General features: G+C 37.5%; 7 protein-coding genes, 1 long non-coding RNA gene and 1 other non-coding gene across 12 annotated transcripts in view; 6 read left to right on the forward strand and 3 right to left on the reverse strand.

Moving 5' to 3' along the window:
• Positions 1 to 1,137: 1,137 nt before the first annotated feature.
• On the forward strand, positions 1,138 to 1,761 carry LOC121253334. Its single transcript, XM_041153365.1, has one exon. The coding sequence runs from the start codon at positions 1,138 to 1,140 to the stop codon at positions 1,759 to 1,761; it is 624 nt and encodes a 207-aa protein (XP_041009299.1).
• An 8,493-nt stretch (positions 1,762 to 10,254) lies between these two features.
• On the forward strand, positions 10,255 to 10,878 carry LOC121253335. The gene has a single exon (XM_041153366.1). The coding sequence runs from the start codon at positions 10,255 to 10,257 to the stop codon at positions 10,876 to 10,878; it is 624 nt and encodes a 207-aa protein (XP_041009300.1).
• An 8,497-nt stretch (positions 10,879 to 19,375) lies between these two features.
• LOC121252940 lies at positions 19,376 to 23,096 on the forward strand. Its single transcript, XM_041152796.1, has 5 exons — positions 19,376 to 19,598; positions 19,714 to 19,788; positions 20,833 to 20,958; positions 21,057 to 21,371; positions 22,664 to 23,096. The coding sequence occupies exons 1-5, from the start codon at positions 19,482 to 19,484 to the stop codon at positions 22,934 to 22,936; spliced, it is 906 nt and encodes a 301-aa protein (XP_041008730.1). The 5' UTR covers positions 19,376 to 19,481; the 3' UTR covers positions 22,937 to 23,096.
• Positions 23,097 to 24,213: 1,117 nt separating this feature from the next.
• LOC121252941 (annexin D2-like) lies at positions 24,214 to 27,444 on the reverse strand. The gene is made up of 5 exons (XM_041152797.1): positions 27,272 to 27,444; positions 26,500 to 26,645; positions 26,086 to 26,304; positions 25,398 to 25,610; positions 24,214 to 24,700 (listed from the first exon to the last, which is right to left on the reverse strand). Exons 1-5 carry the CDS (start codon positions 27,345 to 27,347, stop codon positions 24,404 to 24,406), a joined length of 951 nt encoding a protein of 316 aa, XP_041008731.1. The 5' UTR covers positions 27,348 to 27,444; the 3' UTR covers positions 24,214 to 24,403.
• Positions 27,445 to 28,828: 1,384 nt separating this feature from the next.
• Positions 28,829 to 28,901, reverse strand: TRNAR-ACG. Its single transcript has one exon. It is a non-coding gene; the product is annotated as a tRNA-Arg (tRNA).
• Positions 28,902 to 28,944: 43 nt separating this feature from the next.
• LOC121252939 lies at positions 28,945 to 34,325 on the forward strand. The gene is made up of 9 exons (XM_041152795.1): positions 28,945 to 29,293; positions 29,367 to 29,495; positions 30,293 to 30,816; positions 30,924 to 30,996; positions 31,632 to 31,712; positions 31,795 to 31,858; positions 33,619 to 33,706; positions 33,795 to 33,879; positions 34,025 to 34,325. Exons 1-9 carry the CDS (start codon positions 29,174 to 29,176, stop codon positions 34,106 to 34,108), a joined length of 1,248 nt encoding a protein of 415 aa, XP_041008729.1. The 5' UTR covers positions 28,945 to 29,173; the 3' UTR covers positions 34,109 to 34,325.
• A 1,267-nt stretch (positions 34,326 to 35,592) lies between these two features.
• LOC121252938 (asparagine synthetase [glutamine-hydrolyzing] 3) lies at positions 35,593 to 43,800 on the reverse strand. Of its 2 annotated transcripts, XR_005938308.1 has the most exons (15): positions 43,636 to 43,800; positions 42,856 to 42,994; positions 42,511 to 42,606; positions 42,279 to 42,420; positions 41,473 to 41,568; positions 40,728 to 40,822; positions 39,827 to 39,988; positions 38,621 to 38,701; positions 38,305 to 38,526; positions 38,040 to 38,174; positions 37,153 to 37,233; positions 36,863 to 36,949; positions 36,571 to 36,678; positions 35,973 to 36,271; positions 35,593 to 35,831 (listed from the first exon to the last, which is right to left on the reverse strand). XR_005938308.1 is itself a non-coding variant. In XM_041152794.1 (14 exons), the coding sequence occupies exons 1-14, from the start codon at positions 43,713 to 43,715 to the stop codon at positions 36,041 to 36,043; spliced, it is 1,755 nt and encodes a 584-aa protein (XP_041008728.1). In that variant the 5' UTR covers positions 43,716 to 43,800; the 3' UTR covers positions 35,593 to 36,040. The 2 variants fall into 2 exon arrangements, 1 of the variants encoding a protein (XP_041008728.1); XM_041152794.1 differs by having other exon boundaries at positions 35,593 to 36,271.
• Positions 43,801 to 51,952: 8,152 nt separating this feature from the next.
• LOC121252942 (UDP-N-acetylglucosamine transporter ROCK1) lies at positions 51,953 to 59,191 on the forward strand. 3 transcript variants are annotated; one of them, XM_041152799.1, is made up of 7 exons: positions 51,953 to 52,181; positions 55,544 to 55,592; positions 55,696 to 55,922; positions 56,729 to 56,927; positions 57,016 to 57,159; positions 58,022 to 58,156; positions 58,701 to 58,853. In XM_041152799.1, exons 1-6 carry the CDS (start codon positions 52,054 to 52,056, stop codon positions 58,112 to 58,114), a joined length of 840 nt encoding a protein of 279 aa, XP_041008733.1. In that variant the 5' UTR covers positions 51,953 to 52,053; the 3' UTR covers positions 58,115 to 58,156; positions 58,701 to 58,853. The 3 variants fall into 3 exon arrangements, with proteins under 3 accessions (XP_041008733.1, XP_041008732.1, XP_041008734.1); XM_041152798.1 differs by having other exon boundaries at positions 51,956 to 52,181; positions 58,022 to 58,096; positions 58,701 to 59,191; XM_041152800.1 differs by lacking the exon at positions 51,953 to 52,181 and adding an exon at positions 53,415 to 53,628 and having other exon boundaries at positions 55,482 to 55,592; positions 58,022 to 58,096; positions 58,701 to 59,191.
• Positions 59,192 to 68,543: 9,352 nt separating this feature from the next.
• The window catches only part of LOC121252944, a 2,538-nt gene continuing 1,163 nt past the window's right edge, over positions 68,544 to 69,918 (forward strand). The window contains exons 1-2 of the long non-coding RNA XR_005938309.1: positions 68,544 to 69,446; positions 69,800 to 69,918. The exon at positions 69,800 to 69,918 is cut by the window's right edge and continues 1,163 nt beyond it. This is a non-coding gene — a long non-coding RNA (uncharacterized LOC121252944). The remainder of the gene's footprint in view (positions 69,447 to 69,799) is intronic.

Raw genomic sequence — 69,918 nt, forward strand, 5'->3', positions numbered from 1 at the left:
TGCACTCATTCCATGGAAAGTCGACAAGCGCCCCACCATGAAGTTCCCTTGCCGCCGATCTGCTGAGACAACATGGAAACGGGCCCAAAATGTCAGCACGTGGCCCTCACACGCCGCTTGTTTCCACACGTGGTCTTCACGTGCCGCTGCCCTCCGACTACTTCGTCAGCTACATGTGCAGCACCAGCATATTCCCCACCTTCTGATCCTTTAGATCGATCCGACCCCACCTCCATACCACCGGCGCATGGCCTTCACACGCCACTCCAGATGCGCGAGTTGACTGTCCCTCCGTAGATTTTCTATTTCGATGCCGATCTATCCAGATTACCGCTTTCAAAGAATCTCTCCAAAACATATCTTAAGACAACGGACTACAGTGCACTCGCTTACACCGTTTTCAGCGTTGGCTTATCTTTTGAACGTTATTTAAGACGGTACCCTCTTTGTAAAGCTTGAGTAGTGACTAAGAAATTGGTCTCAAAACCTGTTTTCTTTTCCTTTTTATCACCATTTTCGCACTGTAGTTGTTATATTGGATTATTTGTTGGGAAACCCTATCCCCCTAAAATGAATCATCTTTTATTTTAATGAAGTTTGATTGTTAAAAAAAAAAATGTAGAGAAACAATATCAAGTTTACACGTGTCTTTTAGCTTAGGTGGCATACTTGTACTACTTTTCAGTTCCACAAGGGTCAAAGATGTAATCATCCATGACTGGAAATAACTCCTCTCTGTTAATTTATTTTTTATTCTGATCTCCTTCTTAGTGGGGGGATGCAGGATCCAGGCAATATATGCGGCTCTGAGAGTGTAGCCGAACACTCTCCCAACTCGCAAGGGTCACTTTTGCAAAATCTTATCCCTTCAAGATTTTATAACCCTATTTTAATTTGGCATAATCTTCAAGTCAATCCAGCCGGATCCATGTCCATCTTATTATAAAGCATAAAAATCAAACTCTGTACGAAAACAATCTAACTAGCCAGCTGGGTGGGGTGTTTATACAACAGCGGCCTCAGAAAAAGTAATACCAGCGCAGCTTCCTTCCAATATGCAAACACTACATATATTCCCCCACCAACAGTCAAAACCTTCACCAGCAATCAAAGCCTTCATCTCTCTCTCTCTCTCAAATGGCTACTTCTCAGCAGTTTTCCTCTCTTAGCTGTAAACTAACCATCAAACAAGCAAAACAAGTGGAATTTAAGTCCACGGGTTCTCTCTTTGTTAGATACTATCTTTCTGCAGGAAACAACAAAAGAATTCGGCTTAACAGTCGAGAAATCTCCTCCAGGTCCGATCTCTATTGGAACGAGTCCTTCTCATTGGATTGCTTTGGTACTCACGACACCATGGACAACCTAAAGGAAGAAAACGTGGTTTTCGAGCTCCGGTGGAGAAACAAAGTGCCTGTTCTTGGGAGGAATATTATTGGGGGCTCAAAACTCTTGGGTAGGGCAGAGATTCCATGGAAAGAAGTCTATGAGTCACCAAACATGGAGATGGAGAAGTGGGTCACGATGATTCCCACGAGTGGATCACGTGTGCTTGTTGAAGGTGTCAAACCACCTAAGCTGCAAGTGGGAATGAAAGTTCAAGTTCCTGCAATGGTGGAAAAGGAGAGGAGGAGATCAAATTATGGGAAGGGAAAGAAGTCATGGGATGAGTCATGTGGATGCAAAGATGGTCATGGGCATGGCTGCAGTTGTGAAGATTATAATATTTTTGCACTAGCGGCTGCTTTGGAGGCATTTTAATTAGGCGCAATGACATATAACATGTAATATTGGTTGGTGTCGACACTAGTTTGGCCTTATTATTGTTTTATTAATTGTATTCGGCGGGACGTTGAGTTCTGTACTTAAGAGACGAATGTATATTTGATGAGATGGGACTACAATTCTTGAAGAGAAATGAAATGGAGTCCAGCTTTTTTGCCTACAAACAAACGTCCAAGGGACAACAGTCTTTGCCTAAATAGGGATTCAGTATCACGCTTCATAGAATGAGAGAACTCAACCTTTAGAGACAAACGTCTGAGAGTCGTACTCTTTTTCTATTTTTAATTAACAATGGGGAAACAAAAAAGGAAAACAATAAAATAGATGTGAAAAAGAACGGATAACAATTTGGACCAACTTTAGTAGATTTCGAAATTTGTGACGACCTGTAAAAGCAACACACTTGTCTTTTTTAAGCCACAAAAGTCATATATAAAGGATTTTGTATGTGGTGGCGAGTTCGATGATCTAGTAAATGTGTCGAGAAAAGCTGCTGGAAGGAGTGGCACGTGAGGACCACACGCAGTATTTTTGCATTACGATCACTTTCCTCTAAATGATTTTCGACTTGTGAATATTCTTGTGTCGCGGGGTGTTTCGAGAGTTGTCGAAAAATTGTTAATTTATCTTTTTCAACCTTGAAGAAAGCAAGATAAAACTAAGCAAAAGAAATCTTAATAGACAATGTGGGTGAATAGAGGAAGGAGGGAAGGAGAGGGAGGAGGAAGCCTTGGCCTCCTCCCCTCTCCGGTGAAAATCAGATTTGGAGCTCCTGATTTTTTACCGTAGAACTCATTTCTGAAGCAAGTGTGTGAAGATATGACATATATTACTCATAGCTACGTATAAAGAAAAAACATCTTCTGCTAGATCTCATTCTCTTAAAACTACCCAAAACAATATTGCCTTCATCATCCCCTACAATAGATTTTATTCTCTTTAGTTTGACCAAGGATATTACAACAGTTGTGAATAATATCCTATTAAATTACTAAACCCAAAAACAAAACATTAATTTTTTGGATAAGTCAGTTATGTTTTCATTGTAAGTTGGCAAATTATATCTACAATATCCAATTTCTCAATAGATATTTGTAATATTCTTGAGCAATTTTTTTTTTTTTTAAATACAGGAATTAATGTAGAGTGAATAGAGGTCCAGCTATCAGTACCACTCATTCACATCCCCAACAAAGGTCTGGTTAGTCATTAGTCTCTACCACAATCCTAATGTTTTGGTTAGTCGAATTCAATGGGTTTTGACAGAAGCTTTGTGGTTGAGAGTAGAGGACTTAGTGGGAGGCTTGCCTTTTTGTGGAATAGCACAGATGACATTACCTTGGAATTATTTTCTCATAATCTTTTTGTCTATGAGGAGGAAAGAAGACAATGTGGGACTATTGCTGACTAGTTTTTATGGACACCTTTCCACTTCTCAGGGGGAGGGTAGCTGGCAGTTTTTGAGAATGCCTAAGCCTAGCAAAGATAGAGCCTGGATTTGTTTTGGAGACTTCAATGAAGTACTGCATCAACATGAAAAGAAGGTGCAGCTCAAAGGCCTTATCACCAAATGGAAACTTTTAGGGAGGCAGTGGAGTTTTGTGGTTTGAGTGATCTTGGTTTTGAAGGAACAAAGTTTACTTGGAAAAATGGAAGAGATGGCTCTCAATTTACCAAGGAAAGTTTGGATCGACCTTTTGGAAACTTGTCTTGGACTAAACTGTTTACAGAATGTAGTGTCAATGTTCTAGCAGCATAAACTTTTGACCACTGTCCTCTTTTCTTTTGCTTAAAATGAGGAATGTGAGGAAGAGGAGATGGAGTGAAGAAGGGGGTAGAACAAAGGTGTTCATATATGAGGCAAGATGGGATCAGAGGGTGGAATGCAGTGGAATTGTTCATAATAGTTAGTCTCATAAACAAACTTGGCAAGGGTCTCATTTATGAGGTGTGCATAACAGAGTATTGAGGTGCATGGACTCTTTGATTAAGTGGAGCAAAAATTCCCTTAGCAAGCACAGGGAAAAGGTTCAGGAGAAACTCAAAAAGCTTTTAAGTTGCAGGATTCTAACTCTGGTGATCACTCAGTGGCTATGAAACAGATGCATAAGGAAGTTGATGTACTCATGGAAGAAGATAATGTGAGACGGAAGTAGAGGGCCAAATTGATATGGCTCAAAGATGGAGATAGAAACACCAAGTTCTTTCATAGAAGTGCTAAACAGAGAAGAAAAGTTAATGGGATCAATAGAGTGGTGAGGGGAGATGGAAGGGTGGCCAACTGCTTGGATGATATTTCAGAAACTTTTTGTTTACATTTCGAGGACCTTTTTTCCTCTTTTAATCCTGATAAAATAATTGATTGTTTGACTCATGTGGGAAGAAGGGTGGATGAGCACTTGAACAGAATGCTGTCAAGGGAGTTCACTACAGATGAGGTAAAAACGGCTTTGTTTAAGATGAATCCATTGGGGTCTCCTGGCCTTGACAAATTCTCAGCTGTGTTTTATCAAACTCATTAGGACATTAGGGGAGGGGATGTGACTCGAGCTATGCTTGAAGTTCTTAATTCAGCAGGTGACATTTCCACTATTAATGAAACTTACATTGTGCTGATTCCTAAAGTCAAAAATCCTCAAACAGTTTTTGAGTTTATACCTATCTCTTTATGTAATTTTAAAAGTCCTAGCAAATAGGCGCAAGCTCATCTTGCCTCAACTCATTTCTCCTACACAAAGTGCCTTTGTGCCTAGGAAACTAATCCTTGATAATGTGATTGTGGCATTCAAGGCTATGCAGTCAATGAGTTCCAAGGTGAAAGGGCAGCAAGCATATATGTCTTTGAAGCTGAACATGAGCAAGGCCTATGATAGGATGAAATGGAGTTTTTTTAGAGTGGCAATGAAGAAGATGGGTTTCAATTCTAAATGGATTTCTTTGGTGATGGGGTGTATTTCAATTGTTTCATATTCCATTCTTATTAATGGTTCCCCTTAAGCTTGGTTCCAACCCATAAGGGGATTAAGACATTGGGATCCCTTATTCCCCTTTCTTTTTATCCTTGTCTCTGAAGTATTGAGCTCCATTTTGAATCATGCTGAAGCTTTTAAGCAGATTCATGGTGTCCAATTTGGTAGAAGCAAGTTAAGTACTAACCATTTATTTTCTTGCAGATGATAGCTTGCTATTTTGTTGAGGAAAAGCAATGGAATATTCTAAGATACTTGACTTGCTTGATCTCTATGAAAGGGTCTCAAGACAAAAACTCAACAAGGACAAAACATCCATAATTTTTTGTTCAAATACAAAAAAGTTGACAAGAGATCCTGCTCTTATTGGTAGGTCAAGGTATCAGGCTTTTAAAGGGATCCTGGATCGAGTTAGAAGTAGAGTGAGCCATTAGAATGATGTTATTCAAACTCTCCCCACCAACTGTATAGGGTTTTTAAATTGCCTCAAGCACTTCTAAGGGAGCTCAATAGAGTTATGCATCAGTTTTGGTGGGGTCAACAACAAAATGAGCATGGAGTCCATTGGCTTTATTGGAAGCAAATGGGGAAGGCCAAAACTGCAGAAGGGCTGAGATTTAGAGACTTAGAGAGTTTTAACCTTGCTTTATTGGCTAAACATGGTTGGAAGATACTGCAGTAGCCAAATTCTTTGGCTTCACAGGTTCTTAAAGTGAAGTACTTCCCTTGTACAGATTTTCTTAAGGCTAAGGTGGGTGCAAGACCCTCCTTTATCTGGAGGAGTATTTGTTCTGCTAGAAATTTGGTTAAAAAGAGTTCTTTTTGGAGGATTGTCGATGGTCATGATACTCTTATTTGGAAGGATAGGTGGTTGCCCACTCCTTCTGGCTATAAGGTCCAGTCTCCCACTAAGATTCTGCCTATGGATGCAAAGGTTGTAGCTCTTATAAACCATACAGAGACACAATGGAATAAGGTGTTGGTGAGAGATGTGTTTGGGAAGGAGGAAGCTGCTACTATCCTGAAGCTCCCAATTAGTGCCACTAGTGCTAGGGACAGATTGATATGGTTAGGCACTAAGGATGATGTTTTTACAGTTAAGAGTGCTTACCACCTTCAAAGGGAGCTGAATGCATTGGCTAGTGGTCTGTCATCTCCTGTTGCTTATAAAGAGAAGGATTGGACTATCATGTTGAGGTATAAAATCCCAAATGCAGTAAAAAGTTTTGTGAGGAGAGACTGCCTCGAGTCATTGCCTACAAGGTTAAACCAGTTCAAGAAGAAAATTTGTGACTCACCTATATGTCCTATCTGTTTGAGTGAAGAAGAGACCGTGGTCCATATTTTGTGGAACTGTAAATCTGCTATGGATGTTTGGAGTCAAGGCCCTTCTATGTTTCATAAAATTTCCCTCAAAATTGAAAGATTTATTGAGCTTGTTGAGGAACTGAGCCTATCTTGTGATCAGGAGACTATGGAACTCTTTGCAGTAACAGCTAGGAGCATTTGGTATAGGAGGAATCAATTTATCTTTGAGGACTCATTTGCACATCCAACAACTTTAGCTAAGCAAGCTGAGAAGTTCCTTGATGAGTTCAGAGCTACTCAACAAACTCTTAAGGCTTCCACTCGTGTGATATCAGATGAAAGAGTTAACTGGATCCCTCCTCCACTAGGCACTATAAAGATTAATTGGGTTGCAGCCTTGAGTGAGGTCAAAGGCAGCGCAAGTTTTGGTCTAGTAGCCCGTGATCATGAGGGTAGGGTGATTACCACTAAAAGGATTTCAAAAGCAAGCTGAATTGATCCTTTATTAGCTGAAACTCAAGGAGCCTTTGATGCTGCAGAGTTGGCTGCTGATATGGGACTTAGATAAGTACTCTTGGAGGGTGATTCAAGCCAAGTTGTCAAAGGCTTGGAGCAGCAACTGGACAAATGGGATTGGGTCGACATCATCCTTTGTGACACAAAACTGAGACCATCATCTTTGTCTAGTTGGAGTGTTCTGTTTGTTAAAAGAGATGGTAATGTGTTTGCTTGTAATCTTGCAAAAGCATCTCTAGAGTTAGAAGAGGATTCTTCTGAACTGGTTTTTAGTCCAACTTGTATGCAATTTGCTACTCTTTCTTGAGTTTTAATATAGAGTATTATTCCTTTAAAAAAATTAGCTAAGTAATGTTAAGTATAAGTTTCAAATAGATAAGTTTTGGTACAAATCTTTTATAAAAAAGTAGGTTTCTCTAATAAAAAATAGTTTTTTAAAGTAAAGTCTACTTTTTTAAAGACATATGTGAAACTTGTCCATTTAAAACTTGTACAAATTATTTTTATATATACATATGCACAAGTGTCTAAGGTTGAGTTTGGGTATAAGTGAGATATTTTCAGGTATTATGTGAATAGTAATGAAAAAGTAATAAAAAAATAATGATAAAATATTGAATAATAGTGAATAGTAGTAAAAAGTAGGTAAAAACTAATAATAAAATAATGAATAGTAGTGAGATAATATGAAAAGAGAGACCCTCCAGGCCGGTTGGATGTTTTTCTTCACTTTACACCCATAAATTACAAGCTGCCACGTAGGTGTTGCAATAAAATACATTTTACACTCGCGTATAAATGAATTTTTTTTTACAACTCTTTCCCCATCACTCTTATTCTCTCTCTCTAGAATCTGTGTAGAGGGATTTGTGGCCATCGACGCGAGATAGGTGAGGGCACTAGCTCACAAATTTTTAGTCTGATATCGTAGTCTTTGATCTGTTGATATGGCAAACACCAGGGGAAGTAATTTTCTTCTTTTCTTTTATATATTCGATGGATTCTTCTAGGTTACTAATGGAATCAAATCATTTCATAATCATATTTGATTCCATTATATTTTTTTCTTTTTTAAATTTTGAAAAGAGGAAATTTTCAAAAAGTATTGATTGCGTGCGTATCACAGAATTGAGACATGAAGGAGATAAGTATCATTGTTGTGGAATGACATGACAACATAGTCAACGATAACAATGAGAACTCCATCTCAATTTTTCTTCAAGCAAATAGATACAAGACAAGGTTTCCATTATTACCAGATTTGATTGTATTAGTTGTAGAAGAATTTTCCTTTTTAATTATTACTTGGAGAATGGGAGTGTTGAGGCAAAGTCTTTCTGTAATAGTGACAGCGAATGCACTTTGCCCGATCTCACTCACCTTGCCGAGAAGAGATAATTCTCTAAATAAAATCTGAAGACGAAGATGGCCTTTATTGAAGGAGATGAAATCAATGCAAAGAATTTGTTGAAGGAGATGAAATCTGATGACGAAAATGGTGGCATCTGTTGAAGGAGATGAAATCAATGCAAAGAATATGTTGAAAGAGATGAAATCTGAGGATGAAAATGGCCTCTATTGAAGGAGACAAAGATGGGTTCGAGGTAGTCCTTCGGGGAGAAGAGGGAAGAGAGACGAGAGAAGAGAAAAAGCTGAAGAGAGAGTGTAGAATGGATTTGATTGTACCGTAACTTTAATAAGTCTACTACATATCATAACTTTACTGGTAGGTGTAAAAGTGAAATCGACACTTGATCGGTTTGAAGTTTTTTCCTTCTGAGAATACTTGTCAGTACCCAAATCAGGCCTAAAACTCTCCAAATAAAGTGGGAAAGCCCTAGTGCTAAAGTTGTTCGCCCTAGCGCTAAAGCTGCTCACCCTAACAAGGAATATTCATCCAAAATGTATATATAGTTACATTTGTCAAAGAAAATTCTACTCATCATCATTTTCTTATCATCCTCTCATTATCTCATTATGTGGTATTAAATAATAGGTTTATATCATAGGATGATGAGAAAAATGATGATGAGCAGCATTATTTGTAAGAAACCAAATATAAGAAACCAATTGTCTGGCATGTTTTATTTATATACCTAATTCTTAGCAAAACATGAAAAATTGTACTCATTTTGAAAAGTATAGATACGTTAGACATGTGTCCCATGTATAAAGATGCACAAGAGACACTTTGTATCAAGTCTAGAGAATTACTTGTAAAGTAGAGATCGATATGTTTCTCATCCATTCAAAAGTGGACACGATCTTTACAAGAGACACTCTCTATCAAGTGAAGAGAAACACTAAATCCCAAACAAACTCCATTGTTGCTCCACGTTTCTTCGACTGTCTTCTCCCAAGAAAAAAAAAAAACCCATCTTTCCGTTGAGGTTTGTCAAAGAGGCAGGTGTGAGTCTCGGCTCCACCTTCCTCTCAATCTCCTTTTACTTTTCCTTTTCCTTTCCACTACCTATATGTGAATATGCTTATAACGTAGTTTTTCTCGCCCGATTCTAATTTTCTCAGATCTTCTGCACTCATTCCATGGAAAGTCGACAAGCGTCCCACCATGAAGTTCCCCTGCCGCCGATCTGCTGAGACTACACGGAATCGTGCCCAAAATGTCAGCGCGTGGCCCTCACACATGGCTTGTTTCCGCACGTGGTCTTCACGTGCCGCCGCCCTCCGACTACTCCGTCAGCTACATGCGCCGCACCAGCATATTCCCCACCTTCTGATCCTTCAGATCGATCCGACCCCACCTCTATACCACCGGGGCATGGCCTTCACACGCCACTCCAGATGCGCGGGTTGACTGTCCCTTCGTAGATTTTCTATTTCGATGCCGATCTATCCAGGTTACCGCTTTCTAAGAATCTCTCCAAAACATATTTCAAGACAACGGACTACAGTGTACTCGCTTACACCATTATCAGCGGTGGCTTATCTTCTGAACGTCTTTTAAGACTGTACCCTCTTTGTAAGGCTTGGGTAGTGATTAAGAAATTGGTCTCAAAACCTATTTTCTTTTCCTTTTTATCCCCACTTTCGCACTGTAATTGTTATATTGGATTATTTGTTGGAAACTCTATCCCCTAAAATGAATCATCTTTTATTTTAATGAAGTTTGATTGTTAAAAAAAAAATGTAGAGAAACAATATCAAGTTTACACGTGGCATTTAGCTTAGGTGGCATGCTTGTACTACTTTTCAGTTCCACAAGGGTCAAAGATGTAATCATCCAGTGACTGGAAATAACTCCTCTCTGTTAATTTATTTTTTATTCTGATCTCCTTCTTAGTGGGGGGGATGCAGGATCCAGGCAATATATGCGGCTCTGAGAGTGTAGCCGAACACTCTCCCAACTTGCAAGGGTCACTTGTGCAAAATCTTATCCCTTCAAGATTTTATAACCCTATTTTAATTTGGCATAATCTTCAAGTCAATCCAGCAGGATCCATGTCCATCTTATTATAAAGCATAAAAATCAAACTCTGTACGAAAACAATCTAACTAGCCAGCTGGGTGGGGTGTTTATACAACAGCGGCCTCAGAAAAAGTAATACCAGCGCAGCTTCCTTCCAATATGCAAACACTACATATATTCCCCCACCAACAATCAAAACCTTCACCAGTAATCAAAGCCTTCATCTCTCTCTCTCTCTCTCTCTCTCAAATGGCTACTTCTCAGCAGTTTTCCTCTCTTAGCTGTAAACTAACCATCAAACAAGCAAAACAAGTGGAATTTAAGTCCACGGGTTCTCTCTTTGTTAGATACTATCTTTCTGCAGGAAACAACAAAAGAATTCGGCTTAACAGTCGAGAAATCTCCTCCAGGTCCGATCTCTATTGGAACGAGTCCTTCTCATTGGATTGCTTTGGTACCCACGACACCATGGACAACCTAAAGCAAGAAAACGTGGTTTTGGAGCTCCGGTGGAGAAACAAAGTGCCTGTTCTTGGGAGGAATATTATTGGGGGCTCAAAACTCTTGGGTAGGGCAGAGATTCCATGGAAAGAAGTCTATGAGTCACCAAACATGGAGATGGAGAAGTGGGTCACGATGATTCCCACGAGTGGATCACGTGTGCTTGTTGAAGGTGTCAAACCACCTAAGCTGCAAGTGGGAATGAAAGTTCAAGTTCCTGCAATGGTGGAAAAGGAGAGGAGGAGATCAAATTATGGGAAGGGAAAGAAGTCATGGGATGAGTCATGTGGATGCAAAGATGGTCATGGGCATGGCTGCAGTTGTGAAGATTATAATATTTTTGCACTAGCGGCTGCTTTGGAGGCATTTTAAATTTTTAATTAGGCGCAATGACATATAACATGTAATATTGGTTGGTGTCGACACTAGTTTGGCCTTATTATTGTTTTATTAATTGTATTCGGCGGGACGTTGAGTTTTGTACTTAAGAGATGAATGTAAATTTGTTGCGATGGGACTACAACTCTTGAAGAGAAATGAAATGGAGTCCAGCTTTCTTGTCTTTCTTTTCTTTCATTTTCTGTTTTTTTTATCAAAATTGCTAGAGTAACTGAATATTGGGTTCGGATTGGTTGACAATTTTGTTCTTCTTTTACTTAATAGTTAATGAAGTGTTTTTTTACTTATATTATGAATTTGAAAAAGATATTTAAGAATATAAAAATATGAAGGAAAAAAATTTATAAAAATAAAAAAAATATTTTTGTGACTGGTCTCGAGCTTTGCTTTTTTTTTTTTTTTTTTACATCTTCTGCTAGATCTCATTCTCTAAAAAAGAAAAAAATACATAAATTAATGTATGGTGAATAAAGGTCTAGCTACCAGTACCACTCATTCACATCCCCAACAAAGGTCTGGTTACTCTGCCACATGAATCCTAATGTTGTTTGTGGTTAGTCGATTTCTGTCAATTCTATATAGGCACAATAACAAACCAACAACATTTGGGCTTGATGGGCTCAGTTATGTGGGCATGTTGGATGGAGTCCATTTAATTTACTCACAAGTTAGTGTTGATGTGGGCCATGGTCCATTTATAGTGTTAGAATTATATGAACGGTTTGGTTAAGGTTGCCTCGGGCCCATGAGTTTGTAGGATATGGTTAGTATTTGTAATAGTGTGGACTCATTTGAAAATTCAATCAGAAAGTTAATGCAAATGTTACTTCTTCTTCTCTTATTATCTTTTTCTTTTTTTAATGGAGGTGCTCCCCTCGAAGTGAGGAATTTTCTTGTATATTTTCTAATCATCCAAACACCTACTATCAGATGTGTTACAATTGGTATCCAGAGTCAATCTTTCTTTGGATCGGCTTCATTAATCCATGGAAATAGAAAAAATTATTTCATCCTTGCTCAACATCAGAGAGCAAGTTGAACAATCGCAACAACGTTTGGATGTTATTTTGCAGACATTCAAAGATGTCAAGAACAACCTTGAAGATTTTCAGAACAACTTCAACGTAGAGTTCTCAAATCTGGAAAACCAACTCTATGCACTACAAGAAGAGGAAAAATAGGCAACAGCGGGGGAAGAAAAAGAGGCAGTCAATCTCGCTCATATTCCTCTCTCATATTCCCAGAAATCATGTTAGTCATCAGAAATCGATTTCTTCATTCTCAGAACTCTCTCTCCGATTATTATTTTCTCCCTTTCTTCTAAAAATATATTTTCTCTTTCCCTCATATTTGTCGATTGTCTCTAGCAACAAACACTCACTAATCGTAAGAAGAGAAGACCTAGCCATTATATGGAAATTTGATCCTAGTGGTGTCAAGTTTCAGTTTCTCGGCTCCTCACCTTTACCACAAAATACAACCGACAGATCTCCCTCATTTATGTAAAAAAAGCGATGGCTCTGACCATAGATTGAGCTATGTTCTTCACTCCACAACATCACCACACTGCTATTTCTAAGCGCCTCATTCCATCATTGTTGTTTCCACACCGTCACTTGCTTGCATCGTCCAGTGCGCTGCTGCGACGCAGCTTGATTTTTGCGACGGCGAGAGGATGACCTCGCTCTCATTTCAATTCCATCCTGAGTGCATAGTGACACACCAAATCTATTCTACCACTCAACCCATTGTCATGCTCCGGGACTTTACAATTCTTCAATACGGGATTTCCGTTGGATTTACAAGTGCATTACAAGTGACATCGGATATGGTGTTGGATAATGTTCTCTCTAAAGAATCAGAAGATCCCGAACCCTTAACACGACAAGTTGTTGATGGCGCCGAGAACCTGAATGACCCACGGCTGGGCTCGGAGCACCACTTCGAACTCTTCAAGCGGAGGTTTTGTAAATCATACAAGTCGAGGGAGGAGCATGACCATAGGTTCAACGTGTTCAAGGCTAACCTGCTCCGAGCTCATCGCCACTAGAGTTTGGACCCGTCGACCACTCACAGCATTACTCAGCTCTCAGATTTGACCCCGTACGAGTTTCGAAGGGATTTCTCGGGTCTCAAGAGTTGCCTCAGGCTACCCTCCGATGCCAACAAGGCCCCGATTTTGCCGACCAATGAGCATCCCACCGATTTTGACTGGAGCGATCATGGAGTTGTTACCACCATAAAAAATCAGCATTCATTCTCCACAATGTGGGAGGCGGAGTACAAGTTGAGCGGCCAAGAGATGGTGTTGAAGCAGGTCTATCCTTCCAAGCTGAACCACCAACTCAGGAGCTACTTCGACTGTGAGCTTAACTTCTTGCCCTCTGTTAACTTCAGCAATTTTCTGGCTTCATATCTTCGACACCGTGGGAGAGTTCAAAAACATACAGTGAGAGGATTTATGTTGCAACTTGGAGTTGCTATGGAAATTCTGAACTCACACCACATCATTCACAATGATTTGAAATCGAAGAATATTCTTCTCTCTATTCCAGAGGATGATGCTATCCTAAAGATATCTGATTTTGAACTTTCTAGATATGTACGTCCAAGTGATTATGCTGGGATAGTTTGTGGAACTGGATTGTGGAGTCTTGGATTTACAGGTGCACCCACTTTCATACTTATTGTTCTATGGTTTAATCCGCCGACTTGTGTCATGTGGTTTGGGTATGGGACAAAATTTTGGTGTTGGGATGAGCTTCCATTGCTCTATTTTACTGGCCGAAATGTTGCAGTTGCGTTTGTTGCCTACCATCCTGGCACAACATGGAAGATGAATAAATCATTGGTAGTGGAAGTTGACAAGAAACTGAGAGAGGCACTTAGATCTAGAGATGACCTTGACCCTAACGTGTTTGATGAAATGCAAGAGAAGGATGTGTTGGGAAAGAATGAAGGATGTGCAGTGGAGTTGTGGAAATTGTCCAGTAATTTCTTTTTTACAGAACTGAATGATAGGAACCCAAGGAAGATTAGAAATGTAAGGGCTTATTCATTCACTCTTGAGGATGATATTACAAATTATGAAACCTATGAAATAGGTGCTATTGTCACATAGGAGAAGTTGTCCAAGGTGTTGAACTTTAAGATGTTGAGAGAAGCACTAACCAAACTTGTGGTAGGAAGCCAAGCCCACATCACTAGACTGGTGGCCTACAACTTAGTCATTATTTTAGTCTTTTCGATTGTTGTTGAGTGGCTTATTGCTTGGAAAAATCTGCATATAACTAGGTATATGTTGAAGAAGGGCACAAAGGGTGAGATTTTTATAAAGCACTTGGACAAGGAACCAGAGGCAAATCAGAGCAATGTTCGAGATCATGTTAACTCGACTGAATGGCATAACAGCACCTTGTGGGCAAGGTGCTTTGAAGGGGAAGGGTTTGTTACAGTTCTATACAGGCACAGTAACAAACCAACGACATTTGGGCTTGATGGGCTTAATTATGTGGGCGTGTTGGATGGAGTCCATTTAGTTTACTCACAAGTTAGTGTTGATGTGGGCCATGGCCCATTTATAGTGTTAGAATTATATGAACTGTTTTACTATTTGGTTAAGTTGGCCTTGGGCCCATTAGTTTGTATGATCAGGTTAGTATTTGTAGTAGTGTGGACTCATTTGAAAATTCAATAAGAAAGTTAAAAATAGTGCTATATACAACCAGGTCGTAACCCCGCTGTGGCCTCGCGGCTGACGTGGCAATTTATATTAAAAAAAAATGAAAAAAACAAAAAGAACCCAGAAAAATAACGCGGGAGGGAGGGAGAAATTGACATTTCAAAGAAACTGAGCCCCAAACCAGAGCATCTTCTCTTGCAGTCTTCCAAGCCCTGCTCTTCTCTTGCGGTCTTCCGAGCCCCATACCAGAGCATCTTCTCTTGCTGTTTTCGATCCATTGTGCATCTTCTATTGCGGTCTTCGATCCATTGTGCATTTTCTCATCTGGGTTTTTAGTGTAGTCTTTCATCTGCATTTCTGGGTAAGAGAACGGCTTGTTTTTGGCTTTTTGGGTTTTTCTTTCATCGAAAATTTAGCTAGGTTATTGCTCTGGGTTGCTCTTTTCTTTTTTGTTTGTATGTGAAAAATGGCTTGTTTATTAGCTTTATACAGAGACCATTTACAAGGAAATTTGATATCTTTGCTTGGAGTGTTTTTTTTAAGCTTGATTTTAGTTGTAAACGTTGCACGTCCATCAGTGGATGAAAAATAAAAAGAAAAGGAAAGTGGATCCGATCTGTTTGTTCATTTACTGCTATAAATTTGGTATCCAAGCAATTTGCTTGGGGTTTGTTTTTTAAGCTTGATTTTAGTTTATATTTTTGCTTGATTTTAATCTATTCTATTCTCTTCTGGGTTTTAATACAGGTGGAAACAACTTGCGTTTACATCAGGATAAATTGCCATTGCTGGTTTCATTAAATCTGAATTTTGTTGACATTATAGTGTGAAAGGTTCAACCATGACACTTTTTCAACTGTCTTGAATATCCACCACCAATCTTCTTTGTTGTTATTTGTTTGGTGCCTCATGTCGTTTGATAAATGAGAAATGCTTTAATAAAAAAGATAACTTATTACCAAGAGTTAGAGAGATAAAATAAATGATTATATGCATGATTCCTATCAATTAAAATGTGATTTGGCAATGTGAATAGCGCATCTAAGTTCCACTTGATGGAACTATGGAATTCCCTGATTAATATGGAATATTTCTTTCTATTTAGCAATTTCTTTCTAAAAATTGTCAATAAAGCCTCCAAATAATTAAGAAAAATGTAGCAATTAGGTCCAGTCCATCCAATTGAATTCGAAAGCGATATTGGCTGGCATGGTGTTATCCAAATGGCGTGAATGAGTTTTTGTAACATTGTTTGTTGTTTTTTACTAAATCATAAAAAAGAATGTCTCTCTTCCTCTATCTTCTTCCCCACTGCATCCATCCCTCACCCCAATCCACCCCTCCATGGCCATTTATTAAAATTAAACCAGGGCCATATCTGCACATAAAATGTCTTCTTAGCACATTTATTATAGACCCAATAACTGGGAAGGAGGCAGAACTTTGTCTTGACCAAAGTTGCATCGATGTTGACAAGTTGCTGCTAAAAGCTATATGCTGTAACAGATATCTTTTAGTGATCAATTTTCAATCATCTTCTTACATGTTTAATACTCCTACAAAGTATGGATTATGAGCATTTGGGTTTTTTTGTTCATCACTGATAGTGATGGAAGTGCTGAGACAATTGTTGCTGAGACAATTGGTTCATACAAGTTGCGGTGTACAATTATAAAACAAATGTATAAGTCCAATACCTAAACATAGAACTACTAACAACAATCCCAAGTTACTTATATAACACTAGGTAAAATACATGTACAAATGCAAAACAGTAATAAATCCGAAGTAGCGTGCCTAAACGCCTTATTTTAGCTTCTTGTGCATTAAGCACCAACTCCTTTTGCATAACCTTGTCGCTTTTTTTGGATAGTACCATATGCACCCTCTCGAGGTGATCCACTATCTTACGCAGCTCAATCTCCCTCTTTTCAAGAAGCTCGAGTATCTTCTCGACCTCTTTCTTTCTTTAACAGTTCATGTATTCTTTCTTGAACTTATAGCTCAGTCACTTCATTACTATCCATCCACTTGAAAAACTTATAGTATGGTAAGCCTTGCTCATTTCATGCATATATTAGAAATGTATGAACTGTACATCATATTAAATGATTATATATAAAAAAATATTGTAGGCAACAAATAATGTACTTACCTAGGTATTGTACTTTTAACACCCTAAGAAGGGTCGTCTAGGATTTTTTGCAGTAGTTGACCATTTCAATATGGTTTCGAGCTCGCAGAAGGACAATGATTTTCCCAAACGTACGTTTGGGAAAAGATGAAGAAGATATTGATGAAGATGATGATGACATTCTAAGATGAACCCCCAAAAAACCGAATCAAATCCAACCAAAATCTCCAAATTAAGTAATCAACACTTAAAATCACAAGCACAAATTTAACTGATGAGAGCAAAACTAGAAGCAAAAATCCAAACAAAACCTGATAAATAAACCGAATCAAATCCAATCAAAATCTCCAAATCAAGTAATCAACACTTAAAATTACAAGCACAAATTTAACTGAGGAGAGCAAAACTAAAAGTAACAATCCCAACAAAACCTGGGGAATAAACCGAATCAAATCCAACCAAAATCTCCAAATCAAGTAATAAACACTTAAAATCACAAGTACAAATTTAACTGATGAGAGCAAAACTAGAAGCAAAAATCCAAACAAAACCTGATAAATAAACCGAATCAAATCAAACCAAAATCTTCAAATCAAGTAATTAATAGTTAAAATCACAAGCACAAATTTAACTGATGAGAGCAAAACTAAAAGCAACAATCCCAACAAAACATGATAAATAAACCAAAACAAATCCAACCAAAATCTCCAAATCAAGTAATCAACACTTAAAATTACAAGCACAAATTTAACTAATGAGAGCAAAACTAGAAGCAAAAATCCAAACAAAACCTGATAAATAAACCGAATCAAATCAAACCAAAATCTCCAAATCAAGTAATCAACACTTAAAATCACAAACACAAATTTAACTGATGAGAGCAAAACTAAAAGCAATAATCCAAACAAAACTTGGGGGGTTATCAAGCATAGAGAAGTGACCATCGGGTTCGTGGGTTCGTGTCCAGCCGCAGCCTCAGGGTTGAAGATGAAGGGGATGGAGGTTCGGGGAGAAGGAGGACGACGGGGATGGAGCTTTGCGGGGTCGTGGAGAAGAGAGAATGGTTCGCGGGTTCGTCGATCCAAAGAATCCGGGGTCATGGAGAATCTACATGGTTCGAGGGTTCGTCGATCCAAAGAACAGAGTTCGTGGCCTCAAGGGTGAAGACGACAGGTAAATTAGGGTTAGGGTTCGTGTGGGTTAGATGTGGGCTAGAGTTAGGGATGAGAGAAGACAGAGATCGTGAGAGAGAAGACGAGTAGTTAGGGATGAGAGAAAACAGATGGGTAGATTAGGGTTAGGGTTCGTGTGGGTTAGAGTTAGGGATGAGAGAAGACAAAGATCGTGAGAGAGAAGACGGGTAGATTAGGGTTAGGGTTAGGGATCGTGCGTGGGATGAGAGAAAACAGAGATGAAACTGAGAAAACAAGAACTGATGCGGGGGAATTTGGCCAAATAAATTGAAATTATTAAATGGTGTCGTTTAGCACTTATGCCACGTAGGCACCAAGGCCGCAACGGGGATACACGGGTGGTTGCGTTTAGAATTTTTTGAAAATTAATGCAAATATTATTTCTCCTTCTCTTATTATATTCTTCTTTTCTTTAACGGAAGTGCTCCCCTCGAATTGAGTAATTTTTTTGTATATTTTCTAATCATCCAAACATCTACTATCAGGTGTGTTACAATTTTAATGTCTTGATCTGGATGGGTTTTCCAGACCTACATGAATATGGTGGGTCTTCACCATAATAGGATCCCAACGAATCTAGTCGATCAAATATCTACTCCTTGGGCCTCCCTTAGGGATGGCGAGTCCTCAACCCAAAAGGGTGGTAGGCCATTTCAAGGGAAAATTGTTTTCTCATTATTTTTTTTATTTTTAATATGATATGGTATCCGGCACATGTCATTCTTTACAGAGAAGGAAATACGAGAAATGCTAGGGAATGAAAGGTTTGACTTAAAAATTTACTAAATATATCTTATTGAGAAGTGAATGATCAAAATTGAAAGATCGATGAAAAAGTTGACTTATTTTTTTAGTTAAATCAATCTTTTATCTATTCAATTTTCAAACAAGATGTATCCAGTAAATTTTTAACAGGATGTAAAACAAACCCGCAAATGACAGATGGTGTGATGCTAGCCTTAGCATAGAAGATCATCAATTAACATGCAAAGAGAAAATAAAAAGAAGTAAAAGACACTTTTTTTTTTATTTTTTTTTATTTTATTTTATTTTTTTTATGGGAAATCAAGGAACAGCGAGTTACAGTTTCTCAAAAATAAATATACACCAATTAATATAAAGTTATTAAAAAAATGATAAGAATCTTCTTTATTTTACTATAAAAGACTTATTTTAATGGATGAAATCCATTTCAATAATATGAAATATTAGATTGTTGTATTTTTTTTTTAAAAAAATATTATATATTAAAGAAATCAAATAACAAAATATATAAATAAGACGAAGAGGATCTGTTTGAGGTCTTTATCCGTACGAAATTTTTAAGTCCACAAAATTAAATTATTTGGTCTCATTTTATTTTTATAATTTTTTTAAATTTTTATATAAAATATAATAAATAATTTAATTTTTTAAAAATATAAAATAAAAATTATATTATAATAATATTTTATCCGACTTAAAAAAATTCATCGCATTTAATATCTAACTGCCTAACGAAACGAGGCTCGGAATCTTTTTAAAATATCTCAAACTCAAGAGCGGTGACCACGCAGAGAGACACAGAATGGAGAGAAGCACACCGGTGAGGAAGCCTCACACGTCCACTGCCGATCTGCTCACCTGGTCCGAGGTCCCTCCTTCCCATTCTCCGGCCACCGTCTCCGGCGCTCGCTCTCACCAGGTAAGTTGCCTCTTAAATTTCTCCGGTGACGAATATAATGCTCCTTTCTTCTCACTTCTGCAGCATTTCGTGCTAATCGAGACATCTGGTTTGCGTGTTCATTTTCAAATTTCAGCCGTCCGATCGAATCAGCAAAGTCCTCCACGGATGTCAGCTGACAGACGAAGAAGCTCAGAGCCTCATGAAAAAGTAAGATCCCTTTCTATTTTTGGCTTAAAGCTTCTCTCGTTGACGTTCACTTGTTTTTCTTTTTCACTCTAAAAGTGGCTTACAATGCAATTATATGCTCTGAGATTTCGTTGCGTGCGTTATCTTTTTTGTGATTCTCGATTCTTTTCCATTCGAAATATGATTCTTATGTAATTTTCACTTTGATGGAATTTTCAGATCTAACTGATACTTTCTTGGCTTTGATCTGATTTCTGGTCCGTGGAAAATATTAGCTATGCGACTGGTAGAATCTTAGTCTTATTTTGATGTTCCTGGTCGGTCTTAGAAACTATACTGAGGCTTCTTTTCTGATTAATCTCTAAGAGAAAAAAAGAAAATTGAAATGTAAACGTGATTAAAGCCCGCAATCCCATACAAACACTTTCCAAGCGTGAAGAAACTGCATCTTAGAAGAATATGAGAATCAATGATCTTTTAAGACTTCCTCTAGTCTGACTTGTAGTTTCTCGCTGAAAATGCTCTTAAGCTATTGAATCCGATGATGGGGGTAAAACGTCCGCTTATCAAAATCACTGGCAAAGCAAGATTGATATGAAGAATAGCTTGTTTGTAGTAGGGTGGCAAACTTAAATTTCATTTGATTGTTGATGTAGAGGCTAAAAGCCCAAAGAAGGTGCTTTAGAGTCTATTTTGGTAGTTCAGCACTATCACTCATGTATACTTCAAACGCAACTCCTTTATGGACCAAAGCTAAGAAATCAAGTTCCATTGCATAGAGGAATTGGTTTACAATTTATGTGGGGCAGGATTAGGGACATTTTTATTTTTGATAAGTAAAGAAAGTGTTGATGAGATCGGGACAAAATAAGAAATACAAAAAAATAAGTAAAAAAATAAAAGCAAAAATAAAAAATAAGAAACGTATTATTAGTTTTTGTTGCTATAATCAATCTTATGGCTACATCATTTAGGGTTCTCATTGCATGGTCTGTTGTAAGCATGATTTCATGTAGTGGCTGTCTTTTATCTAAGGCTAGTTGGAACTATTTCATGTGCTACATTCAGGCCATGTTCCGGGTATAAATTGAAAGAAATCACTGGTAGTGGTATATTTGCTGGAAAAAATGAAGATGGTGCATCTGAATATGATGCCGCTAATCATAACAAAACAGGGCTACGTACTTACCAGGTATTTAGTTTATCTCTTTGCATTCACTGTAAAATACGAGCACAGAAATCCATCATGTTGGCTATTCTTCTTCTTACTTATAATGGTTGGAGTTTCAGCAAGCAATGAATGGAATTAGTCAAATCTCATTCAGTGCTGACGGGAGTGTTTCTCCCAAGAAGCCTACTTCTCTCCCTGAGGTAGCAAAGCAGCGTGAATTAAGTGGAACATTGCAAAGTGAGTCGGACAAAATGTGTAAGAAGCAGACATCAAATGCCAAGTCCAAGGAGCTTAGTGGACACGACATCTTTGGCCCCCCTCCTGAAATTGTGCCTCGGTCAGTAGCTGCTGCACGCACATTGGAATCGAAAGAAACCAGAAACGTGGTGGAACCTGCACCTCGAAATGTCCGAACGTCTGTCAAAGTTTCCAATGTGAGTACTCTTTTTGGCACGCAAGAGAATATTTTATTGTCTTTATAGTTCATAATTTGGTGGAAAAGCTTACAGTTGTCGTTGTGCTATCTCCTTTTCTAATACACCATGTGGGATAACTTTATGGGATGGGTCTAATATTTAGTTATGAAGTGTCCAATTTTATGCATTCCTAAATTGCAAATGTTTTGAATTCAAATTAAGCTGAATTCCAAGCATATGAAATGTCAGAATGGGATCCTTTGATTGTAATTTCAATTGCAATCATATGATAACCACCATGAATCCTTTCGAGTTATGCATTATTTCAAGGGATGTAAGACATGTATTAAAGTAGTTCACAGTTATACTTGAACACCTTTTCTTTATCATAATCGCTTGATTTCCTAACTTGCATTTCTTTCTTCCCTTGAAGGTTCATTTTTTGTCATCCTATCCAAATTATTGCCAAATTGCATCATTTCCATAGTTTCTTTCTAGCACTACTTTTAATAGATGCAAGGCTACATCAAGTGTTCTGTCTAATATTTGTTGTTTTCTTCTGGCTTTTATGATGATGTTTATCAATAACATATTCAAGCACAAAGAATGAAGGGATGTACCCTTCTAGTTGTGCAGTTCCGCTAAACATTTATCCTTTTCTGTAGGCTGATGGTTTGAACTTGGAAGTTTTTTTTTATAGGTGTTTGAACCAAAGATTTAAATTTCGTACCGTACCGGCCGGTACGGCCGAAATTTTTCGTTTCGGCCGTCCGGCCGGTACAGGTACTATACCTGTTCCGTACCGGCCAAAATACCGGCCGTACCGGCCGGTACCGGTCATACCGGCCTCAATTTCGGCCTGTACCGGCCTATATTTCGGCCGGTACCGGCCGATATTTCGGCCTGTGTTTTTTTTTTTTTTTTTTTTCGTTTTTTCAAACTACAAACTTATTTTTTAACCCTCAATTCAGATTAGACTATTTATAATTTATATATATATGTATTTGTATATAATTTATTTATATATAGACTATTATTTTAGAATATAATTTTTATATATATAATTTATTTATAGATCGACTATCCCGAAACGTTATCCCGAAACGCTATCCCAAAACGGTACCGGTACCGAAATATTTCGTTCCAGTGCCTTGACCGGTACGCTGTCCGGTACGGTATTCAAAACATTGGTTTGAACTTGAAAATTTTTCTCAAATTGATGTGCTTTTTTTTTTTTTTTTCCCTAATTTTCTCATCTTTGGCTCACAGCTATATAAATTAATTCTTGTCTTTGTTTATCAATTTTATAGCCTGCTGGTGGTCAGAGTAATATCATGTTTAGTGAAGAACCAGATATCAAGACAGCAAAAAAATTACATAACCAGAAGTTTGCAGAGCTGACTGGCAATGATATTTTTAAGGGAGATGTTCCTCCAGGATCCACTGAAAAGCCACTGAGCACGGCTAAGCTGAGAGAAATGAGTGGAAATGACATCTTTGCTGATGGCAAGGCAAAGTCAAGAGACTATCTTGGTGGTGTCCGCCAGCCCCCTGGTGGTGAGAGCAGCATTGCCTTGGTTTAAATAATATCAGTGCATAATGCTTTCTTCATATCCCTTAATGAACTTTTGTGTCAAGATGAGGACTGTAAGATTGAAGGTTTTGGAGTGAATGAGTACTGTTATTCCAATACATTGTTAGGGTTTAACATTCAGTTATGTCGACTATCCATTCAGTTATTTCTATCTGCTTGACTGTCAATATCAAAACATTATTGGTTCAGGTTTTATAAAGAACGGGAAAGGAGATGACAAATAAGCCCAATGAACACTTCCCTCACCCCTTTCTACTTCACCCCCTATTTACTGTTCAGCACTTCAACCACTTAGATCCTCTGATTCGTCTATTATCCATCAGCAGCCCCCTTTTCTTCACCCCCCATGAGCCTTTCAATATCCGTCCTTCCCTGGCAACTCCGACCAATTTGATCCTCTGATTCCTCTCCTATCCCATCAGCAGCCCCTTTCTTCACTCCTCATGAGATTTTCAATATCCATCCTTCTCGGCAACTCCAAGCTCAGTTATTCCAATCGGCACACATCCATTCCCTCTTATCAGACGATCTTGTGTGTCTGTTGTTGCTGCTAATTTATTTCTCTCTTCAATGTGATTTCTTTTGCAGAATTCAGTAACATTTGTTTAGTAGCCTAATTGTATGCACAAATGTTGGTTTAACTTTTGTTCGGCGTGGCTATATAATGTATCCGCATTCTGGTTGGCTCGATCTATCTATGGCCAACCTTGATGATCCAACTCTCTCAAAATGATCCCATCTGGACAATCAAATTCTTCCGATCAAAGTTGCATCCAAACTGAATACTAGGTGAGTTTGGGGGGCTAGTGGTTTGGTGAAAGTGTCCAGGATACATACCCTTCTTAAACATGACAAGGAGGCATCCAGGATACATACCCTTTTTAAACATGCCCGGCGCATTTGACAAATTAGGGGAGATGATAAAGTGCGTTTGAACGTAGTGGCGTAAAAGCTGTATGCGTAGTTACCAAGAGCATTATACCTATGTCAGATGCAGGAGCTGGGGCCATGTGATGTAAGGGCTTGGGTGAGCCATTTGGAGTTAAAAAAAAGGAAATGCGGATGTCATTTTGTGCCCTGTTCACGTGCACTGCAAAACTTGTTGCTAGGGCATTAATACATCTTTTCTCGACAAAGATTTAGATCCAAAGATAAGATAATTAAACCAACAATAGTGGATAAGCCTTCTGATGGCCAGCGGGTTCAGCACATGCGTCAGCGGCATGCATATGATATCATCAAAATATGAAGGATAAGCAGAGAACAAGAGCAAAACCCTCCTCGTTCAATTTGGAACTCAAAAAGAGTCGTATGAGAACAATGCTCACTTGAAACCATAACAAGACGCATCCAAATTAAAGACAACTTATTGCACGCAACTCAAACTACATTCATTCATTCATATGCAAGTTAACAAGACACAGCAAAAGCAATGACACTTGGCCAGCAGCATTCCTCATGCATCCCCATGTCCTATCAATGTCACAAGCATTTTCTCATAGTCTCCAGAAGTTTCTTTGGTAATTGCACGATCCAGAGGAATACTGTTCCTCCGATAGTATTCTTCTTTGATCCGTTCCATGTCAACCTCTGCTCGAGTGGCCACCACTCTTGTAAGAGCCCCTTCATCTGTCCCCAACCTGTTTATTGCCAGCCGCAGAACCTCCTCGAAATATTTTGCAGGGTAGGTCAAGCACTCAATTGTTGCTCTCAGTAATTTCTTGTACTCATCATCAGGATCAGCCTCCAAATCCTGCAAAAAGTTGCCCATCATCAGTTTGAATGGCAGCGGATTATCATTCTGCACATTCATGCGTAGAATCCTTCTTGCTTTGATCTATATTAGCTCATAACATTGACCTTATAACAGTGATAGACAAACCATCACTCAAAATTGGATAGTCATAAAGTCAGTCACTCAAAAATGAGAAAAGATATTTACAACCGTGAATTATGCAACCGCTGCGTTATCGCTTTGGAAAAAGTGAATAAAACATGGGACCTACATGAAAAAATTTAATTTTTTAATAGACCCACTTTTTTTCAAAACGATTACGCGGCATTTATATACTTCACGGTTGTATGTAAAATTACTCCTCAAAAATTTGATAGTGCACCAGGACTGCTCCTAGACCCTTTTCTGTATGCTATCACATTTAGCTACTTTTTTGTTTTACTTGTTAGTTATATTTTTCTTCCGTAGAGATCAGAATCATATGGTTATTACCCAGCTGGTCCCACTAAGTGGAGTCCTGGAGGGATACCTTAGATATGAATCTCCTAGCACAGCCTTGGGTGGTCAGAACAAGCAGTACTTTTTTTTTTCAGGACAAGAAGTACAATAAGGATTTTCTCACTGAAAAATCAGACCACAAATGTCACATTGCAGGATCCAACCTCGGGTGCAATCCTAGCTACATCACACACATATCATAAGAGATGCTATATACCTTGTCAATGGCATTTCCAAACTCATTGTTATAGTGATTAAGTGTCGCATTCAACTGTGCTTTACTTCTTGTAGTCAGAATTCTAATGAGCTCATCATGATTATAAGATTTCTCGGATATCTTCTCATGAAGTATCTTGGCCTCGGATTTTGCTAATTTCATATTCACTTCATCTCCATCATATCGGAATGAGCACACAAGGGGAACCAAAAGCTGTGATGGAAGCAGAGTTAATCATCAGCCAGTGCATGGATTGCAATCATAGCAAAAAGAAGACAAATATTCTAAGAGGTTGGAATGAATAGCAGCTACCAACAATGTGAAATAAAAGAGTATGAAAGTAAATCCTGATTTTTGGTCCTTACGACATCTTGTGGCCATTCTAAAGGGCTCGTATCAAACCATTAGTTTTTGTCAAGATGCAAATGTAATTGATGTAATGCACACCTATAGACACTTAGAGATTTTGTACGTATCTATTCTTGTAATATCACCAAGGTCCAAAGGATGCATTAGTCCCATGAAACTTCTTATTTCAATTAAGTTTCTGATAGGGCAAAAAGGTGTGTAAAGACATCATCAAATGCCGATAAAAGTATCATTTTGTAGGCACAACACCGAAAATGTCTGATTCAATGTTTGGCAACTCGAATAAATCTACCGATGACCTGTGGGTTTAAGGATGTACCTTCCGAAAATCTCCAGATGTATGATATGCAACATCCTCTTCAAGAGATTTTTTAAAACGAGCATGATATGCCTGCCTTACCATAAAGAGGTCAAGAGGAGACCTAGTACACGCTACTTCCACAAGAACCAAATTGTTTGATGTCAACATCTTTGTTGCTTCATTAGCCAAAAATGCATCACGCTCAGCTGGATCCAGAGTCCATAGCAGTACAAGCCGCTGTTTCATGCCAATAAAATGTGGAAGTAAGAGGATTAGCCTTCTGCCTCCCTCAATCCTCTCCTAATCAACTAAAGAGTACAATGAAAACTATGCCGAGCCTCTTGGCATGATTATTTACTCCGCTAATATTCAATGACTATTTGAAAAGCATTGCCATTTTAACAATTAAAATATTCGTGAATATAACCTGACCTCAAAGTCACTTGAAAGTTCTTTGTCTAGTGATTTAAGAAGATCTTCCCCATAAGTTTCAGCATAGGACTGCCTGATTAACTTCCTCTGAGCTGCATTCCTGTGAGCCAATATAGATATGATCAAGGCCTCATTGGTTCCCCATCCTGCAACATATTATCAGGACAGCTCGTAATGTATCCATCCAAGGCAAAATTCTTTTCAGAAAGATTAGAATTCTCGACCCAAGGATTTGTATTGGGTATGAAAAATTCCCAAGTTAACCAATAAGCGATCAAACTTCTTCTACAACCAACCAATGCAAACAATGCCGGATCTGAAATGTGTTGCAGTTAACCGATAAATAATCAAAACTTCTTTTACAACTAAACAATGCAAACAATGCTGGATCCAAACCGTGTTGCACACAGATCATAAAGAGCGGTTCCTTCCTCAGATGCTTCGCGATATAAATTCTAGACTCTCAAAGTAACAAAAGCTTGGCGATAACCAAAAAAATAATGCACCATTAAAAAGGAACAAAAAGAGAAGCGATCATGATCAATGGATCATTAACGGATCAGATTTAGAAAACTTAAAAAGCGATCATATAGCTAGAACCCAAAAAACAGAAATTCAGCAAGGAGAAAAAATTTGAATGCTGATCAAATGCATATGGTCAAAACGATATGATGATGATAAGAATAATAAAAGAATAGCAAGCGATCACATTGATAATCAGAATCAGTAGTAAAGGAATAGAGTGGACATGAAGTCAGATTGAACTGAGAACCTTGGAAAGCCTTTCGGAGTTGTTCGGCGTCCTCAGCTGGTGACGTAATCGCTTCTGGTACTCTAAGGGTCGCCATTGTCTCTCTCTCTCTCTCTCTCTGCCTATGACTCTCTCTCTCTCTCTCTCTCTCTCGGTGCCTTGTCTTATTAATGTTTGTGGAAGACTGACGATGCACTTTAAACGGTTAATTACCGTTTACGGTTAATTATCCTGTTTAAATAGAAAATATAAAAATCACAAATCACATATTAATATATGTTATAGAATGATAATTAATATTTCTCTTTCCATTTTTATTTTTCTTGTATTCAGTCACGGACGCGTCATCCAAAAAATGACAATATTTAAAATAAGGAGTTACATTATTTCTTTTAGATAAATGATTGTGAATTTTGTGTATTCTCTTTTAAAAAAGAAAGAGATATTTACAATATTAAATTGTGTAAACGTTGCGTAATTCTTTTGAATAAAGTGAATAAGACATAAGATCCACATGAAAAAAATTAATTTTTTAAAAGTAGACTCTACACTTTTCCAAAAAAATTATTATTTTAATAATAAATTCTATTTTTTTTTTTTAAAAAATGAATGTATTAAACTTGAACCTCCTAAAATTATATTTAGCTCATTTTAATTTCGAATATATAATTATTTTTTTAGACAATTTGTGCAGGAATATTGAACCCTATTGGCTTACTGAGGCGGATCAAGTCAGTCCATTATATTAAGAAAATGAGATTTATGTCCAATATTTTTGTTCATTGATTTGTACCATTATGGATTAAGCTACGTCTTCAATTCATTTTGAGGGAACGATCCCAATTCTTATTGTATGAGTCCAAGGGACTTTCTCCACAATGTTTTTAGACTTCATATGGAGATTATTCATTTGTCTAGATTTATTTAAAAAATAATGCTAGATATAGTTTTAGGGTGAGTAAGACCCGCACACTTATTTTGAAAAACAGTCGATCTATCATTAAAAAAATGATTTTTTTATGTATATTCTAAATTTATCATTTTTTTCAAAGGAAATGCGCAGAGCTTACACACTCTAAGATTACAAACATAATTTATCTTCTTTAAAAATCGATTCTTTGTTACACATCAACGTTTATCAATTTTCGAGAATAATAAGTAGGGTTTGAAAAACATACTTGAAAAAAATATCCTAAATGTTCTAACAGATGAGACTGATACTAATTTATTGATCAGATATGACCTATTAACCACAAATGAAAGTAATCCCCTCAGTGGTGTGTTTCATTCAATCCAAATTGGACCAAAATACTTAAGAAAATATCCTAAAAGTTCTAAGAGATCATACTGATTAAGTAGGACCTGATACTAATTTATTGATAAGATATCACCTACCGTTATTGATTAACCACAAATGACAGTAATCACCTCAATCGTGAGTTTCATGAAATCCAAATTGGGCCAAAATACTTGGGCCTCTAAAACTTGAAGCCCACTATATCAAACGATGTCGTTCACATACCCCGACCAGAGTGTTAAAATAGATCTTGAAAACAACAGTCACAACTTTACACAGTCCGACTTCACTGGGGATCGAACCCAGAATCTCTGGTTCCGTAGACCAGCGCCTTATCCATTGGGCCATGAAGTCATCTTCTTCGACGTGGGAGATAAAACCATAGTTTATATTTTGAAAAGCAGGTGATGGCGTTGACTAGCGTGGAAGCCGACCAGACCTCCAACACAGAAACCCCCAGCCTCGTCCATTACAAAGTTGTAAGTTATGTCAGAGATTGTGTTGGGTGACAACAATTACCTGCAAAAGTATCCCCTCCCTGAAAAGAACATGCGTCTTTGAGCATGCTCTTTCTTCCTCAATCTATGGGTTAAGAGGAATAATTTCCATCTTTACTCATAAGCCATATGGTGGAAGTCTTTATAGGTTATAATGGAATCATAGGGCTCGTAGGCAAGGATTCTTCTAGCATAGAGAAGCAGAAGTCAAAAAAGGAAGAAGGAAGAAGGAAAAGAGAAAAGAGAAAGGTGGGAATAAGCATCCTCAATCATATATAGACGATTTAAAGGTTGAGGCTTGAAATTCCTTTGCTTTTTTTAGAAAATGGGTAGGCAACAGTCGCTGCGGAACAAAGCCGTCCACTTTGTTTCTGATCTCACCACTGTTTTCCTCAACCCCATCTCTGACAAACCCTCGGAACCTCAACCTCATCCTCCTCCTTCACCCACTGTAAGTCTCTCTCCCTCTACTGTTCCTTGATAAAGCTTGGTTTATTTTCTTTTTCTTCTTTTTGTGGTTATTGATTTATTTTTCTTTCTTTCTTTCTTTCTTGTTTCTTTGATGGAATCATGGAACACCTATAGGGTCTAAGAATTGATGGATTTTCTAGTATTGATAGACAGGGTGGGGGTTATGCTATTTTTCCTTGCGATCAACAGAAAGTGGGAGGTATGTAGTTCTAAACGATACAAAAAATGCGAGGGTGATGGTTAGGGCCCGTTACCGGACGTCTAGCATAATTGATTCATATAATTGGCTAAAATTATAAGAACCGCGCTCTGTGCATTGAAGGAAGCTGGATAGAGTGATTGAGAAGTGTAGTGGAGTAAAACAATCTTCTTCTTTTTTTCTTTTTACAGTAAGTAAGAACTTTATTAATACGAAAAGTAGGCATAGCCAAGTACACGGAAACAATCTTGAATATGGGAACACGGTCTAATTAATTGGGGTCTTAAAAATCGAATTTTGTGTTATCTATTTAGGAATTGAACTAGGTCCCATGCCTATTCATGATGGATTAGTTAAACTTTTTACCAGACCAAGCTCCTATATCCGCGATTTGGCTTTGCATGGCATCAATTGTGTCAGGCATAAAGCCGGGGAGCATGGTGAAATTTTGACCCCTCAAGTAATAACATGGTAACCTGTGATAAGCTAACGTATGCATGTAGAAACAAAACCCTTTGTACATATAATCATTTTTTGTTTTGACTCTAGTTTTTTTTTAAAAATATATTATTGAACAGGAAGATGCGAGCAAGTCGAAGAGAAGTCAACAAGAGTCAATTAGTGCAGAGGGTTCTGGGGATGTAGTCGATGGGCCTGATACTTCTTCTTTTACAGCATTTCTATATTCCCTATTGTCATCCTCTGAGCCTGGGGATAATTTGAAGTCAGATGAACAGAATAATGACAAAGTAGAATCAGGGGACCGGCAATCTGATACTTTAACGAAAGAAAGTGGTGGGAAGAAAAGCTTATTTTCTAGGGGGAAACATTCACTCGGTAAAGCTATTTACAAGGCTGCAAGGATCGGTGGCTATCGAAACCAAGATCGCAAGGGTGACTCTGACATGATATCTGATGGGAATGATGCAGGAATTTCTGGAGTTGAAATGAGGCATATGGAAAATGAGAAAGAGTCTGTGGGCTTGGTCAAAGTCCCAGATGTTTCTGAGCCTTCATTTCTTCTTTCAGAGAAAAGTAGAAGTGCTCTTTATGCTTCCCTTCCAGCACTTGTTCAAGGGAGGCAATGGTTATTGCTCTATAGGTGTGAATCTCATTTGCATAAATGAAATGGATCTTCCTAAGTTGTATGGTCTTTCTATCACTAAACAATTATGGTACTTTTTCTGACATATCTATTGTCCTTTATAGTACATGGAGGCATGGCATATCACTTTCAACCCTGTACCGAAGGAGCATGCTTTGGCCCGGGCTCAGCTTGCTGGTAAGTATATATATCATCGTTTTTTTGGATATTAACTTGAAGTTTGGGATTTTTGGCTGTAATACCGCATAGAAAGGATCGAGAGAATTTTGTTTAGAAGTTCAGAGTTTTAGGGAAAGATGTTTTTCTTGGAGGGGAATTCATAGGCAATATTGGATTTTACTATCTTCTGAAAGGTTTTTTTTTTTTTTTTTTGTAAGTCTGTCTTCTGAAAGTTTAAATTGTCTGGGACATTTTGCAAATAAAGTGGAGGCTTTTGGTTTTGAAACAGTTATTCAGCTGAAAAAGATAGCCTCTTTTATTTCTATTACTAAGCTAAATCCATGATAAGTGTTTTTATAAATCATTTGGATGTCACTATATACAAGAATCCTTTTGGAGGTCATTATACTCAATTTGACCATAAAACTCCTGCACTCGTTATATTATCTTAATAATTTATTCATAAAAAAAAAAAAAAAAAAAAAAAAAAAAAAAAAAAAAAACTTCTGCACTCGTCATATTATCTTTAATAATTTATTCATGAAAAAAAAACAAAAAACTTCTGCACTCGTCATATTATCTCTTAATAATTTATTCATAAAAAAAAATAAAAAAACTTCTGCACTCGTCATATTATCTTAATATTCCTTCAGGTTATTGGAGACCGTAAAGGTGCAGTATTTGGTGGCTTGGTTGAGGCACCCCTAAGACCAACCAACAAGAGAAAATATCAGGTTGCTAAAACTCATAATTATTTTGAATTCACTTAGTAACTATATTACTTCTTGTATCATGTTGACCCTGGACATTGAACAGGGAACCAACAGTACATTTGTTTTCACGAATAAACCCGGTCATCCCGTTATCTATCGCCCAACAGGTACTTTTTTCGGTGCCTCATGGGCACTTACTACTGCATATTAGCTTTATCAATGAAGTTAGCATGTCATCATTAAGAGGATTATATATAGTGTTCTGCAAATTAACTCTTTCTACCTAGGTTCTGCAAATCAACGCATTCTGCTTTTTTTTTTTATCATAAAGAAAATATTTTATCAATAAGAATAGGCATAGCCTAAATACACGGGACACATACAAGAGCACACCTATGCATAATTGTCTAAAGATACAAGGAAACCATGAATGCTCATGCCATTAAAGTCTATTACAGACGACCAATGGAATAAAGTATTAAGAAAAAACATTCTAGGCGCACAATAAGAATAAGACCAATAGAGACTTCATTAGAGTCCATTTGAGCTGCAGATTGTAATACTTGTGCTTATTCTTCTTTTGAAACATATTCTTTAGTTATAGCAGCCCATAGGCGCGAGATGTACCTTGTAGCTCATCCATTCTCCGTTTGCTATCATTGAAGCTCTTTTCATTCTCTCCATACATATGCACCACCATAGACAAATCGGGACCATCTTCCACCTATCTACAATTTGAGAATTTGTTTGGATGCCTCACCAACTTGCTAGCAAGTCAACCACCTCTCGGCATCACCCAAAGTAGCCCCACTATAGCAAAGATATCATTCTATAAGCTCATGGCCACTTCAAAATGCAATAATAAGTGGTCAATGGATTCCCCACTTTTTGTTGCACATACAACACCAATCCATCACAATGCTTCGGCGTTTCTTTAGATTGTCTATGAGATTCTTCCCAAAGGAAGCCATTCCCAAGAAATAGGAAGCTTGTAGGGGAGCCTGCTACGTTTGGATGTTGAAATGAGTTGAGTTGAGTTGTGAATAGTAGTATTTTGTGGGTCTCATTGAGATGGGTTTAACTTATTTAGGTTGAGATGAATTTAATTTTTTAGCTTAAAATGTATGAAGTAAGTTGAGATGAGTTTAACTTTTTTATGGGAAGTTGAAAAGTAGTGAGTCCAATCATTGATTGGTTTTAGATGAGTTGAGATGAGTTAAGTTTGGTTCAACAACCAAACACAACCTAAGTCTTCCATATGTTCTTCCAAGGGAATGGATTGACTTTTGTGTAATGAGGGACTTTTTTTTTTTTTTTTTTTTTATATAAGTATAACTTTTGTGTAATGAGGGACTTGTGGTATGAACGAACACTGAATCCCTTCTTAAAAAGTACCAAGATGGGTACTTTTCTGCTTAGGATGCTGAATTTCAGTTTCTATTGGGGGAAATGAACTTTTATTTTCTATATGCAATTGCATTGATCTCCTTTTTATGGTTCCAAGATGTAATTAGAATGTGGATTAAAAAAAAAGCATCTGGGTTTTTTCTAATGCTTGGTTGGAAATGTTTTAATATTTTATTTTCATGAATATGTAATTTGCCATATATGAAGTAAGATCCTTGTTAACACAGAGGCTATCATTTTTATGAATGAGTTCATGCTATACTAGAGTTCTCTCTGTTCTACCTGAGGATATTGTAGAAAGAAATTATGATTATGTGAAACATATATAAAATGTGGAAACATAACAGAAGATTGAAGAGATAATGTTATACACCTGGAATGCACTCAGCAGTATGGTTCTGAACCTAAACCTTCCCTTAAAGGGACCATGCTCTCAAAAGGGTGCTCTGTGTTGGTTCAACCTCTTGTTTGGATTGGTAAGTAAGACTATGTTTAGTGGAATGACATTGTCTGTTATCAGGTGTAAATCGCTATTTTACTCTGTGCTCCACTGAATTTCTGGCAATTGGTGGAGGTGGTCACTTTGCACTGTATTTGGATGCTGATCTGTAAGGATTCTGCTCCATTTGTTCCTTTTTTTAGGAATCTGGATGCTCCATCAGTTTTGTAACATTTTCAATTCATTTTATTTTAAAGATTGAATGGATCAAGTTCTGTTTCGGAAACATATGGAAATCCATGTCTTGCGCACTCGGAAGACTTTGAAGTGAAGGAAGTTGAGGTATGCAGAAATGCACCGTTTCTCTCTCTCTCTCTCATGTTCTCAACAGTTTGGCTTACCAAGTATTTGACTGTGATGCATTTATAGTTTTGACACTGTCATCTAAAATGAAGAAATAAATCCAGAACTTCTTCATGTAATGCAGTTGTGGGGCTTTGTATATGCTTCAAAGTATGAGGAGATGCTTTCTTTAAGCCGAACGGAGGCTCCTGGGATATGCCGATGGTAAATGCTCCTCAAGCTTTTTGTGATAATTGGTCATGTTGTAATCAGGTAGCTGCAGCTTGGTACTAATGGTACTCTTGCATGATGCTGAATGTCTTTTGTATACGCCATGATATGCTCCAAATACCAGGTTATGTTTGTACATACATGTGCATCCCATTTATACAAAGAGTGCTTATGTATTGAACTACAAGACGGATAAATGGTAGATTTTGATGGCATACCGATTGATAATAAGTAAGGATGTCCTAGCCTGGTTGTTCTGGGGTATATCATATTCTCTTGTATAGTTTTTTCTCTTTGTATACTGTTATTTACTCATTCATAAAGACATAAAAGAGAGGAAAAAAAAAAAACTGGGTCAAGTATCATCTGTTTTTCTGTCTAAAGAAACTGAAGAGGTTAGTGAGAAGACTCGGGGAAATTTTCGCGCATGTGCTTATAATGTAGTGTATACAATGACTAGAAACACAAACATAGAATTTCGAGAGCATGTCATTTTCAAAAACCGGTAGTATGTATATATACATTTTCTACAACGTATTAAACATCTGGAGACTAGAGTGTATCTTAGAGGTGAGCATTCACTTCCATGCTACGAATGACCTACCAGTTGCAAAGATATTTTTATTAGTGATGCACCCTTTTATCCACTCCAGCTACTGGAATGTTCTTGTAGCATATGGCATTTCTTTATAACAAGGTTTATGTTCTTTCCTTCTTTTGGGTGGGTTGGGATAGGGGAGGCTTCGCTGGCTGAGTTCACAAATTGTTCTAGCAAAAATACCATACAACCTCTGATGCAAGTTCATCCAATAAGTACAGCTTCACATAACCAATTTGTAAGTAGTAGAAATATTATAATATTCGTTGATACAAAGGCGTTTTACATCAATGGTGTATTGAGTGTGTCAATAAAGAGTATCATTTTGATCATTATAACCAAAAAGTATCAGTATTTTGATCATTTTCATAGATGCAATAGTTAGCACAATGAACGATTTTGAAAAACTCGCTTGTAAATAACATAATTCAAACTCAAAAATATCTCATCGAAATTAGATCAAAGTTCTTGAAGTATCCCAATTCCACAATTTTTTTTAAACTACTGATTTTATTTTTTTAACCTTAGAATAAAAAAGATGAATTAACGAGTAGCCAGAACAGACCAAGGGAGGTTGAACCACCCGTGACATCACGGTGGCAAAAGCCACCTTACATAGCAATTGGTGGGAGTGGGAGTGGTCAGACAAGCCCGAAAATCCATTTTTGGAAATGGCCCGATGACTCCGATTGACTCAGAATGCTCCTAAAATGGGTTTTTGGGGATGGTGGTCAGATCACCCCACCCCACCCTTGCCAATAGTGTTTAACATCCTTTTCTTGTTTAATCTTACTTTTGAAAAAAATTAAGGGATTTTTAAGAAATATTACAATTCTTACCCAAGAATACATATTCCTCTCATATGTATTCCGTATTTAAAGGCATCATAAAACGTAACCAAATTAATAAATTATGGAATAATTATCCCAGTCTGTTCCTCGAACCAAGCATTCTCTAGACCCTTCAAGATTGCAAAGGTACAAGAAGAAATTCTTTACGCTTACGAGTAATCTACACAAGAAGCTAGGAAATACAGGTGCAGGACTCTACACAGCAGTGGAATCAATTTCACAAAATACATAAACAGTTCGGAAGAGCTGGATTGAGGGCCACAAGCCTCTGTCTGTCACGATACCAGAAAATATGTTATTGAACTATATAGTCTTATAGACATGCAAAACGCTCCCTTAGTACAATCCCAAAAAAAGGGTTAGTTTTGTCGCATATTTCAAAGAACAAAGGAGGAACCAAGAAATTGGGGTACCTTTTTCATCAGGAACAAATTTCTTCTGGTGGTTATGTGACAAATTTAAGATGCGAGGATGTCCTACTTCAAACAACTGCTGTAGTTTTCTCTACAGATCCCTGAAATTTTTGTGGGGAACCATTCATCGGATTGGCGTTCTTGGCATCCACTCCTTCCTCGTATGCAGCTGCATGAACACCAAGTGCTGCACGACCAGAGGGGTCAGGGTTTTTTGACCACACAGCATCCCATTCCACAGCTTTGGCAGTGCTGCAAGCTACACTTGGACCTCCGGGAACTGTTGATCTAGCAGCATTCTGTTCAGCAAATAAAAAATAATTATTTGTAATGAAACGAAACATTAAAAATGTAGACAGAAGCCAGCAGGCAGCACTCCAGTAGATAAATGTTGTTACATTTAATTGACGGCACAGATGATTATTCGGATATTTAGAACAACCACCCTTACATTTCCCATCAAGATTCAAGATAGAGCATGTGCATTCCATAGCTAAACAACTTAACCTTTTAAATATCATAATATATTGATTGCTAAACAGGAGCAAACAAATAAATCTACCCAACTCTTCTATACGTTAAAAACACGAAAGGTCACCTTAGGAAAGAACTTCTCAAATATAGCTCGGTAGTAGTATGCTTCCTTTGTCGTAGGTGTATTTTCAGGGTAAATAAAACTTGCATGCGTCAACATTGCATCTGTTACCTGACCAATATCAAAGGAGAATGAGAAATAATCAGAGTAACCAAGGCAGAAGTATCTCTTCTGTTTCTTGAGCAGGACAGCGAAACAAAGTTGACTACAGTTCTGGTTCAAAAAGGAGAACTACTGGCCATGATGAAGAAATGTAAGTCATATCACCATTCCCGGAAGTTCAAATGGTACATACTTGATCGTTTGCATGATCCTTCAAGCCATCAATCCAACTGTACCCAACGCCATCACTGAACTGCTCCTTTTGTCTGTACAATATGTGCTATAACCAAAAAAAGAAGAATACTTTCAACTTTTCTTCCGTGGATGCATAAATTAAATGAGTAGGGTTCTCAAGTCAAAAGTGAGAAACCATACAAAACGCTGATAGGGAAAAAAAACAAACAAAACGTGTAAAAAGGTAGCCAGTGTTAGGCTTGAATGGCACAATGGATGAAAATGTGGCAAGCGCGCCGTGTCCCCCACCTTTGGCAAATATGGGTTCTGTTCATCATCAAATGCATTGCGTAGGATCCACTTCTCTATTCTTCCAAGATCAGGCCTGACCTGTCATTGCATATATGTGGAGGTAACTAACAGGTGGAAAAAGTGGACACTTAGGCCTCGTTTGTTTTTTCAAAACTTCTTAACTCATCTCATCTAATCATTACAACTTTCTCAAATTCTCACACAAAATAAAATAAACAATTCAACTTTTTCAAATCCCAAAACAAAAATAATAAAAAAAAAATATAGTCTAACAATATTTTATTCAATTTTCAACTTTAATCTCAACTCATCTCATCTGCGAAAACAAATGAGGCCTTAGAGGAAAAAGCTCAAATCAACAAATTTCAGGACAAATATTTCAATTCGTTTTGATTCATTTGCTCTCGTTCAAAGCAATCTCAGTTCTATAAACGTGATTAAGAGATTGTCTAGGGACCTCCCATTCTCTATTCAATGCATCAGGTGCCAATACTGAAACAAGCACCACATACGATAATATATCTTAAACATAGGAGTAGAGAAAACCCAAGCACATAATGAAGGGAACTCCTGATCCATGTTCAAACATAGTGGCCCATAAGAGTGGGAAAGAAGGCATCAAAAAGCAGCCCAGGTAAATCAAACATTATAGGAAGTTACGACATGCACAGGCTCTTAAGATATAATTGGCAATGGCAAACGCTGCTATTAGGTAGGTTTCTATTAGATGGTAGTGAAAGATACCCTTTTGATTTTGTTTTGTAGGTAGGTGACCACTACCCTTAAACAACAGCTATTGAACTCTGATGACAAAGTATACATGAACTGCTCTGCAGTTGAAAAATGGGAACCAAATGTAGAGCCAGAGCCAATACGTATTATACCATTTTCCACTCAGGATCAATGTTCATTGCCACATTGATGAATTCTTTATCTAAGAAGGGTACACGAGCCTCAACACCCCATGCTGAAGTTGATTTATTGGCCCTCAGGCAGTCATACAGATGAAGAGCTTTAATCTGTAGCAATATCATAGAAGCCATGAAAAAACATGAAATGATAACATGCTAGTACAAGAAAATCCAGAAATATTGCCTGAACACAATCATAAACCACAAAAAGCTGAAAGGGATACAAAGAATGTGATACCTTTTGGCATGTTTCTCGGTGAAACTCCTCCTTGTTAGGTGCCTTGTGGAAGTACAAGTAACCTCCAAAAATTTCATCTGATCCTTCTCCAGAAAGAACCATTTTCACTCCCAAAGATTTAATTTTCCGAGACATAAGAAACATTGGTGTGCTGGCTCTGACAGTGGTCACATCATATGTTTCAATATGGTAAATGACTTCCTCAAGTGCATCTATGCCTTCCTGATATGCCAAAGAGAAAGGCACTTAAGTCGCTAATTGGTTGGATGCACCTAATAGATCCAAATCCTCTCCAGAGAAAAACACAAGTGATTACCTGAACAGTGAAGTGAAACTCATGATGACGAGTTCCAAGATAATCTGCCACCTCCCTGGCAGCTTTCAGATCTGGAGAACCCTGAATATCAGAATAGGCAAAAGTAGCATTTAAATATATAGAAGATAGTCCAGAAATGTGAATATAATAAAAATTCAGTTACGGGAAAATAACCAAGTGGCACAAAACAAATAAGCTAGTAAATCTGTGTGACAGACGCACGAAACTTTGCACATGAGAGACAAACAACCAAGGCATCAATAACCAGGTCAATTCACTTTATCCCAAATTACAGTGTCAAAGCCCTATACAGAGGTCACACACCAAATCCAATTCACACTCTTCGCACGTATATTATGTGGATAGCACTAGAAGCACCCAGACACCAGTTTTTTGGTCTAAACATTTTGAAAACCAACAGGCAAAAGCCAGAGAATAACCACCTTTATCTATTTTATACCTATTATATATATATATATATATATATATATATATAAGATCAATGTTTCATATCTATACCTTTATACAAGATCAGTGTTTCACATCTATAGCTGTGGTTCTTAGAGGTAATATGCTTAAAGAACATCAATGCCAACTCATTACTTGTACAAATTAGGTATTATTTTGTTATATATATAAGATCAATATTTCATATCTATACCTTTATATAAGATCAGTGTTTCACATCTATAGCTGTGGTTCTTAGAGGTAATATGCTTAAAGAACATCAACGCCACCTCATTACTTGTACAAATTAGGTAGACCAGAAACCTCTCCGCTACAAGTCTGTTCAAACAATGAAAAACAAACCACTAATATGTCCTGGAGTAAAGGCATGCCTCAGGATCAGATAAAATCAACATCACTATGAGACCTTTTGTAGATATGACATGTATATGAGAATCTGCTGAGAATGATTAAGCATTAATTTTGCTAGTAGGTAATTGCCTAGATGGTTATTTTACAGCCTATCACATTAAGAGATTGGCCAAACATAGTCTGGATACATTACCAAAAAGAAAAAAAGGTTTGAAATACAAGATAACAAAATAGCATAATGTTCTCTTGAAAACATTCCATTTTATTTTTCCCACCTAAAAATTTGTGTAACTAGAATCATCAATGCACGTCCTCAAGCAAAAAGAACAAAGAAAAGAAATCGGAAGGACCAAACATGGCTATCTAACGTGAGAGAAGGATTAGGACCTTCAAACCAACACAAAACGTGTGCAATTGTGATCCCCACTGACAAGCAGCTTCTGATTCTGCCATATAGCGGCCAGCCACAGCAGCAACAAGAGAGGAGTCCAGTCCTCCAGATAAAAGTACACCAAATGGTACATCAGTCATAAGTCTCTTAACCACAGCCTTCATGAATTTGAGAGGGAAAAACGAAGAATGAAGTTAGAAACACTAGGTACTCCTTGAGTATGACAACAGGGGTGAACAGGCGCTGGTTGAAATAGAAAATCAGCAACATCCAAAATCAACAGGAGAAAAGTTATGTCAAACTTAGATGGTACTTAACGAAAAAAACGAGAACTATCCAACCAGAAGCTGCTCAGTTTGTTTTTTAATTGATAGATATAATAAATTTTAAACAAATGTGGAAGATTCAAGTGTTCTCCTTTGAGATTTATAAATCATCCACTCTCCGACAATTAAAGCTTATATAGATTCAAGTACTTAATATTAACCTCAAAGGAAATTCTATTTCCCTTTTCCCCCCTCTGTATATCTTATTATACATCTTGCTTGGTACAGATTCTCCAATTAATAGAGACTAGAATCAGGATTTGCATGCAAGAAATACTAAAAAAAGTTAGCTAATACAGGATGAAGTTTTCTTGGTATAATAATGTTTAGAGCTACATAACTTTATTTTCAGTTAATTGACAAGCATACATATGTACATGCGTACATACATATAAACAAGATAATTCCTTCATAAGTACTTGCATACATATATTCATATAAACATTCAAAAAGTCATCCCCTTTTGAAAGAATCCAACCCAACCCACCCATTATTCGCATAAGAGGCTAAGTAGGATGAAGAACACAAATAAATGCACTAGAGCTCTAACAGGCACAAGTTCAGAGCGTGCCTTCTCAAAGTTCTCACGTAGAAGTATGGGATCATATCTAGTTGATGGTATGCTCTCTGAATACCATGGTGGGTTATACCATCTTCTAAGCCCTCCTGCAAACATTTCATGGCCTATATAATAAGCAAATCATCCAAACATCTGATGAACTTATATAAAGGAGATAATTTCCAACATTTATCTATACAAAATCAAAAAGTAATTTTTTTCAGAAAAAGAAAAGGAAAAGGACAAAGTACAGTATACATAACCATAAATCATTTAAAAGCATTGCCTAATTTTGAGTGATGACTTGTGTTGCACCTTTGCACTTATCAATAAAGATTAATTACTTATTGAAAAAATTGTCTGATGATTTGAGTTCCCCATGGGAAACTAAAACATAATTATCTCCTTCTGCCCTTATCTCAATCTCTATCGAGGTGAAATGAGAAATTTTAAGGAATAAAAAAAATCATATAGTTACATAAGCTTATACTGGAAAAAATGTAATATTTTTACTGTTCATAGCATAAATATTTGTTTTTCTTGAATAATCTCTCAGAAAATTCCATTAAAGAAATTAATAAAATCATCAACATGAAAATCTGGACCTGAAGATATTTGTCTTATCAATCTTAAACAGACTTGAGAATTTAGAACCAACCCAGAAAATAAAGACCTCCATTAAATTTGGGAATTCCCAACACTTCATATATAATTAAAAAACAAGGAAGAAATAGTTTTGCATTCATTAACAGCGTACCCTGTTTGCTAGAATATATATGCCCAGGAAGAAAAGACATAAATCTTTCACAATCATCGCTCAAAGCCTTCATTTCTGAAGCAAACCATACTGAACCTAAAAAGAAAAAAACAATACATTATTTCATGTGTGTATTCCTTAAAATATATATAAAAATTAAATGGCAAGCTCTAGACAACGTATCAAAAAAAGTCAGCATCAATTACGCTAAATCAAGTCGATTAAGAACAGGAACAAATGTCAGTAGAAGTAGTAGATGAATAAAAAAAAAATCCTCTCTATCCCTTGGTGATATTAACAAAGTCAAGTCTTTTAAAATTGACAAGGTGTCACCAGAAGAAGTAAATTATAAATGGAATGACAATAAATACACTAGAGAGACAAACATACAAGAGATCTTATACAATTGGCATTGGCTAGGGGAGAACAAATGAGCATTGGAATTTGGCACGCAAACATGCTGACATCTGGTTTTTTCTGATAAGCATGTATGTACCAGCAATCAAACTAAACAACAAATAATAAATCTTTAAGCACCTTAAGATTGGGAGGCAAGCAAGATCAATATGCTTCATCATACCAGCTTTATAAACAAAGATACAATATTTGAATGAGTTTCTAGAATGGTACTCGTTAATTTTTTTTCAATTTCCTTACATGTAAAGGTATTGAAACAAATAAAATAAATAAATAAATAGAAAAAGGACATTGATGTATGATAGCAAAAACTCCAATAATTCACAATGTGTAAACCCAGATCATACGAGAAAAAAGAACATTTCTAATATCGGGATGAAGTTACATACCATCAAGACCCCAGCCGATGTAAAGTGGGGTAATACCAATAGCATCACGCGCTGCAATAAAACTTTTGTCCCGGGTGTCAAGAAGAACAAAAGAGAACATGCCATCCAACATATCCACAAAACTTTCCCCATACTCTTCATACTGAAAAGGATAAGTAGCTAAGTTCTCGATTACTTACAAGATGGCCAAGTAGTAAGGACACAAGATCTCAACAGGTTCTCAATTACTTACAAGATGGGCAATCACTTCACAGTCACTTCCAGTTCGGAATTGATGAGACTTCAGCTTCTCTCTTAATTGTTTGTGGTTATATATCTCACCATTAACCTAAGAACAAAGTTCCAAAACTCTAAAATGAGGCTCTGAAAACTAAGTATAGGTTTCGACCAACTCTTTATGAAAGACTAATTGCTACTTTTTCAATGACAAGGAACCCCAAAGACCATGCAAACGCAACATGTCTTTTAACCGGTTAAACCCTGGATCCATTTGAAGAGAATAAAAGCTTAAACTATATCACAGAAATATGATTCTACCCATTCACAAACTATATAACATTGCTTAAAGAATATTTACCGTGACAATTACTGTCTTGTCTTCATTGTAAAGTGGCTGATCTCCTGAAGTAGGATCCACAATAGCTAATCGTTGATGAGCCAGATAACAATCCTCATGACAGTGCAAGCCACTCCAATCAGGACCTCTATGACGCAACCTACACTTTCAAATAATTTTATTAGGCATTTTATTCTATCATATATGTAGCAAAAGAAAACTGCATACTTACCACATACAAATTACAAAAGTACTTATCATAAATTAGAAAAAAAATTGCATCTTTATAAGACAACTTTAATATTATACAATAGTTGCAAAACAAAACTGTTCAGCCCGTGTTTCTTCCAAGAAAATCCAGAAACTGTTAAAGTGAAAAACAATAGCATCCAAAACCTTTTTTTTTTTTTATAATTTTCCTTTTACCACAAGTAATAAGCATCAATAATCATTTGGCATTAGAACGAGCAGCAGTGTAGTGTAAACCGATGGCTAAAAATCACGTGCGTTGATAGAAACGGTGGTTTGAATTAGCAAACGTCGGCTACATTCGGGTGGCCATGGCGTGCATTCCCCAAGAAACGATTGCAATGCCATAGACAAAGGTTAGTTCTATTTAGTATTTACACAGTCTGACTCTGAACCAACAAAATCAATTACGGCTCAAAACACTTGGGACTCGTAATCAATAGAATGAAACATGAAAATGGCGTACATTTTCAGCCAGACCAAAATCATACGCATCAGAAAATAAATAAAATTTCATAAAGAAATACCAAAAAAAAAAAAAAAGAGACAAACCTCCGAGACAGTTCAATGATCCGGGAGCGCTTGGCCTGAGAGTTGTCGGTGCAGCCAAAGACCGCTAGTATTCCACACATGGCTGGCGGCTCTCTCTCTCTCTCTCTCTCTCTCTCTCTCTGTGAGTCTGAGCACGAGACAAGAAATTTGGGAAGGGAGGGGGGTGGACTAATGAGGCCGAAAGGGAATCGCGCGGATTACGTTATATTATGCTATAATTATATATAATCATGGTGATCCAGGCCGTTGATTCTGACCAGTTTTCAAAAGATTCCAAAAGATTCTTTTTTTTCCCAAGTTAGTATATACCTTATCACTTTACACATTCTTTAAGTTATTTTTTTCTTTTTTACTCTTTAAATCTAACTTAAAAATTTTAGAGAATGATTTTTTCTTATATAATTTAGCAGAAAATAAATTTAGTCAATCAACATATTCTGTCAAATTTTATAAAATTAAATTCTTTTTAATTAAATTATATGATTACATTGTTAATTGAATTTATTTTTTTAAAATTATATAATAAGATCATATTTTTAAAATTTTAATTTAGATTCTAATAACAAAATGAATAAAAAAATTAGATAATAAAACAATAATAAGAAAAGTGTAAGGATAATATATTAGGGTTTTAGGTCTGCCAACTATGGCAGATCCATTAAAAGTAAATAGATTTTGAGAGCTTATTTTTATAAGGGAAAATAATAGGTTTATCATTACTTTCTATCACTTATTTATTATTATTTTTATTTAATAGTTAAGAAAATGACTATTTATAAAATTGTATATTTTTTTTAATTTTTTTTAATGATTATGAATGTGAAAAAATACTTAAAAAAATTAAAAATCTAAATACACTATAAAATAATAAAAAGATCTTAAAAAGATGATAAGCCTAACATTATCATTTTTATAAGGCCGCCTTGAATTGATAGTCAAACTCAGCATATGATTGGTCCCCTTTTTTCTTTTTTTTTTTTTTTTTTTTTTTTTTTTTTTTTTTTTTTTTGCCCTTTAATCTCGACCCGCCTGGGTAAGGGTAGTGCCACTGTCATTGGCGGAACCTTGGCAGATTTGAAGACCCATGGGAGTGACCAAGAATCGTGCCAATTGCCAGCAGACCAAGAGAATAAAACGGGAGTGAGCGGACAAAAGCTAAGCCTGACGTGATGAAAGATAAGCTAAAAAAGTTGGACCACGTTCATGAGATCGATAGCACTAGCACTAGCACAGGCACAGCAATCCAATAACAATGTAGAATCATAATAGGGGGTAATTAATCATCATGAAGCCATGGACCTATTATTTCGAAATTATAATTAATTTTGAAAATTAGAATCATGAACCTTGATTTATTACCATTAACTCTGGACGAAAGTGTGCTATTTTTTGCAAGCTATTGTGTTGAGTAATAAAGGATTTAAGATACATGTGGGGTTCTCTAATTAACAATCTATTACTATAAGTACAGTATAAAGAAGAAAATAAATTAAATTTTGTGACCAAAAAATTAGTCCCCACTCATTTTTTATAAAGAGGACGCCGAGTAATTGTTTTTTGCGTTTGTAAGGGTTTTTCTCACTTTTTAGTGGCCCTGTGAGGAGTAACTAGAGAATAAGAAAATAATGTCCAGCTCAGAACAAATAGGCCCCTCAGCGCGACCCTTAAGTAGACTCCCCTGAATGCAACCCCCATATGAGAGTATACTGCAGGAAATGAGATCGTTGTTCTGGAGATCCTCAAACAATGTTTAGCCCTTAAGTACCTCTCCACATGAACGAGCGAGAAGTAAGGAGGACCCTCGATCCTCTTACAAAGTGACATTGACGGACCACCGAAGACACCAGCAAAGTAAGGTAAATCATGGAACCACGTCGCATTAATGGTCCACTATCTAAACTAAACGCCACATTTATAACATCGCTTTAGAGGTACGCAACATTAAATGATTCTGATAAAATGAACAGTAAAAAGGATATGGACTCTAGGGGCTGGCACTAGGGGTGGGTAGCGGGGCCCCGCCCCCGCTGCCCCGACCCGCTTCCGCCCCGTCTCCGTTAGGCGGGGCGGATCACCCCGCCCGTCAGATGCGGGCGGCGGGGCCACCCGCCCGCATCTGGGGCAACATCCGGGGGCGGGGGCGGGGGCGGGCTGGGGTGACCCCCGCCCCGGATATAACCCGCCCCGCCCCGCTGATATTATTATATATATAATTATAATTATATATAATTATATTATATATTATACGTTATTTACATATATTTAAAAAAAAAAAAAAACCCAGGCATGAAACGACGTCGTTTCATGCCTGGGTTTAAAATTAAAACCGAAACCCTTGGTCCCTTACGCAGCCCCCCTACTTCGCAATTCGCATTTCGCATCTCAGACTCTCAGTTCTCACCTCTCACTCTCGCTCGCAGCGGCGCAGCGGCAGCCTCGCTCTCGCGACTCTCTCTCTCTGAGTTACTTCTCGCAGCCGTGAGCCGCCGCCCGGTCCATCCGGTTCCTCTCTCTTCATCTCCGAAGGTAAGCCGTAAGAAACCCAAATTTTTAAATCAATTTTTTTTTTTATTTACATATTTAATGGAGATTGGAGGAAGGATGGGGTTTATCGGAGATGGAGGATGGGATTTTGTGAATTGTGTGCTGTGGAGTTTAGATTGTGCATGTGGTTTGATGTTTGAAATTTTGAATGTGACCCGTGAATTGTGTGCTGTGATTTTTTTTTTTTTTTTTTTTTTGCATTATATAATGTGTGTAAATGACTGAATTAATTTATTATTGTGTCTAGGGCTCCAATCCGAAACCCTAAATTAATTTAGGGTTTCGAAATACCCTAAATTAATTTAGGGGTTTTAATCTTTGAAACCCCTAAATTAATTTAGGGTTTCGAAATACCCTAAATTAATTTAGGGGTTTTAATCTTTGAAACCCCTAAATTAATTTAGGGTTTCGAAATTCCCTAAATAGCCCAATCCGAAACCCTAAATTAATTTAGGGGTTTTAATCTTTGAAACCTCTAAATTAATTTAGGGTTTCGAAATACCCTAAAATTGCTATGCTACGAGAATATGTACGTCCAACTTTTTGGCCGGAGAGATTGCAAAACGACTTGGATTCCCCAGGAAAAAAAAAAAAAAAAGAAAATCAAATCAGAAAGCTACGTGAATATATAATATTGTACCCAGAAACACAAGAATAAGTTGATCAATGGGTAAGAAGCATTAATGTGGACCGCATATTATATATAGGCCAAAGCTCAATATATATCCTAGCTAGTTGATCTGCATGTCCATAATAATAAATAATTAATAAATCTCTATTTTCTTAGTTCCTGCTACTTGAATAGATCGAAGTGGTGTGCCACGGGCAAAACAATATTCAATTCAGCACTAAGTACATATATATATATATATATATCAGCTTCAAGCATGATCTGGACACTTCTATTTAACCTTTATTGTTAAACAAATCGACGATAAATAAATAAATAATATTGAATAATATAAACACTGAATGGATCACCTCAAAAATGAATATATATTCTGCCACTATTAAAAAATATATTTTTTTTTCTAAATTGAAGTGGGGCATCTTTGTGATTAGGTTACAGGTGAACTGTGAATAAGATACATGCTGCATGTTTCGTATCATTGTTACTTTCCATATAAATGAGCTGTTATATATGATGATGACTAGCTATACATGATCAATACCCACCTTTCATATCCTTTTTGATGATGAGTAATGGACCCGGCCTTTAACCGTGAAATAAAATTTTAGGGATTAAGGAAAATAAAAAAGAAAATAAATGGATAAGAGAATAATAGCTAGCTCTTGGTACCTAAGAACAAAATCCTGATTAATTTCGGAAGTGTACAAACCGCTTTTGATAAAGAGTTTCTCGTAAGAGCACATCGAATAATTAATTTAAGAAAAAATTTTCTAATCTAGTGATTGTTAAAAATTATTTACACTCGAGAGGATTCGAACTCTAATATGGAAGGAGTATACAACCAAAACCAACACATTTATTATTTGAGCCATCTCTTCTAAATTATATATAGCTAACCTAGCTATTTAAGGTAACACCACCCGAATTAAAATGATTAAAAACAGTAATATATGCTTCAGAATATATGGGCAAGTGAGCTCTAATAAAATTGCTATGCATTAGGGGTTTAAAAAATTAATTTAGGGGTTTAAAAACAGAATTTGATGTTCCCTACCAAATTGAACAAAAAAAAAAAAAAGAATGCACTAGGGTATTTCGAAATTCAATATAATGAATTAAGATGAAATATATATATATATATATGAAATTATGAATGTCAAGTGGTACTTTTTTTTATTCTACTTTTTTTTTTTTATGTTCATTATAATTTATATAGTTGCTATGCTTATGCCTTATAGTCTTTCAAGTTATAAATATATATATATATATATAAATAACTAAAACCACTATAAGTCTTTTTATAACTTGAATAATTAATGTGTCTTTTTAATGCCTAAAATTTATGACTTTAAATTTTTTACAATTGTTTGATGAATTATATGGTCTAATTTTTTATTCTAATTTTTTTTATGTTCATTATATATTTGCTATGTTTTCTATAATTTCAGATTTGTTGTTTGCTTGAGTTATGGATATGCCAGCAGATTCTAGTGCGAGCTCTCCTTTCCAGGCCGAGGGCACCCCTACCCCTACCCCTACACCTACACCTACCCCTCCTAGTCAAACCCCTACCCCTAGCCCTACGGCACCTTGCCCCGCCCCCAAGCCCAACAAGAAACCTGCTTCAATAGTTTGGAGTCATTTCACCAAACTAGAGGGTGGTGACTCAAGTAACCCCCAAGCCAAGTGTAACTATTGTGGAAAAATTTATGGATGTCACTATAGGAAACATGGCACCTCACAATTAAAGGTGCACTTAGAAGAGCAATGCAAAAAAAGTCCAATATTAAGATCATTACAAGACAAAAGCCAATCTAGGCTAGAAATTGGACTTAAAAAAATGGCGGATGAGACTAGTGGGGGTGCAACTTTGAAGGGGTATACTAAGTATGATCCCGATGAGTGTAGAAGACACCTAGCTCGTATGGTCATAATGGACGAGCTACCTTTTCAAATTGTTGATGGGAAAGGGTTCCAAGCGTATTCTCGCTACTTGGAACCAAGGTTTAACATTCCTTCTCGCCACACGGTGGCAAAGGATGTAAAAAAACATTATTACATTGAAAAGGAGAAGTTGAGGGGTCAATTGGCGGATCAATTTGTTTGTCTCACCACTGACACTTGGACATCGATCCAAAATTTTAATTATATGTCTTTGACTGTGCATTTTATTGATTGTCATTGGACATTGCAAAAGAAAATTATAAAATTTTGTAAAATCACCGATCATAAGGGTGAGACAATTGGAAAGGCCTTGGAGGCCGCAATAAAGGAGTGGGGGTTGACCCGAGTGGTTACAGTCACAGTCGATAATGCCTCGTCTAACGATGTTGCATTGGGACATCTAAAGACCTATCTTAGAGAGGCAAATAAGACACTCATGGGTGGTGAGTGTCTGCATGTGAGATGTGCGGCACATATTCTGAATCTGATTGTCACTGATGGTTTGAGAGATCTTCATGACTCGATTGCTCGGGTTAGGACTGCTGTGAGATGGGTGAGATCTTCTCCTTCGAGGTTGGACAAATTCAAGGTTGCTGCGAGATCTGCGGGCCTAACATCTAAGAGGGGCCTTTGTACTGATATGCCTACACGATGGAACTCAACATTTCTGATGTTGGAGGCGGCCCAAGAATATAAGCTGGCATTTACATTATTGGGTGACGAAGACATCCAATATGTTAAATATTTTGATGATCACGGGGGATTGGGGAAACCCGTAGAGGATGATTGGAAAATTGTAATCCTTTTTGTAGAGTTTTTGAGGCTTTTTTACGATGTCACCATGAGGCTATCTGGAACTTTGTACCCTACATCCAATATTGTATGTCAGCAAATATGTAGGGTAAAAGAAGAATTAGATGACATGGTCGCGGGTGGTCACATTAGAATGCGGGAGATGTCATTGATTATGAGGACAAAGTACGACAAGTATTGGGGAGATTTAACGAAGGCTAATATTTTGTTATATGTAGCTGTCGTCTTTGACCCGAGGTATAAGTTGGATGGCATGATATTTGGATTGGGCCTTGCGTACGGGCAAGTATGGGCAGAGCTTATTGCAGCAAGGGTTCGGGAAACCCTTACTAGATTATTTGATGAGTTTTCCACCCTGCGGGGTGGTAATATTGCGGCACCTACACCTACCCCCTCAGCCTCAAGCTCACAGTTTCCTGAAGTCGAGGTTGGGAAAAGACGTAGATTGGAGTGGGGTGAGAGGTATGAGCAGACCCCCTTCCTTCGGAGTTCTATAGAGACTCAGTCAGAGATAGACAGATACTTAGCAGCAGAGATTCTACCATTTTCCCGAGATTTTGATATATTAAGTTGGTGGAAGGTGAATGCCGTGAAGTATCCCATCCTTGGAGAGATAGCTCGCACACTTTTGGCCATCCCTGTTAGCACAGTAGCCTCAGAGTCAGACTTTAGCACGGGAGGACGTGTATTAGATTCATTTCGGAGTTCATTAGCTCCTGCCACTGTGGAGGCTTTGATTTGCACGCAGAATTGGATCAAGGGAACTCCAATTCATGTTCCGGATGTTCTTGAGTATGAGAAGGCCGACGTCGAGGAGGATAGTGATGATCAGTTTGGATCTGGTATTTATTTTAATTTCATTTTATAATTTCTTATTTTAATTTATTTATTTTCATTTAATTGGTATTCATTAATTTGATTTCAAATTTAATACTTATAGTGATACATGAGACGACGTCTACGGCTACCTCCGATGCAGTATGACTTTGTATTGGACCCACCATTGTCATGGTTTGCACAATTTCTTCCATAATTGTTTTTTGCATTTAAAATTTTGTTTCATCTTTATAACTTTTTAATTCTAATTTGTTTTATTTTTAACTTATTAATATTTCAGGTTTTATAACTTATTGACTTTTATGATCTTGATTTTCAGTCTCACAGCAATCGACATAACTCACCACTCAGTGAACTCACCGCTACGGCTCCACCCCAAAATCAAATTGATCAAATTGAAAAATTATGATTTTATTCATTTAACATTAATTGTAACGTTGCTACAATAGTTAATTGTATAATTTGTAATATTTATTTCTTTTAGAGGAGTTTGTAATAGTGTAATAGTTTATTAGTTCTCTTAATTTGTATAATTGTGAACAAAATATTTTAGCATAGTGCCTTACTGCCTTAGTGATGATTACTACTTAATTAGTTAATAACGTAATAGTTCAATGTATGATTCTATATATCCCTTATATATATATTTTTTTTCCTGTTTTTAAATATATATACTTTTTAATCTAAATAATGAGCTCAAATGGCCCAAAAACGAATTCTGGGCCCAAAGTGGCCTAAAAACCGATTCTGGGCCAATTAGGGCCCAGAAAAATGTACTGGGCCGAAGGCCCAGTATGGGGGCGGGGGGTGCGGACGGGTGGGGGTCCACCCCCGCACCCCGGCCCAACGGACGGGGGACCCCGCCCCCGCCATGCAGGGGCGGGGTCCGGGGAGAAATTCCCCACCCCCGCATATGCGGGGGCGGGGGGCGGGGGAGGGGTGGCCCCGCCCCGTAGGGGGCGGGTATCACCCCTAGCTGGCACAATTTATCCCTCCAGATTCTTGGTATAAATAGTAATTTTTAGGTAAAAAAAGATCTAGCTATCTGGCTTTTAGACACTTATTATTTACAAACTTGCAAAATTTTTACTGATTTTGGCATTAGAAACTTCTCAACCCTAAGGCTACCTTCTCCCAGTTGTTTTTTTTTTTTTTCATTTTTGTAGGCCAAACTTTAAAGCTCTGAATTGTTAGAACTTTTTGAAAAGGCGTACAAAACACGACATTAACGACGTTAGTGATTTTACATATAAAAATTGCGTCAACAAAATTCGTTTTTACTAAGTAGGAAAATGAGAGTCGTGAGATTATTGGTTTAAATTCATTTCATGGATTACATTGTTTAAATTCGTGCATTAAAAAAGGATTTTTTTAAAAAGAAGTATAGTGGGGAAAAATGAAATAGTGCACATATCCATTCTTTTCTGGTCGTAAGGAAAACCAACACTGCAAGCAATTGTTGTCGTTTAACGTAGACGACGCCGTTTGTGCTCGGTGTTAATAGAAAGACCGACTATTCTGTATTCCTTTATTTTCCATAAAAGGCAAAAGACAAAAAAACCAAAAATCATCAGCGACCGGACAGCCATTGTAGTTCAACGAACTAACTAAACTATAAAAGAGCACCGACAGTGTCGGTGTCGCCAATTATGGCGGCGGTGAAGCCCAAGGGCTCCCAATGGAGCTCCGAGAACACGAACGCGAGGGTCTGGCTCTACTCGGCCCTGCTCACCCTGCAATATGGAGCTCAGCCTTTGATCTCCAAGTGCTTCATCGGGTACCTCCTCATTTCTTCCTCCAATTCAATACGATTATCAAAATGCTTCCATTTAGTAAATGGACGTTTCACAATTTATCGGGTGGTTTATTGGCTGTTCACTCTTTATTGCTGTTTGAATTGTAGGCAATTAGTGGGAGTAGATCCTTTGAAATTTGGGTTTGTTTAAAATAATAGTTCTAGGCTTCGTTTTAGGGTTTAGGAAGTGGCTATGTGGTTTCTATATTGGAGAAATCTCCTTGATTTTAGCCGCTTTTCATTTCTTCAAGATAATAACGCAAGATTTGATTTGGGTTTGGAAACTGATTTAGTTAGTTGAGGGTCTTAACAGATGAATTGACGATACTATGCTTACAACAGCGGCGTAATTGAGTTCGTATGACACCAAAAAGTTGTTTGAATCTGATATAGTTTCATATGGTTTGGCAAGATTTTTAAGTATGATAACCCATCAATGTACAACCGCGGCGATACTAACATCATCATAGATTATTAATGCTTGCGTTCCATTATTTTGGAAATATTCACCTTTGTACAGCGAGAATATGAGAGGAGTGGGGTCTGGAGTGGTGCTGCTTCAAGCAGTAGCGAAGTTGGCTCAGAGCCATGCCTCAGGAAGTGGAAGTCACTACTTAAAATCACCCTCATCCCCCTTCTTGGGGCCAAAATTGATTCCAATTGAAAGAAAAAGAAACTAAGCTAAACGTATGAGTTATGCAGGGATTTGAGCTTTTGGCATAGTTTTGGATTGATAAGATTAGCAAGGAGTTGAGAGGTGATTTGGTGTTCAATTAAAAATATTGAATTGACTGTTGGAAGTCTTGCAAGGGTATGCTTTTTTTTTCTTCTTCTTCTTCTTCAAGACTGTTCTTAAGCTTGTGGAAGTTTTCTGATAATATAACTTGCTATGTAATAAGGACCCTAGAGTTTCTATTCATGATATGTTTGATTCCTTTGCCATTGCTGCACACTTTCCGCTATTCATGCTCATATTCTAATCTTGTTCTTTTAATAACTCACGCACCTTTGAGGGATTGGATTGAATGTGTGACCTTCCCCGGTGCCATTTTGTCAAAAGACGTTAGCATAGTCTAATTTGGTTCTTCTTTGAAGTTCATGTTTTCAGATATGTACTGTTGTAGGATGCTAAAACCTGTCATATCTATTAATTATCGTGCAGTTCTCTTTCTTATGGTCAAGAAAGCCACTTTTTAAACTTATCAAAAAGAAAGAAAGCCACTTTTTAAAATCAGCACAAGATTTTATCATTTTGTTTTTGTCAATGAGTAATTTTTGTAATTATCACTTGCAAATAAGTACCTGTGTTACAGTTTTACATTAATAGGATTATGGACTAGTTGATTCCTCTCCTTGCTGTGCAAATGTTTAGTGCTTCTGAGGAATTGAGTCCTTTCTGCTCAATTTAGTCACTTCACGTCATAAAGAAGTGAGGGGCCTCAGACAAGGGGATCCATTATCACCCCTTTTATTTGTTCTCGTCATGGAGGCCCTAAGTAGAATGGTGTCGGCTACGGTAGATGGGGGATTTTTTTCAGGATTTTCAGTGGGAGATAATAATCATGGGTCCATCATTATTTCCCACCTTTTGTTTGCGGATGACACATTGCTGTTTTGTGAGGCAAATGTAGGACATGTTCAAGCTTTGAAGGCTATCTTACTTTGCTTCGAAGCGGTATCCGGGTTGAAGATTAACCTTGCTAAGACGGAGATGGTTGCGGTGGGGGAGGTAAGCAACATTAGGGGGTTGGCGAACATTCTGGGATGTGTGGTTTCTTCATTGCCATTGAGGTATCTCGGTCTTCCGTTGGGGGCTTCTTTTAAGGCTAAAACAATTTGGGAGGAGGTGGTGGAGAAAATAGAGCATAGGTTGGCTGGGTGGAAAAGATTGTATCTAACTAAAGGAGGGCGTATCACTCTTTTCAAGAGTACTCTTTCTAATCTCCCCTCATACTTTTTGTCTCTGTTTCCTCTCCCCATCAGCATTGCAAATAGAATAGAGAAACTTCATCGTGACTTCTTGTGGGGTGGAATAGGAGATGAGTTTAAATTTCACTTAGTAGGGTGGGATAAGGTGTGTACCCCTTTGAGAGATGGAGGATTGGGGGTTTGTAATATGAGGGCTTTTAATAAGGCTCTATTGGGTAAATGGTTGTGGCGTTATAATAATGAGAGGGAAGCTTTGTGGAAAGGGGTGATAGACATGAAGTATGGTAGTACCCGCGGGGGCGGGGGGGGGGGGGGGGGGGGGGTGGTGGTGTTCTAGAGAGGAGAGGGGGGCATATGGTGTGGGGTTATGGAAGTTCATACGGAAAGGTTGGTGCTCCTTCGTTCGTCATATTCGGCTATGTTTGGGGAATGGCAATCGGATTAGCTTTTGGCATGATGTGTGGGTGGGAGACATGGCGTTGAAGGAGGCTTATCCCACTATATTCAGAATTACAGGGGACAAAGAAGCTGTGGTGGCTGACTTGAGGGTTATTACTAATGGCATACTAGAATGGAACATTAGCCTTACTCGTGATACACATGATTGGGAAGTGGCGGAGCTGGTGGAGTTTCTTAACCTGCTGTATACTGCTGATATTGCTGTCACAAATGAAGATGAGATGGAATGGAGACCTTCTAGAAAAGGGATTTTTTCTGTACACTCCTACTATGAAGCATCTACCATACAACAGAGGCAGAATTTTCCTTGGAAGAACATTTGGAGGAGTAAGGCACCTACAAAGGTGGCTTTCTTTGTCTGGACAGCAGCTCTAGGGAAGATTCTGACTATTGATAATCTTAGAAGACATGGTTTAATTATCACAGATTGGTGTTGTATGTGTAAAAATAGTGGCGAATCGGTGGACCATCTACTCTTACATTGTGAGTTTGCAAGAGAAATTTGGAATTATTTCTTCAGTAGAATGGGAATTGCATGGGTAATGCCGGGAAGAGTGGTGGAACTTCTAGCAAGTTGGAGAGGGATCACTGCGACACCACAGATTGCAGTTGTGTGGAAGATGGCTCCTCTATGTATTCTTTGGTGCATTTGGAGTGAAAGAAATGATAGACTTTTTGAGGATTATGAACGCTCCTTGGAAGAGTTTAGGAATTTTATGTGGAAGACTTTATTTATGTGGGCCAGTGCTTTAGATATGAATGGTCTCAGCTTCCATGATTTCCTTGTAACTGTGTTTAGTTCCTAAATAGGTGTATTTACATGTATACTTCCAGTGTACCTGGGCTATGCGTACTCTTTGATAAATAAAATATCTTATTACTTATAAAAAAGAAGTGGTTGTTAATATGTGAGCATATGAGGTGCAAGCCATTCTCTCATATGCAATTTTCTGCAGAAAAGAAGTTATTGTGACGTCATCTGTTTTGATGTGTGAGATAGCAAAGGTAGTGTTTCTTCTTCCTCTCTGTTCTGATTCCATTTGAATTATTATTTTTGTTATTTTTTCTAATTCCCTGACAAAGATACATGTCTTAATATATTTTTTAGGTAATATGTGCCTTAATTGTCATGGCAAAAGATGGCAGTTTAGAGAAAGTTTACAATGAGTGGACTTTGGTTGGTGCGTTGACTGCATCAGGACTTCCTGCTGCAATATATGCACTGCAAAATAGTCTACTGCAGATTTCTTACAAGAATCTTGATTCACTCACCTTCTCAATACTGAACCAGACAAAAATAATTTTCACTGCTTTGTTTACATACTTGATTTTGAGGTATGTTCCATGTTGGCATCTCTTGCAATGGTAACTCTGTCGGTTGGTCTTCATGTCAAAGCATAAAAACTTCTATGAAATATTATTAGTAGAAGCCAGAGACTAAAATAGTGTTTATGTTCATTTTGGCTGATGCTCTCTTGCAATGCTGCATTTAATCAAAAGACTTTAGCAGAACTTGTAAATCACAGTCTGTTGTTAAATACTCACTGCCCACTTTACTATTATAGGGTCATATTTTACAGAAAGGTGCAAAATAATTGATATAATATTGAAGTAAATAATGTACGGTAGTAGCCTATAGACACATTTGTTGATTGTGTAACAATTCTTCAGCTATGATTTTATCTATTTCACGAGTATCCTGTAAGATGAGAGTGTTTTCTTAATGGTTCTATGGTAAAAGTAATTGTTTGACTTTCCTTCAATGACTATGCCTTTCATTAGCAACATATAGGGACATATAAATTCAATAGTGCGATGGTCCAATGTTGATGGAGTTTTGCTTGTTCTTTGAAGGGAATGTTTACATTTGAAGTTCTATTGTACACATTTTTATTTCCGATCCACAAAAATGAAAAATTATCTTCTAGAGGCACTTTCATTTTTCCATTACATCAATTATTTGAGAGACAAGCCACGTTAGAAATGATTTTTTATTCTATTACAAAATGGATTAAAAAAAGCATGCCGGCAACTCTGACCAGAAAATTAAGGATAATGTGTTTGGATAAGCTAATGATGCAAAATTTGAGGTTGTGCATGACGATAACTTTAAGCCAATTTTTTGGGAACACCATTTGCAGGCAGAAGCAATCAATTCAACAAATTGGGGCCCTATTCTTGTTGATAGTTGCAGCTGTTCTCCTAAGCATAGGTGAAGGCTCTAGAAAAGGATCTAGAAGTGGTAGCTCTGATCAAATATTATTTTATGGAATCATTCCTGTATTGGTTGCCTCTTTACTCTCAGGACTGGCTTCTGCTTTATGTCAATGGGCTTCTCAGGTTAGCAAAGCATTTCTTTTTCTTTAATTTCAAAGTAATTCCATAGTCTCTTCAATTTCCCTGTAATTAAATTGTCCTTTTATCACAGGTTAAGAAACACTCATCGTACTTGATGACTGTAGAAATGTCTTTTGTTGGAAGCCTGTGCTTGTTGATTAGTACCTCTAAGTCACCAGATGGAGAAGCTATCAGACGGCACGGATTCTTATATGGTTGGACTCCTCTCACTTTGGTAATGATCATCTTGCTCTTGTAGAAAGCATTGCCAACCGAGCTATAAGTATGATCTGGCCTTTCTATTGCTGGTAGTAAAAGTATCAGCCACTCAGTGAAGAAGTACCGTAACCATCTAAATAGTTTGTAGGACCCAAAAAGAGTTACATCATAAACTGTTATGCACTTGCCTATAGCTATCATTTGAGGCAGAAAAATTTATATTTCCATTCTTTTCAATTATCATCCCCTCTCAATATCTGTATAACCATCAACATCAGATAGTTATGCTTGTAGTGTTTAGACCAGACCTAAAATCATAATTGTCTGTTAATTGATTGTGAAAATCGGCAATTCTTACGATTTATGAAAATTTTTTGGCGGCAGCAGTAGGTAGTTAGAAATTTCAAGAAAGTGCATCAAGAAACATGATCTTGAAGGGATTTTTTTTGTTGTTTACTAGTTTAAGTTCATTAAGGAAAGAGGCACCAATGCCCAAGATATACAATGATGTGGTGTGGGCATTGTGTGGATCCAAGTCGAAGAGGGTAGAAGTTTGAAACTCCTTTTGGGGAATTGTTGAGTCTTCAGGGTGATGGCTAACAGAAAATAGTATGGGATTCAGAGGTTTTATTGTTTAATTATCCTCTCCCACCCCCCCCCCCCCCCCCCCCCCCCCCCCCCCCCCCCCCCCCCCCCAACCAAACAACAAAAGAGACCCAAAGAGATACAAAGCCCTTGAATCAGTATAGATATAGATACTGATGTGAATTATATCTAGCCAAACAAATGATGATTTTCCTTTGGGCGCTGCAGTTGCTATTAGATATTATTGATGTGCATCAACTTCAGACCAATTTAATTGTTTTGTTTTATTTCAGATACCAGTTCTATCCAATGCCTTCGGTGGAATTCTTGTTGGGCTAGTTACAAGCCATGCCGGAGGTGTTAGAAAGGCAAGTCTGATTCCGTAAAAGTAAATAATGTTCAGCATGGAACCTGCAATGATAAGAAAAGTAGTGATTTAGATTGCTCATGCACATCTTTAGCTTTCTATAATTTTATCACGAGTAGACTGGTTAAGTGAAAAAAAAGGGGAAAAAAAAACGAAGAAAGGAAGGAAGAAAAAAAAGAACAGAGTGAGACGTTTCTCCTAAATTAATCACCTTACTCATACATCCTGTATGGGATCCACATGATTCGTATTGACAGAATAGAACACCAAGTTACCCCAGATCTGCTGTGTTGTTGGCAGCTGAATTTATTGGCTTAGCTCTATTATTTCAATGTAACACGAGGCTAGGAAATTATACTGTTGAATACTTCTTTTGGGACTAGGACTACTGGATCCTTGATGCAAGGATTGAGATACAGTGACTGATATAGTTGGTACACAGATCTATCTAATCAGTATAAATGTCTGTGGGAATTAACTGGGAGGATAGTTGCTTCTTTCTTAAACTATTCTTGGATTCTTCTCAACTTTCACTTATCTAGAAAACTACTTACCATTATATAAAATGCTGCTAACTGTAGAAAGTATTCCAAACATGATTGCAGGGGTTTGTCATTGTTTCTGCACTTATTGCCACGGCTTTGCTGCAGTTCGTTTTTGAAGGGAAACCGCCTTCATTTTTCTGTCTTGTGGCTCTGCCACTGGTGCTTTGTAGCATTTCAATATACCAGAAATACCCGTACCAAGTTAAAAAGAAGGAATCATAAATTGTCACCATGTTAGCACGAGGGAAGCTGTTTGATTTGCCCCTCAGCAATTGATAGGGTTTTTCTCAAGTGTTTCGTCAGGTACATTTATGATTTATTTTTCCTTTTTGAGAGAGTCGGGTACACTTAATGAAGGGAATTGAGAAGGCTTTCTATGATGCTTTCATCAAATCCGCAAGGATTTTGCTCTTTTTATGAGCAGTGACAATCTTGAATCTTCTTCTAAGATGTTCAATTTCATTTTACTGTGTAATAAGAAGAATGGCTGTATCAGTACGAGCTTTAGATAGCAAGAAGAAATCTGATAAATCATAAATACATTTAGAATCCATAGAATTATTGTGGTCTTGAACTTTGCACTAAAAGCTCTTGTTTGTATCCTCAACTTCAAAGACTATTAAAACTCTCTGCAAAAATCATTGTTTTCAGCAACAAAAATTATTTAATGAAACGGTGCATTGTCTTTAGATCGTTAAAATGCAGCGTTTAAATTCATGTAATTCTCATGTTGTATAAATAAGGGTGAGAGGGATGATGGAAGGTATCTTGAAGTTGATTGTGAATGTAAACGGGAGGCTTGGATTTTTCTCGAACTAAATCAACTTTCTTGATTCAATAAAACTCAAGTCTTGTTCCTGCTCTGTCTTCACTTTCAAGTTATGGTATCGTAAAGATTGATCCTCTCATGGCGGAAGGGATGCGATCCACGGCACTGAAGATACGCCAGAGGAACAACCAGTAGCAGCAAGAGGCCACATACAGACACAACTTGATGCTGTGGCGGAACCACGTTGAGGCTATAGAGGGGGGCCATGCCTTAAAAAAAGAAAATCTTATTTAAATTCAAATAAAATTTAAAAAATAATATTGATCTCAAAAAATTTAAAAACTTCTTAAAATCTTTTAAAAGTATGAAGATTATCTTCTAATCCCATCTAAAATTCTTGAGTCTCCTTAAAAGTACGAAAAAATAGTTTCTATATTTTCTTAAAGTTCATAATTTTTGCATCCAAAATATAATAATGACTATACATACATAAAAAATATCAAGAATATAAACACTGAAAATCTAAAAACTTGAAAATATGAGTTAAAAAATATACAATTCAAAAAATATTTCTTATAAATTGAATGAATATGAAATTAAATTACGTCTATAATGTATTTTCTTATATAATATATACATACACACAGCCCCCCCCCCCCCCCCCCCCCCCCAAAACCCGAAGTAGAGTTTCTGGTTCCGCCACTGACTTGATGGCCAACAACAGACAACTCAAACTCTTACAGACAAGTTAGACCCTATACATGATATGATCCGAACTTTAATTGAATACCACCATGTTATTCTTTATGGGGAAGTAACTCAAGAACCATGGTTAATAGTCCAAGAAGACGGAAGTTTTTGTCTAAAGGGGTGCGTCTAGAATTTCTCTATTTCAGTGGGAGTAATCTGACAAGGTGGGTTTTTAAGGTAACTCAACACTTTGAATTTCATCAAAAACCTCTGAATCAGAGGTTGTTGATGGTCTCGTATCACATGGAGGGTCAGGCCTTAGTTTAGTACCAAGATGCGGCAGATGGGGGTCAATCCACTAGGTGGGAGTCATTTGTAAAAGCCTTGCAAATCAAGTTTGGCCCAGTGGCTTATGATAACCCAATGGAAGCCTTAACTAGGCTTAAGCATACATTCACAGTGGTTGCTTACAAAACCCAATTCGAGAGCCTTTTTAATAGATTGAAAAGACTTTTAGAAAATTATAAGTTGAGTTGCTTTTTGAGTGGGCTTAAGGATGACATCTAATTGCCAATAAGGATGCTCAATCCCATTAACTAGTATTTGGTTTGGCCAAGATTCAAGAAGAGTACATTTGGAGCTCGAGGAAGGCAATGAGGACAACAATGGTTGTTGGTGATAATTAGTCTTTTGGGACTGGTGATGAAGTGGGAAGCAAGTTTTAGAAGAGTAGCGTTCAGAGCATGAAGATTTTTTCCTCACTAATAGATGATAAAATAAGGAGGAGATTGTGTTACCACTGTGAAAAGAAGTGGAATCTAAGCCATGTCTACAAGAATTCAAGAGTGTATCTCTTGCAAGTGGAATATAATGCATAACATGAGGAGTTAACTCAGGACAATGGAGTTGATGAAGACATACATAGGGAAGGATCAACTAAAACACATGGAGAGATCTTAGAAATTTCCATATATGTAATTTCCGATTCTCTGAGTGCTAATACAATGAGGTTGTTAGGGGGGGTGATTGGAGTACAATCTGTGGTAATCTCAGTGGATTTAAGGAGTACACATAACTACTTAGATCCCTTAGGATTACACAAGTGGCAAGGCTGGAAATTGAGGAAACTGCTAAGTTGCAAGTGAAGGTGGCTAGTGGTTCACTTGTAGTTTAGCAATTTTCTCGCATTTACTGAGTAGGAGTAAATGTGAGAAAATCACTCTTAAGGTTCAAAGAAATAAATTCCTTATTTCCTTTCAAGTATTAATATTGGGTGGATGTGATATGGTTATTGGAATCTGGTGGTTGAGAACACTTGGATTCATTATATGGGATTTCTTGAAAATGACAATGGAGTTTCAGTTAGCGGGGAGAAAGACTCTATTGTAGGGGTTTTGCACTGATGACACCTCTATAGAGGATGACAATACTTTTTTTAAACCATCTTATGTGGAAAAAAAAAAAAGAGGTTGGTTATTGCAATTTATGCCTGGGGAAAAGGAAGAGCATACTGGTAGTAATCAACAAGAAGGGGTGGGGTTACTTGAGGAGTTCAAGAGAGTATTTGAGGAGCCTATTGTGTTACCACCTTCAAGAGCTTGTGATCATCAGATTATTCTTAAGGAGTGAACACATTGCACCTCAGTAAGGCCCTATAGGTACCCATACTACCAGAAAACTGAGATAAGGAAGATTGTGTAGGAGCTTTTGCAGTCTAGGGTGATCAGGCCTAGTCAGAATCCTTTTTCAACACCTGTGTTATTGGTTAAAAAGGTTGATGGGAGTTGGGGGATGTGTATCAATTACAGGGCTATGAATTAAGAGACTATTAAGCACAAGTTTCTGATCCCTGTAATAAATAAGCTATTGGATGAGTTATGTGGGACTAAGATATTTTCCAAACTTGATCTGAGGTTAGATAACTATCGTATTAGAGTGAGAGCACAAGATGTTCCAAAAATGACCTTTAGGACCCATGAGGGTCACTAAGAATTTTTCGTGATGCCTTTTGGCCTTACTAATGTTCCTGCCACTTTCCAAGGACTAATAAATGAGGTTTTCTTACTTTTTTTATTTGGTGGAAGTTTGTATTAATTTTTTTATGACATATTGGTGTATAGCAAAAACCTCATCGATCATTTGAAGCATTTGACGGCAGTTTTGGGAATTTTGAGACAACACAACTTGTTTACCAAGAAGTCTAAGGGTGCGTTTGGTTCTTAAACTTAGCTAAGCTCATTTGAGTTTAGTTTAATTTTAAGTTGAGTCTAACATCCAAACACCAAACTCTCAAATTATTAAACTCATTCCAATTCAAAACCTTATTGGGAGGACTCACAACATTTTTCAACTTAAAACATTTTTATACTTGGGACTGACAACCTTTGTTAAATTTCCATAAAAAATATTGAACTCATATTAACATCCAAACACACTTTAAACTTAGTTTAGATAGGCCCCACATAATTCTCTCCACTATTCAACTCACTACTATTCATAAAGAACTCAACTTAACTGAATTTAGCTCAACATCCAAACGCAGCCTAAATGCAGATTTGTTGTGACTAAAATTGATTATCTTGGACATTTAATATCAGAAAGCGGAGTCAAGGCTGATCCAACCAAGATCTCATCTATGTTGGAATGACCACTTCCAACTTCTTTGAAGTTCTTAAGAGGATGTTTTGGGCTTACTGGGTATTATAGGAAATTCATCAGGAACTATAAGTTGATTGTAGCCCCTTTGACTTCCTTATTGAAGAAGAAATCATTTTGAGTGGACTGAATTGGCTATTGCAACATTTTTGGAGTTGAAGAAGGCTATCACACAATCATTTATGCTGAGGCTTCCTAACTCTTCAAAAGGTTTTACAATTGGGATTCGGCTTGCCTCCAGTTGCAAAAGTAATTGGACATCTCCTATTATAAAATCCAAGGGCTATTGTTGCATCTTTAAAAAAAGGGAGGGCTACTGCTGTCTGTTGGCAAGTCGAATCTCTTACTTGTTTCTCTTTTCTTTCTCTCTGTTGTAGCACTCATTTTGATCAAACCAAACTACAATTCTTTGTCTCAAAGTTCAACCATATTGAGAATAAACTACCACCTTAATTTAGAGAGCCACATGTTGATTTATTTATTTATTTGTTAATTTTTGTCAGAATTTTACTACAAATAAATTTTAAAGAGACCAACGACAATATCCTTGTTTTTGTTATGTTATTTATGTGTTGATATATAAATATTTTATTTATTATAAATATTAGAAAATAAAAATATATTAATTTCCTCCACACTGGCACTTGCAAAAATATAAATATTAAAAAATAAAGAGATTTTGTCCTTCACGCTGGCACTTGAAATAACTTTATTCTCTTATGTGCCCAACACATTGCATCAACTATAATTGTTTCAATAAAAAAATAAAAATAAAATCATTTATTTAACCATTAAACACGCTAATAATAAAAAAAATCGTCTATTTACCCACTACACATAGAAACTAGTATCAAAGATGTTTATATATTTTTTAATATTTATAATAAATAATATATTTATATACAAACACTTAAATAACATAACAAATGCAAGGACATTCTCAATGGTCTCTTTAAATTTATTTTTATTAAAATTGCAAAAATGCACTCAACATGGTTGGATTTTGCTTGCCAACATGCAACGCTGGCTATTAAAGTCTTAACAAGAGATGTCTTGTTACTTTGCAACTGGAGGCAAGCCAGATCCTTACAATTGACTGTGATGCAAGTAGAGTAGGATTGGGGGTAGTGTTGATGCAGGTGGGGGCCGTGGGGCGCCCATTGCTTACTTTAGTAAGGCACTCAAGGGTTAGGCCTTACTTCTTTTTGCTTACGAGAAAGAGTTATTGGCTTTACTTACTATTGTACAGAAGTGGCGACCATACTTGCTTGGACAATCATTCAAAACCAAGACTGACCAACAAGCATTGAAGCTTTTGTTAGAGCAAAATGTGGGAAATGAGGCCCGACAGAAATAAATTACCAAGCTTATGGGGTATGACTTTTTTTTATAGAATATTAGAAGGGAAAAGAGAATAAGGTAGCAGATGCCCTGTCAATGAAGCTTGAAGAAGAGGAGGGAACACTAGCACTGTAATCTCATTCCTTAGACCATTGTGGATTGAAGAGTTGAAGTAAAGTTACTCGCAGTTTCAGAAAATTCAAAAAATATACTTGAAGTTGCAGAATGGACAAGAGAGTGATAGGCATTACTCCATTCAACATGGTTGTTGCTTAGAAAAGACAAGATGGTGGTGGTTCCAGGTTTTGATTTCCAAGACAAAATTTTACAGCACATTCATCACAACCCATAAGCATGTCATGTGGGCCATCACAAGACCTTGAAGAGGGCTAAGATGGACTTTTACTGGGAAGGTATGCGGGGGATATTAAAAACCTAGTAAGGGAGTGTAACATTTGCCAAACCACTAAGTATGAGGCTATGCATCATGCTGGTTTGCTGTGGCCACTGTCAAGTTCCAGTCTGTCTATGGACTGATATATCCATGGATTTTATTGAGAGTTAACCACTTTCACATGGAAATAGTGTGGTTTTTTCAGTAATTAACAGATCCACGAAACATGCCCACTTCTTTCCACTCTCCCATCCTTACATAGCTAGTAAGGTGACTCAAGTTTTTTTTTTTTTTTTTTTTTTTTTTTTCCCTGGGGTGTTCAAGTTACATGGGATGCCGAAATCGGTGATTTTAGATAGAGACGATGTGTTCACTATTGTATTTTGGAAGGAACTATTTCAATTGCAAGGCACCACATCAGTCTTTAGTTCTGCCTATCCACAAACAAATGGGCAAATTGAAGCTCTTAATAAGTGCCTAAAAGGGTATTTAAAATGCTACATTGGAACCAAAATTGGAGTCTATGGCTTCCTATGGTTGAGTGGTGTTATGACACTACAAATCATTCATCCTCTAGAATGTCTCCATTTGAAGCATTGTACGTATATCCTCCACCAATGCTGCTTTCTTATGTTCCAGGGACCACTAAAAATGAGGCTATTGACCAGCAACTCAAAACGAGGGAGGAAATTATGATCTTGTTGAGGGAGAACCAAGATACAACAGAGAACGAAGTGGTTTGCTAACTAGAAGGGGACTAAGATGAGTTTTGAGGTAGGAGATTGGGGCTTTTTGAGGTTGCAGCCCTATAGGCAGAAGTCAGTTGCCTTACACCATAACTTGAAGTTGGCACCATGTTATTATGGTCCTTTTAAAGTTTTAGAAAGGTTGGGAGCTGTAGCATATAAGTTGGATTTACCAACTTCATCCAGAATGCACCCAGTGTTCCATGTATCTTATCTCAAGAAGAATTGGGGTAGCAAATTTCACCACTACCAACTTTGCCACTAGTGGACCACGATGGAACCATTCAATCATAACCTGAGGCAATATTGGACAGAAGGATGAAGAAGGTGGGCAATCAAGTTATGACCGAAGTTTTAATTAAATGGAATGGTGCACCTTTAGAAGACAGTTCATGAGAGCCCTTACGAAAGTTATGTGACCTTTACCCTCACCTTGTGGGCAAGGTTATGTGAAGAAAGGGGCTTTCTTTACCCTTATGGTCAAGGCTTTTTCAAGAGGGGGTGAATGTTATGGACGCAGAAGCAACTATTAAGTTAGTTGGGAGAAGAAGAAAGGGCAAAACACAGTGCTGAAGATTAGTAAAACGGTATGTTTGAGAATTAGTAAACGGTATGCTGGAGGATTTAATGAAATGGTGCGTTGTGTTTAGATTGTTAAAATGCAGCATTTAAGTCATCTTTGTAATTCTTGTAATTCTCCTGTTGTATAAATAAGGGCGAGAGGGATTATGGAAAGTATTTGGACGTTGATTGTGAATGTACACGGGAGGTTTGTGTTGACGTCTTGTTTCGTACGCCTTAGACCTAGTTATGACAACTCGGGTCTGGGCTTTTATATCTGCACACAGACCAAGGTAAGGGTGGCTCGGTGGTGTCCAAGGAGTCTCCCGTGCTGGTCAGTTGATCTTCTTAGTAAGTTGTACGAAGTGCGAGAGCTTCAGAGAGAATCTTTTGTACTTGGGGGGTCAGTTTTTATAGGAGGTTGCTGGGGGGACAGCCCATCCCCTCTGTTAGGGAGTTCACGTTATTCCTATTGTAATTTGTGAGGATCCTTTAATGCGGCGTGGAGCCTGGGGTGACGTCATTAATGCGGCGTGGGGGCCGGGGGATGAAGGTATTAATGCGGCGTGGCTCCCCGAATGGCGCCTTACTAGTAGATGATCTATGCCACATTCTCCCATACCCTTTGTCAGGGGATCAAGGGCCTCTCATGGTTCTTCGTGGGCTTGTCTCACCTGTCGGCACAGGTTCTCGAGTCTCATCTGTCCTTGTCAATTGCCTCTTTGCCTCTCAAATTGGTGTAGTTCATGGACTGGATATATAAAGTGATGCATGGGCTAGGATGGGCCTCTTATGGTTCTTTGTGGGCATGTCTCACGAGCCCGAGGGAGGGAAAATCCCCTTATAGCTTCAATTTTCATCGAACTAAATTCGACACAATAAAATTCAAATCTTGTTCTATCTAAATTCTTGTTCTTGCTCTGTTTCTTTACTTTCTAGAATACCTATAACACAATCCTCGTTTAATTCTAAAAAAGAAATTGTTAGGGCCTTTGTAATCTTCATTGTAATGAAATATGGAATGGTATACAGATGAGAATGCTTGGTACGATACACTAGGGATAGAGTGCACTACAAGTATTTGATGAAATGGAACAGAGACAACAAGTATGAAGAAATTCCGCATTCATTAATGTAGCTACGTTGGAACTATTCGTGGTAGTTCCTTCCTCTTGCTACAAGCTTGCAACTATAGAAATAACTGACAATCCATAATGATTCCCTCACAAGCTCTCTCTCGCCCAAAATACCGAATCCGCAATAAACTCTCCCGGGCAAAGCTAAAGTCACCTCCCTAGTATGAAAGATAGAACGCACCGTTTTGGTTGCATAAACCAAAAAGCTGCGTTTACAAACAGAAGATAAATGACCCACTTACAAACTGAAGATAAAAGACCCCACTAATTATAACGCACTGTTTTGGCATGTAGAAGCCAAAACGCTGCATTTAAACAACTGAAACATAAAAGAACCTAATAAAACGGGACCCACCGTTTTGGCTTATACATGCCAAAATGTTGCATCTTACAACTTATTTCCCATAACGTTGCTTGTTTCTGCTTCAAACGACATCGTCCAACACTACACTTCACTTCACTCCACTTCAGATCACTTCGTAACACTTCACACTTCACTTCTGCACTTCATGTCTTCAAGTTAGACTTAGGGTTCCTTTCTTCATGCGGTGCCCTAACAGAAACAAAAACAAAAAGACAATTGAATCCTACACACCTTTGGCTGTCTTGCAGATACTCTCGAGTTTGACCCCTACTCCCCCTCGCACGAAGACCACAACATAGAAAACAAAAGAAACGAGAAGAGAAAAGAGAACATGGGAAGCTGATTGCGAAGACGAGTGGTACACATGGTGAACCTCCCAAATTGGGAAAGATAAAATACTTCTTGATTGGGTGCTAGGGGCGGCAAGTCTCATCCGTTATTGTCAATTGCCTCTCTCGCGTGAGGGTTTGGCTCTCGAATTGGTGTAGTTCGTGGACTGGATATATAAAGTGATGCATGGGCCATGATGGGCCTCTCGTGGTTCTTCGTGGGCCTATCTCACGGGCCCATGGGAGGGAAAATCACCTCACAGCTTGGATTTTCGTCAAATAAATCCGATGCAATAAAATTCAAATCTTGTTTTATCTGAATTCTTGTTCTTGGTCTGTTTCTCTACTTTCTAGAATACCCATAACACAATCCTCATTTAATTCTAAAATAGAAACAAAAACAAAAAAGAGACCGACTATACATCAGCCTGCACTCTTCACACACCTTACGTGATATCTTTTTTTATTTTTATTCTTATTATTATTTTAACCCAAAACGTTAAATGTGATGCGGCTGCAGCCAATAGTAGGCAGATGTAAATATTTTCTCAAAAAAAAAAAAAAATTGAAACAGTTTGTATTCGCAACACATCTCAACTCATTAACTCATCTCACTATTATTCATTACTATTCATCAACTTTAAGGGTATGTTTGGATGTTGAAGTGAATTGAGTTGTGATGATAAAATATTGTTAGAATATTATTTTTTAATATTATTATTATTTTAAAATTTAAAAAAATTGAATTGTTTATTATATTTTGTGTTGGGACTTGAAAAAGTTATAATGATGAGTTGAGATGAGTTAAGGTGAATTTGGTAACCAAACGCACCCTTAACTCACAAATCTCACAACTATTCACAACCCATCTCATTACTATTCACAATCCATTTCAACTCAATCTTCGAATACAAACCACACCAATCGTGGCGGCAATGCTGAGAATGAGCTAAATCCCGGAACAATCCAATCCCTCCATCTTCTTGGGGGTAAACGAATCAACAGATTGCTCCTCATCACTCTGTGACTCCTACACACCTTCCGCTGTCTTGCAGATACTCTCGAGTTCGACCCCTACTCCCCCTCGCACGAAGACCACAACATATAAAACAAAAGGGACGAGAAGAGAAAAGAGAACATGGGAAGCTGATTGCGAAGACGAGTGGTACACATGGCGAACCTCCCAATCAAGCTGCGGATGCCTAGCACTTTCACTAACATCAAAGAGATCGCACTTAAGACCATCCCTTCCGCGTCCAAGAAACCAAGCGCGTCCTCGATTCCCTCCAGGGCTTCGAGGTCGAGAAGGTTCAAACCCTCAACATGGAGCGCAACAGGAAGAAGAAGCGAGGCGGCCTGTTGGTCGCAAAACCCGACTACAAAAAGGCATACGTGACGCTGAGAAACCCTCTCTAGAGCCAGATGAACAAGCAATCCAAGTCGAGCGTAGGGGACAAATTCGACAATCGCCAGCATGGCAACGTGGCGAAATTTCCGTGGAGCAGTATGAGGTTTGCTGGTGATGCGAAGTAGACTTAATATGAAAGGTCATATTTTTACTTTTTTTTTTTGTTCTGTTGAGATTAGTGAGCAATGGGATGTTGGGTGTCTAATGCCTTTTGATTTGTGAACTGTTTGATGCATTAAAATAAGTTAGTCGTTTGAGAGGAAAGAAGAATTATAGAAGCCTTTAGATGGAAAGTGGATTGTGGAGAATTAAGATTTTGATGAAGAGAATTCTGTGATTGGCGTTGGAGCTCCATTGTCGAAAAATGCGTGATTGGCGCTTCTCTAAGAATTTTTGCTTACCGACTATGCATGGTATATAGTTTTTAAGTGTGGTAGAGCAAACCATTTTGCTTGATATGTAAACAGTCATGTATCATTTTCACAAAATTGTGCAGCATAGAATGATGTCTATCATTAGACTGTAGGTTCTATGAAAATACCATAAATCTAGAATTAGCATATGACCAGAAATACAATCTTCTAGAATTAGATTTTGACGACAGATAACTTGTGAAAACGGAGGGTGATCATAGTAGATTAGTTCTGCATGTGTAAGAAAAGTGGTGAGACTGTGGATCATCTTCTACTGCATTGTAAGATTGCTAGAGCATTATGGGATGATGTGTTCTGCAGATTAGAGCTAACTTGGGTTATGCACGCCACAGTGGTTGCATATTTGGCCAGTTGGACAAATCTAGGAGGTATTCCACAAATTACAGCCGTATGGAAGATGGTTCCTATCTATATTCTGTGGTGCTTATGGCAGAAGCGAAATGACCAGATG

This window comes from Juglans microcarpa x Juglans regia, chromosome 2S, assembly GCF_004785595.1.
Source record: "Juglans microcarpa x Juglans regia isolate MS1-56 chromosome 2S, Jm3101_v1.0, whole genome shotgun sequence".
Lineage (NCBI taxonomy): Eukaryota > Viridiplantae > Streptophyta > Magnoliopsida > Fagales > Juglandaceae > Juglans > Juglans microcarpa x Juglans regia.

Bases quoted from the DNA above. Each gene is read 5' to 3' on its own strand.
- LOC121253334 (XM_041153365.1), top strand. From the start codon at position 1,138: ATGGCTACTTCTCAGCAGTTTTCCTCTCTTAGCTGTAAACTAACCATC.
- LOC121252940 (XM_041152796.1), top strand. From the start codon at position 19,482: ATGGAGAGAAGCACACCGGTGAGGAAGCCTCACACGTCCACTGCCGAT. The intron at 19,789-20,832 runs TAAGATCCCTTT...TGTGCTACATTC, and splicing joins CTCAGAGCCTCATGAAAAAG to AGGCCATGTTCCGGGTATAA. The intron at 21,372-22,663 runs GTGAGTACTCTT...TCAATTTTATAG, and splicing joins CGTCTGTCAAAGTTTCCAAT to CCTGCTGGTGGTCAGAGTAA.
- LOC121252939 (XM_041152795.1), top strand. From the start codon at position 29,174: ATGGTGGAAGTCTTTATAGGTTATAATGGAATCATAGGGCTCGTAGGC. The intron at 30,817-30,923 runs GTGTGAATCTCA...TGTCCTTTATAG, and splicing joins CAATGGTTATTGCTCTATAG to TACATGGAGGCATGGCATAT. The intron at 33,707-33,794 runs GTAAGGATTCTG...TTTATTTTAAAG, and splicing joins CTGTATTTGGATGCTGATCT to ATTGAATGGATCAAGTTCTG.
- LOC121252938 (XM_041152794.1), bottom strand. From the start codon at position 43,715: ATGTGTGGAATACTAGCGGTCTTTGGCTGCACCGACAACTCTCAGGCC. The intron at 42,995-43,635 runs GTTTGTCTCTTT...TTGAAAGTGTAG, and splicing joins ATCATTGAACTGTCTCGGAG to GTTGCGTCATAGAGGTCCTG. The intron at 36,679-36,862 runs GTATGTACCATT...GATATTGGTCAG, and splicing joins AGGATCATGCAAACGATCAA to GTAACAGATGCAATGTTGAC.
- LOC121252941 (XM_041152797.1), bottom strand. From the start codon at position 27,347: ATGGCGACCCTTAGAGTACCAGAAGCGATTACGTCACCAGCTGAGGAC. The intron at 26,646-27,271 runs GTTCTCAGTTCA...AATATGTTGCAG, and splicing joins ACTCCGAAAGGCTTTCCAAG to GATGGGGAACCAATGAGGCC. The intron at 25,611-26,085 runs GTACATCCTTAA...CTTCCATCACAG, and splicing joins CATCTGGAGATTTTCGGAAG to CTTTTGGTTCCCCTTGTGTG.
- LOC121253335 (XM_041153366.1), top strand. From the start codon at position 10,255: ATGGCTACTTCTCAGCAGTTTTCCTCTCTTAGCTGTAAACTAACCATC.
- LOC121252942 (XM_041152798.1), top strand. From the start codon at position 52,054: ATGGCGGCGGTGAAGCCCAAGGGCTCCCAATGGAGCTCCGAGAACACG. The intron at 52,182-55,543 runs GTACCTCCTCAT...AATTTTCTGCAG, and splicing joins ATCTCCAAGTGCTTCATCGG to AAAAGAAGTTATTGTGACGT. The intron at 56,928-57,015 runs GTTAGCAAAGCA...CTTTTATCACAG, and splicing joins TATGTCAATGGGCTTCTCAG to GTTAAGAAACACTCATCGTA.